The sequence below is a fragment of the Coturnix japonica genome, chromosome 1, assembly GCF_001577835.2.
Source record: "Coturnix japonica isolate 7356 chromosome 1, Coturnix japonica 2.1, whole genome shotgun sequence".
NCBI classification, from domain to species: domain Eukaryota; kingdom Metazoa; phylum Chordata; class Aves; order Galliformes; family Phasianidae; genus Coturnix; species Coturnix japonica.
Genome location: NC_029516.1, coordinates 47,594,908 through 47,663,480, shown reverse-complemented (window position 1 = coordinate 47,663,480; position 68,573 = coordinate 47,594,908). Strand labels below are relative to the sequence as shown.

The 68,573-nt window shown below is 47.0% G+C and overlaps 4 protein-coding genes across 7 annotated transcripts; all 4 read left to right on the top strand.

Moving 5' to 3' along the window:
• Positions 1-10,880: 10,880 nt before the first annotated feature.
• On the top strand, positions 10,881-24,935 carry HMGXB4 (HMG-box containing 4). The gene is made up of 12 exons (XM_032445040.1): positions 10,881-11,092; positions 13,088-13,193; positions 13,785-13,888; positions 15,276-15,351; positions 16,315-17,224; positions 17,468-17,474; positions 18,566-18,647; positions 19,481-19,545; positions 19,831-19,936; positions 20,399-20,568; positions 21,424-21,546; positions 23,133-24,935. Exons 2-12 carry the CDS (start codon positions 13,163-13,165, stop codon positions 23,175-23,177), a joined length of 1,719 nt encoding a protein of 572 aa, XP_032300931.1. The 5' UTR covers positions 10,881-11,092; positions 13,088-13,162; the 3' UTR covers positions 23,178-24,935.
• A 120-nt stretch (positions 24,936-25,055) lies between these two features.
• TOM1 (target of myb1 membrane trafficking protein) lies at positions 25,056-44,570 on the top strand. 3 transcript variants are annotated; one of them, XM_015863533.2, is made up of 15 exons: positions 25,056-25,152; positions 30,971-31,055; positions 32,619-32,697; positions 32,842-32,991; positions 33,111-33,245; positions 33,546-33,692; positions 34,755-34,871; positions 35,358-35,491; positions 36,151-36,184; positions 36,737-36,845; positions 37,837-37,957; positions 40,627-40,702; positions 42,780-42,839; positions 43,048-43,084; positions 43,177-44,570. In XM_015863533.2, the coding sequence occupies exons 1-15, from the start codon at positions 25,101-25,103 to the stop codon at positions 43,323-43,325; spliced, it is 1,485 nt and encodes a 494-aa protein (XP_015719019.1). In that variant the 5' UTR covers positions 25,056-25,100; the 3' UTR covers positions 43,326-44,570. The 3 variants fall into 3 exon arrangements, with proteins under 3 accessions (XP_015719019.1, XP_015719011.1, XP_015719015.1); XM_015863525.2 differs by lacking the exon at positions 25,056-25,152 and adding an exon at positions 41,144-41,206 and having other exon boundaries at positions 30,951-31,055; XM_015863529.2 differs by lacking the exon at positions 25,056-25,152 and having other exon boundaries at positions 30,951-31,055.
• A 5,238-nt stretch (positions 44,571-49,808) lies between these two features.
• HMOX1 (heme oxygenase 1) lies at positions 49,809-55,125 on the top strand. Its single transcript, XM_015863488.2, has 5 exons — positions 49,809-49,949; positions 50,209-50,329; positions 52,353-52,844; positions 53,327-53,435; positions 54,381-55,125. Exons 1-5 carry the CDS (start codon positions 49,918-49,920, stop codon positions 54,515-54,517), a joined length of 891 nt encoding a protein of 296 aa, XP_015718974.1. The 5' UTR covers positions 49,809-49,917; the 3' UTR covers positions 54,518-55,125.
• A 1,015-nt stretch (positions 55,126-56,140) lies between these two features.
• Positions 56,141-64,064, top strand: MCM5 (minichromosome maintenance complex component 5). Of its 2 annotated transcripts, XM_015863474.2 has the most exons (17): positions 56,141-56,259; positions 56,339-56,521; positions 56,775-56,901; positions 56,978-57,106; positions 57,232-57,404; positions 58,885-59,040; positions 59,262-59,428; positions 59,584-59,755; positions 59,871-59,982; positions 60,664-60,807; positions 60,912-60,977; positions 61,259-61,435; positions 62,103-62,215; positions 62,509-62,637; positions 62,896-63,038; positions 63,183-63,310; positions 63,740-64,064. In XM_015863474.2, the coding sequence occupies exons 2-17, from the start codon at positions 56,355-56,357 to the stop codon at positions 63,839-63,841; spliced, it is 2,205 nt and encodes a 734-aa protein (XP_015718960.1). In that variant the 5' UTR covers positions 56,141-56,259; positions 56,339-56,354; the 3' UTR covers positions 63,842-64,064. The 2 variants fall into 2 exon arrangements, with proteins under 2 accessions (XP_015718960.1, XP_032300919.1); XM_032445028.1 differs by having other exon boundaries at positions 56,211-56,521.
• The last annotated feature ends 4,509 nt before the right edge of the window (positions 64,065-68,573 follow it).

The window sequence follows — 68,573 nt, the reverse complement described above, 5'->3', positions numbered from 1 at the left end:
TGCTCTGATTTGATATGAAGCAGCAATTCATCTTTCCTCTCTGATCCCACCTTGAGCTGACAAACAGCAGGAAGAGAGCATCTTCCTTTAAGCTGTATGATGTGGTAAGGACTGGAGCAAGGCAATAAACATGGAACCACACCACGAGCTTTTTAGAGCCTGCTTTTCAGAGCAGAACAGCAATTTAAGGCAAACCTCATGGAGTTCCGCAGACCTGACAATGCAGCTATTTGAATGCAGCATGGCTGATCTTTGCAGTATGTGTCATGCTGAATGCATTAAAATTGCACTGCTAATTGACTTTATATTTCTAGCTCTCTGATGGGTGCTCAAATAAAGTAAAATCCAGCTTTATATGTAATAAGTATCCAAAATGTTGTCCTGAGTTATTCCTCTATACATTAAACAAGCTGTAAATAAATGGACACAAATAAACCCCATGATCAAAGCTTTCAACATTCAAAACTTCATTTAACCATGTTTTCAAGCAATCTCTTGCCTTCATGTCCATATCAGACTTATGGTGGGACCCTGAAGGAGCAGCAATTAGGTTTGAAATTACGGACAGTGTTTTTTTGCTTCTTGGTACACACTGTACAGAGAAGGCTTCAGCTTGCCATGCACGTTGTTCCTTCACATCCTAGCACTCTCCCCAGTGTCACTCCCCTAGATTCCTGTCCAGTCTTGATCTTTGTTTCCCACAGCCAGTCTAGCATCCTGCTTCATAAGACATTGAGGCTTAGACTTTCCATCTTTTACCCCACACCGAGAGATTTTCCCCTCCTTCCTGCAGTGCTGGTGTACATACCAATGTTGTCTGATTCTCTTTGAAACTGGAAAGGCTGTCTAAGGATCTCAGGTATGCAGACCCTCAGAAGATTAATCCATGCTCTCTCATCCCACTAGGAGGGGGTTTCATTGACCCAGGCAAAGCTGGGGATGTATCCCAGAGATAATAGCTCCCAGGCTTATCCTCAGGGCTGGCCTTTCCACCGTCTGTGTTATGATCCATTAGGTAGGGCTCAGGTGCCATGTGTGTTCCAGGTGAGTTACCATGTAGTAGGGTGAACATGCTCTGGCTGTGGGGCCAGGGCACTGCCAGTCCTCCCCTTGACTAATTGTATCATGGGAGGTGAGTGTTTTTCTTTCTTCTTCCCATACAAAAACAGACTGTGTTGCAACAGGAACATATTCCAGCACAGCCTGAAGATCAGCTTCTTGTCATAAAGGGAATAGCTGTAGTCACAAGGCAGTTCCCAAGGCCCCGTTTCAGCAGTCTGTTTCTGATCAGCAAAGCATTTAAGCACATGTTCACCTGTGGGCTGATGATTATATCCCTTAGACTTTTCACGGCCGTGCTTTCCTGCCTCTGGTTTATGGACCCCTAAAGGCTCATGAACTACTTCTAAGGGGGGCTGAAAGGCACTTAAGAGGAGTAAGCTTCTCACCATGAGGCTTGTTTGCTACTGAGAAGGTCAAGACTCCTGCTGAGCAAATGAAGAGGCTAAGGACCATTGCCCAAGAGAAGAGCCAGCCTGTAGGATTTAACCAGCTTGGACACAGCCTCACAGAAAAGGGCTGAGATCCCAACATAGAATCATAGAATCGTTTGAGTTGGCAGGGACCTTTAAAGGTCATCTAGTCCAACTTCCCTGCAATGAACAGGGATAGCTCCAAATACAACTTCATGGTACCTTGCAATCTGATCTGAGCTTGTTTGGGAACCAGTCCAGCAGAATGTAGTCAGATGCAGAACAAACACAGAGCAGTGGTAGTGAGTGGCTAAGTCCAATACACTGTGCTGAGGGAGGGCATTAGCACAGCAGCAGGCTTCTGGCTTGGAGCTTGTGTTGACTGGTTCAGAACAAAAGCAGAACACATTCATGTCTGACTGCACAATAGAATCCAGACTCCTCCTCAAGCTGAATGCTGTGGTGTTTCTCATCTTTGCCACCTGGACAGAAATGTCATGAGTTGCTCATTTTACTTGAATCAAGCCGCATCACATCCTTTTCTTACAATGCCAATCATGGAAAGGTGCCCGATTTCAGCCTGAGGGCATTGCTCCCACTTCCTCCTCCCATGCAGCCCCAGCCAAATTATGAAGTCTGCCAGTGTGCTAACCTCAGCCCATCTAATCACATTAAGTGTGTGCCATGTTCCTCCTTTATCGATCCATCAACAAATATGTGTATGAGAGTGGATAATTCATGCTGAGATCTACTAAAAATACATTTAACTCACCTTGTGTTTTAACTGGCCGTTCAAATTACTTTTAGAAATCTATTGTGTGCATTATCATTTTTATTTTCAGCACAAAAGGCTTTTTTTCCCCCCCCAACCAGTCAAGTTACTGTCTACTTTTATAGAATAAATTGTTATAAATTAAGTTAGCAGCAGTATAAACAGAGGTAATAGATCCCTGTCTCTGTAGTGGCAGCTGACAGCATTATGGAAATGTAGAATGTCTATTTCTGAGTTTATTCTGATGCTGATGAGTTTGCACTGATGTTCATCTCTTTCATTTCTCATTTTATCGCCTCTAATGCAATGATTTTTTTCCCTCTGCAAGCTTCTTCCTGAGGTTTGATTTACTCATGTAAATCCTAAAGGCTATTTTAAAAGGGAGCTACAGGAAAATGTTGGCATAGCGGATAACATTTAGCCTTTTGTCTGAATGACAAAACTTTGTTTGGAAAAAATAAAAGTTGCTGCAACCGAATACATTCAGTCCAATAAAAGTCTAATCAACTTTTCCCTTGAAACATGCTCATAATAAGCCAGAGCACGTAGTTTTAAGTCCATTTCAAACTTCTCATCTCAGCTGGAGGACAGGATGGCTGAAGTTAAGTAGGAGCAAGAAAGAGGAGGTGAATGCTTGCAACCCTAAATGTGTTAGTAACTGAGTGTGAAAATACAACAAAGTGCTCTATTTCTCTTTTCCTCTTACTGTTTTCCTATGTCTCTCTCAATGTAAAGAGGGCTCCAAAAATGAGTGGAATGGCACCAACTGGAGGGATTCCTCCCACTGACTAATTGTAATGAGGACACTTATGGGAATAAGAATTAAGCTCTTGGAAAAGGTGTGGAAGGAGCTATTGGATTCAGAAAGACCAGACTCTGGCAAGCAGAGGAAACTTTCTCCTGGACCCAGCACTAACATCTGGATTGTTCCAGGGAACTGCTCACATTCAGTGAGATTACATGGAAGAGGAAGCAAAATGACACAGGCATTGCTAGCCAGCTGCTTTCCTGTCCATGTACGTATCCCCTTCCCTTCCTGTCCACCCCTCAGGCTGCCATGGAGCTTCAGTGTCTGATTGCTGTAGGTGGGAAAGAGTCTGGGAATTATTCCTTTTTATGAGATATTTCAGATTTGGGAAAGCTGAAGATTGTTATGTGTATATATATATATATATTGAGACTTCTTTAATTCATCGGGGTATTTTTCTCAACATTATATTCTCAGCATTTTATTGAGCAAAAACCACCACAGTTATGGAGCACTAGCAAACAGAGACATTAACAAGTTTCCTATCAATCAGCCAGTTACATCCCTGACCCGCTCATTTAACCTGCCCTGGTTCTGAAGACAGTCTCTACCCTTAGCTGAAGCTAAGTTAGTCACCTCATATTACACCTGCAGCTTATAGCATACCATAAGAACAAAGCCATTAGAATGTATATGCACTGATGTTGGCAAGCTATAAATAGCAGCAGCTCTGAAGAAAAATAGAGAATCTAGAGGAAAAACAGGGGAGCATCTTTTAAAACCCAGCCTTCGTGGAGGCACCAAATGGAGATCATAAACCTCCTTCTGAGAAAGAGGCAGGTATTTTCTCAGCAGGGAGAGATGCCTCTGTGTGCTCTGCAAAACTTGGAACTGTGGCTGTACAGAGCGCCCAGAGCATGCAGCCGTGACCAGGACAGAGCAGACCAGAAATGACTCTGCTGCCATCTGGTGACTTCTGTAGCTATTTGAGGTTAAGGAAAGATGCTGTAAATCTTGACAGTGCTAACGAGTGAGCAGCACAAGATAACATGTCAGTAAAGTGTGAACTTAGCTACAGTGAAGAATAGAATGTGGTGAAAAACTCAGTGCGAGATGACTTCGCAATGTTGTGCAGCTTAGTGTACAGGAGGGCAGAAGATATTGCTGAGACACTGTTAATGGCATCGCCTGGAGCAACTGCTTCACAGGAAGATTTAAGAAATGCTGCAGTTGACATTTATGTGATCATTTGTCTCCAGGGGAGTATTTCTTAATAACTTCTCAACATCCAAATTCAACTTCTGTTCTGGAACATGGTAGGTTCCTCCTTTCTAGAATGGCTGTATTTGAATAAAAATGCACTTTAAACTACAGTCACTACACTAGAGTTAACAGAGAATCATAGAATCACAAAATCATAGAATCATAGAATGGCCTGGGTTGAAAACGACAACAATGATCACGTAGTTTCAACCCCTCTGCTATGTGTAGGGTCACCAGCCACCAGACCAGGCTGCCCAGAGCCACATCCAGCCTGGCCTTGAATGCCTCCAGGGATGGGGCATCCACAGCCTCCTTGAGCAACCTGTTCCAGTGCGTCACCACCCTCTGAGTGAAAAATTTCCTGATAATATCCAACCTAATCCTTCCCTGACTGTTTAAAACCATTCCCCCTTGTCCTATCACTACCTACACTCATAAACAAGTACATAGAAACTTCCACCGTTGTTTAGAGATTTGTTTAGATCCTGGTCTTCAAGAAACTGGGATGCTCACCAAAAACAAACAAACAAACAAACAAACAAGCAAACAAAAAGCGGTCACCTCTTAGTGGTGACCTCTTCCCCTGCACAGCACTTTATGCAGTCTGCCTCTCCCACCCACTTCCTCATCTTCCACACTTTGCTAATGATTCAATCCTTCTATAGTTTTTCCGCGTGTTGGCTCATTGTGGTGACTCAATCTTCCTCTCCTCCTCTTTCTAAGGTGATTTAAATCGAACCAAAAGCCCCTGCTGAAAGCACAGCATCAATTTGTGTAATGGCACTGCAGTACCCCACACCCCATGCTTTGTGCATTTTACTTCTCTTTAACCACTAATATTGTCCATCTGCAGAAAATATTCATTTGTTGAATGTGCTGAAGATATGCAAACACCCTTAATAGAAAAGGAAGAATGCCTTTTGCTTTTCTCCTTGTTTGATCTTAGACACTGTCCTCATCCTCCCACCTATCAGAGCTTACAATTTACCAGTCCTATTTCCAGGATAAATGTATCTAAAGCGTCTTAAATTTCCTCTCAGTAATAGGATTTCTAAATCCAAATATAGAATGATCCAAATAAATATGTAGAGCTTCTAGCCCAGCCTTACTCATTTTACTAGAACACTGCAGTGGGGGTGTTTTGAGCTGTGCTAATTTGCAAATTTCTTGGTAATAATCGTCTTTTCTTCAGGTTCTTTCAACTGGAAACTAATGCATTTCAAGGAGGAAAACGCGAAGAGAAACAGCAACAACTGAAATAGACTCAGTGGGGGAGGTTTTCAGATTTGTTTTTTATTTGGTCATTTATTTCTTCAGAAAAAGCAAACAGCCCAACTAAATAAAAAAGAAAACTCCCTGCTTATGAAATCCAGCAGACAATAGAATGGTCTCTCAAGTGATGTGGTAAAAGCTTCCATTACCTGAGACGTGTAACTGTGAATTGAATTTAACACCATAAAACATCCCTTTTTTTCTGAGCTCCAAGCACTGAACCAATACTCAACAGCCTTACCAGGCTGGTAGTGTTAAAAAGAGTATGAGTTATGATGGGGATGCACACTGATACGATCTTTCTCCTCTCCCTATGCACACTGACTGTTACATCCTTCACAGAAATGAACAATGCTTTTTTCTTATTTGGGACTCCCCCAACCTGAAACTGAAATTACTAAACACCAAATCCTTCTGCAGGCTTCTCAACAAAACAACTGTGTGCTAGACAGGCCAGTGTGGCTTACGGGGGACCAACACCTCTTGGGAGGGCTTTAATCCCTCTTTATAATAAGCAGCTTGTGAGGATTTGGGGAACCCTGTGAAGCTGGTCAAAAATGAAGCATGAGGAAGTCCAGTTTTCATAGAAATAGCCATGACCACATCTCTTCATGAGTAGTACCCCAGTGCTACCAGCATTATGGTAGTAGCTCACCCCACAGTATGATGCCCATTCAGTGCCACCTACCTGAAATAACAGTCCTTTCTCCACTATAACTGTGCTATAGTCACAGGGTAAACCTTGGGCTGAACTGACTCTAGACTAGTTTGTGAAAGGACAGGAATAAGCTATGCATGTTCCTTGCTGCTATATTACCCTTTTACTACAGGGGAAAGTATAAAGAAATTGACTGTTGCTGATCTTTTAACAATATATTACGCTTTACAGGCAACCAGACACCTATCGTTGTTTTCAGTGTGGTCCTCTTTAGGCATATTTTACCTCTGAATATATTAATGCTATTGTAAAATTCATTAACTTTAAAATTCATTAACTTGTAAAATTCATTAACCCGTGAGGATAGGGTTTGAAGATACAGGAAGGATCAGAAAGTTGTACCCAAAGGTTTTAAGAAAGTATTCCAATCTTCTACTATCATAAAAAGGGGGAAGCATTTCCCCTAGAGAAGGGGGAAGAGTTCAAGGCACTGCATGAGACCGTGATGAGACTTCTCAGCAAATCAAGCTTCAGAGGAGGATTCGACATGGAGCAAGCCCAGCACAAAGCTACCAGCTTGGAGAGAGGAGTGAGAAGCCTACCGGCCTCAAGGAAACTAGGGGAGTATGCCTTGTTTAGTCTAGCAAAATGAGAACTGAGAGGAGGTATGATGGCTCTATAAACATATCAGAGTGAAAACAACAACGGGATAATAATTCTATTAGCTAAAAGAAAATATTGGCACAAGAACTAATGGATGCAAGCCAGCCACGAATTCACTTTGGTTGGTATTCAGAAGACACTTTCTAACTATCAGAAGAGTGACATTCTGGAGCATCCTTCTAGTGGAGGTTTTGGGAGGAAGAGACTTGATTGCTTTTAAGATAAAGATCGATCAGTTTACAATGGGGATTGGATGACAGTGTGTCCACAAAGCAAGGAACAGCTTTGGATGACCTAGCATTTTATCTAGTTTAGTGACCCTGAAAGCATTGCAAATTACCTGCTATGTAAACAGCTGCAAGAAGCCTTGCAACAACATTTCTTCTCTGCACATGCACCATTCTGCAATGCACAGAGATGGACAGGACAACTGTTATTCACCTGGCCCCAGGACAAACATGTCCTCTTGTTGCCTTTCCCATGCCTCCATACTTCCGGAGTCTGGAGCTCTCTCCACACTTTGTGGGCAGCACCATCCTGTTGACAGCCTCTCTCTGCACATTCCACTGCCACTTTCATACAATCATAGTATCATTATGATTGGAAAAGATTACTAAGATTATCTAGTCCAATCATTCAGCCATGCTCACTAAACCATGTCCCTCAGTCCAGACATTTCACAAAATCATAGAATCACAGAATCGCAGGGGTTGGAAGGGACCTCCAAAGATCATCAAGTGCAACCCCCCTGCCAAAGCAGGTTCCCTACACCAGGTCACACAGGTAGGCAACCAGGCAGGTGTTGAATATCTCCAGAGGAGGAGACTCCACAACCCCCCCGGGCAGCCTGTTCCAGTGCTCCGTCACCCTCACTGTAAAGAAGTTCTTCCTCACATTCATGTGGAACTTCCTATGTTCCAGTTTCTGGCCGTTTCCCCTTGTTCTGTCTTCACACACTACTGAAAAGAGTCTGGCCTCCCCACTTTGCCCCCCACACCTTAGATATTTATAGACCTGGATCAGGTCCCCTCTCAGTTTTCTTTTCTCAAGGCTAAACAGATCCAATTCACTTTGCCTTTTTTCATAGGGGAGATGCTCCAGGCCCTTCACCATCTTTCTTGAAAACTCTCAAGGACTTTGTAGCTTTTCAGGGTGTCTTTTGCTCTTCCCCAAAACTCTCATCTCCAGTTACAACATCTCTAGCCAGAAGCAGAATCAATAAGGAGCCTACTTTCATAGATGTCACGGGTTACTTAGATTTACCTATATAATAACTACAACCCATCAATATTATTTGAAGAGAATAGGGTTGTCTTTCCTTTCAGCAGGCATCAAATGCAGGTCCCCTCAGCATGTTGCCTGTGGCCATTAAGAGGTATTTTCGCACTGGTGTCACTGAAGTTGTGCACAAATGCATGGCTGGCAAGACATCTGAGTGTGACTGATGTGATTTGGAGCTGGAGCACTCTCTTCCTGTCTGGAATCCACTACTCCTGCAGTAGCATAGTTTGTTTCCCCACCAGATGGAGGAGGATGTTGCCTTTCCATCTCTCTCAGCATGTGAATAGGAGCAGCAGGGGAAGGTGAGTGTCCATTGTGACAGATGCTGTGGCTCTAGGGGATATTCAGGCTGTTGTACTGATGTTACAAATGACTGCACACACCCTTGCGGCTTTGTTAATGACTATATTCCCAGCTGAAGAAGTAAGGAAAAGAGTACTTCCTGCAGAAACTGGAGATAAATGGGAAGTAATTTGAGTCAGTCCCCAGTATTGAAACCATGCAGATAACAAATCTTCTGAAGTTTTGCATCTCTAGAGAAGCAAGTCTATGCTTAAACAGTGCTTGATTGCCTTCTTTATATATCAGACTATGGAAATTACGCAGCTAATTATACAGTAATTGCCACCCACTGTTTATTTTACCTGAAGTCCACTGTAACACTGTAGTCACTTAATCCAAAAGAATTTCCTTAACCTTTTAAAATGCATTTATTCAAAGGGCAGCTTGATTGCTGGTGATATACAGGTGTTGTAATATGCACAGAGTAGAATGCTTGTGCAAAACAAAACAGGCTTTTCATGGAGAGGCAGAGATCAAGCTTTTAATCCAGGTCTCATTCCAGTCTACATCAAATAGTCTTGGAATCTAGGGAAAAAAAATACAGAAAAAAAAAAAAAAAAAAANAAAAAAAAAAAAAAAAAAAAAAAAGGAACAGGACTGAAAAAAGGTTTTGGAGTTTCAAACTACAATGGAGAATTGACAGTTGTTCAAACACCTCTGAGAGCTGCATTTAATTTTGTACATAGTGTGGCTGTGGGCTTGTGCTCATTTCACTGCTCACTCCTTTTATATTCATTGCAGTTGAGTCACTGGGCTAAGTACTAAAACAGCACAAAAAAAAAGAGGGCTACTGGATCTGGAAACTTGCACCTCAGCACGGGCAGCAAACAGACCGACAGGAACAGATGGTGGATATAATGTGGAAAAAGCATGACCACTCAGTAGTGTGGCTTAATGGGCAGTTATCCCTAGCAGAGAACTAATCTCACATCAAGCATAAGGAAGTATATGCACATCCCAGAATGCTCTGTATTGGCAAGAGTTCTTCATACAATATGCATCTCATTGCCAAGGAGACAACTGAGGGAACACAACGTGTGCTCTTTTAGCAGTTTGTCTCCCTGGAATGTAGGCAAAAGAATGCAAGATGCTCTGAGCAAAAGCAATAAGGAATACTCTCAAAATACTCTGAGATTGGCTAATGTGCTCATCAGACCTTAAAAACTATGGAGATTCTGCTCTTCTCATTACCTCACTACAACCTTTTCAATTCAAGGATATGAAAATAAGTAAATAAATAAATAAATAGAATTCTGTCGAGTGTGAAGGATTTGAGGCAGTTGTGACTCTTGAATTTGCTGTCAGCATCCTACATTTCCCCACCCGACCTGTATAGTTCAGGTGTACGCTCTGAAAGGATCTCTAGATTTTCTAGTGCAGGGAAAGACTGAATTGTTTAAAAGCAGCCAGTAAATGCTAGTGGTTTGTGTTGGCTGGTTCCTTTTATTAGCTCAGAAAAAAATGGGAATGATTGAAATGAGCTTTTCTGTACATTTCTGCTCTGATGAGAAGTGCAGTAGGAAGGACTACATGTTGTTATTGTTGTTATTACTATTACTACTACTCCTACTATTATTATTTTTTGTGGAAGGAAAGGCACATAGGTAAACCTCACCAAGGGAAATCTGAGTGGTTGTTGCTTCAGTAGCTTTATGTGCAAGTATCCTGCTATACATTTATTTTTGCAGATTCATCTGCAAATTCATTCTCTCTCCTCCACAAGCAATCACTGTTACATTCTAATACCTCGGAACCATCCAGTGCTGAAAACATTAAGCTGTAGGGGAGCCTGAATCCTTTCTCACTCTGTGGTGCGGGATATTAAACTTACCTTCCCTGCACATTTACTAGCTATCATTATCAAATACTTGTCATCATCAAATGATGAGGGTAATTTAGGAGTTTGATTTTCAAGGCAATCTCTGTTCCTTTAGGCTGCACCTAGCTTCTCTCAGCCATGCTAATATCTTATTCTGACTTGCTGCTGTTTCCTCTAGGCCTCGTCTCTTAAAAAGCCATGGTGAATGGGGAAGCTGTGTCACGACGCTTCAGGACAGGTTCAGGTTGGATATTAGGAACAATTTCTTCTCCGTAAGAGCAGTGCTGCAGTGGCACAGGCTGCCCAGGGAGGTGGTGCAGTCACCGTCCCTGCAGGTGTTCCAGAACCGTGTGGATGTGGCACTGAGGGCCGTGGTCAGTGGGCATGGTGGGGATGGGCTGGTAGCTGAACTTCAGATCTTAGGGTTTTTTTGCAACCCGTATGACGATACGCTCTACCCCAAGCTTTGGAGCATGACTCTCCCTGCCCGCCCGCTCATCGATGCGCTCGGCACTCCCTCTCACATCCTCCTGCCCCGCCCCCACTCCGCGTTGGAGGCGCTCGACGCTCGTCTAGCCGCCCCTGGCTCCCGGCGGCTGTCCCTTGTCTCCTCTCCAAGATGGCGGTGGCTGGCGGCAGCGCGGCGCGAAGCGGCGGCGCGGAGTGAGGCGGCCGCGCGCCTCCTACCTTCCCCTCCCTCCGTTCGGCACCGCAGGCCGACAGCGCTCGCCGCCACGGGGGCACGCCCAGGCCTGCTGCAGGGGCGGAGCCGCGGGCTGGACTGAGGCCGAGGCCCGCTCGGGTGAGAGAACGAGCGAGCGGGGCGGCTGAGCCCGCTTTAAACGTAGGCGGCGGGGCCGGGGCTTGTGCCTGAGCCCGGGATGTGGGGTGTCGGTGGGTCTGGGCTCGCGTCAGGCTCTGGGAGCAGCGGCGGGAAGTGAGGCGAGGGAGACGGTCCCCCGCCCCGGGGGGACAGAAACGCGTCAGCCCCCAGCAGAGCACCCCTGGCCTCGGTCCTGCAGCCGTGGGTGTGAGGGAATGGGGGCATGAGGAGAGCGCTGCTCCCAGTGCTTCTGCAGTGCTGGAGCAGTGGAACCTAATGGGGATTTGTAGTGCAAGGCAAGTTCAGGCTGTGTTCTGTATACCTGTGTACCTAACAGACATCTAAGTTTCACAAAGAGAGTGGAAGCTGTGCCTACAGCTATCGTAGTATCACAGAGGGACCCATAAGGACCATCGAGTCCAACCCTTGTCTCCACACTGGACCACCCAAAACTCGAAACTCTTTGTCTGAGAGTGTTGCCCACACGTTCTCCGAGCCATCTCTTCATGATGACTGTCATCAGCTTTGTTTTGCTGAGCACTATTTATCACTGATTATCTTAGGTTGGAAGGGACCCACAAGGAGCATTGAGTCCAGCTTCTGGCTCCACTCTGGACCACACAAAATCAGACCCTCTGTCTGAGTGCACTGTGTGAATGCTTCTTGAACTCAGACTGCCCTGAGCAGCCTGTTCCAGGGCCTGACCACTTTCAATATTTAGAATAGGCCCTGAGCACAGTGCTTCAGTGTTGTGAATGAAGTCCATCTGAATGAAGTCCATCAGACTACAGAGCATCAAGAGGTGTTTTCAAGATCTCCTTCAAGGTTGTCAGCCCTCATAGGTGCAAAGTGCCTATGAAGCTGTTGGGTGTATGCATAAATTCTGCCTATAAATTACAGTGTTTACTAGCAACAGTATCCAGTGGTCAGAATACTGACTGGAAACATCTTGATTTGGGTAGTTTCCCAAAACTTGTGTTCTCTTGAATTCCCACAAACTTAAACAGAAACATTTGTGTACCCCTTAGCATGAATTAGTTGAAACTTTGTTCTTTCGCATAAGTAACCTCAGCCATTTGTTTATTAAGTCAGTGTATACACAGGGATGTAGTACAAGTTCCCTGATCTCAAAGTAACTTAAATGTGGTTCCATGCCTGTGACAGCTAGAAAGGGCAAACTGCATCATCTCTGTGGCTGAACATTCACACACAAACAACAATAATAAATCATTTAAGTGCATTTGGTTTAATCTCTTATAAGAAGAGGTCATCTTTTCATGTTAAGCCTTTTGCTTACCTTTCTTTTGAAAAACAAAATCAGTTTCCATAGAGAAACAAAGTACAGTAATTACACAGTGATTCTGTCCTCCTGTATACTAGCAGCTGTAGAACTGAATGACTCGGAAGAGACCTGAAATTCAGAAGCTGCCAGAGGGAGGGGGGCTGCAGAAGTCCCAGTAAAAAGAAGCGCTTTCCTCTGTTTCCTTTCCCAGGCTGGCACTCAGAATGGCTGCAGTGGTAGTGTCAGGAAACTCAACAGCAAGATGCACACCTTCACTACAAAATGTACAACCATTAAACTCAAAAGATTTGAAACAATCTGTATAAACCACAATGATTCCTGCCTGTTTTTGTCTTTTTCTTCGCTTCATCTGAAATTCAAGAGTTCATTATTTCTCTTTATGTATCTCACTCTTTGCTACAGTGGTTTCTGACTAAACGTGGCTTTAATACAAGTTCAGGAACAGTTTTGTTTGTGACAAAAATCAAACAGCTGTATTCTCCCCTCGAAAGAGAAACGCTTCTGTGGACAAATTGTTTAAGTGACATGGAGATTTTACAAGGATGAGTGAGGAGGAAGACTTTCCTTTCCCACTGTCTTCCAGAGAATCTTCATTTTGTTCAGGTGTTGTTTCCTATTTTACATCATGATTCTTCCTTATGGGAGGGTTATTTTCATTCTCTGTTTCTCAGAACTTTTCCTGTAGATGGGAACAAGGGAAGGAGCCCAGACGTGGCAACATATTCTCAGGCTCCTGCGGGACCACCATGGCTTATGATGACTCCAAGAAGAAAGAAGGTATGACTGCTTCATAATCTCAGAGGGAGTAGCCAAGAAAAAGGCTACCTTCTGCAGCCCTTGCTAGGCCACGGAGTCAGAGAGTGGAAAAGGAAGTTAGTCTCCTGTGGAGCACTGAAGGGTATTAACCCTTAAAGTTAATCTGGACTAGTTTCTGCAGGATCCCAAGCCCTTGACTTCCAGATGGAAAGTAATGGGGTTGGAGAAATGGGTGGTATTTCCTAGTGCAAACCCCACAGTTGGGAGCTCTGCCACTGCAGCCTTTCTCCTCCCAGCCAGGACAATGAAACGGGAGGCCAGGGGTGTGGTTAGTCATGGTAATGTTTTAAAGTTCAGTTGTCTTCAGAAAGAAATCTAAAAGGATTAGAAATGAAATCTTGAGAACCTGTGTTATAGTGTTAGAGCACTGAACCCTGTTCCGTGCCAGAAAGTACAGAATGTTGTCTATTAATCTTTAGTGCATGCTGGGTCTTGTGCATCGTTCTGTGCCAATGTCCAGTGCTGTCTTATTTTGTATATAGTCCATGTGTCTGTTGTCTCTTAACACGGTGTCTCATTTTTCTTTCTTTTCTTGTTTCACATTAATCTTAGAATTCCTAGAGAGTGACCGAAGTGCTGATGACATCAGGGCACATCGAGAGAAAAAGCGTTATTACAGGGATCTCGTGCAAGAGGAGGAGAGGATAACAACTCAGGTCAGAAAGTCTGTAGAGAAAACTTTGAAGGTGCAAGAAAGCGTATAAAGCTTAAGACGAGATGGGATGGGCTGCTTAAAAGTTCTTTTGTTTAGGAAAATTCCTGTAGAAGAAAGCAAGAACTGTTAATTGTGTCCTGAATTGTTCAGTAGCTTTACTGGGTGAATGGAGGGGGTCGGTCCCAGTTAAAACGGATTCTGATTTTTTTCCTCAGAAAATAGAGCTGTAGTATCTTATCCTTGACTTCATGTACTACCCTGCAAAACTGAGATAGTATGAATGACTGTTCACACGAAAAGTAAGATACTTAGAATCTATAGTTGCATAAATAGGCAGCAAAGTATGAATGAAATGTGAAGTGATGCGCTGTTGTCTTCCAGATTCTGCAGATAGTCTGAAATGATAACTCTTGAGAGGGATAAATTTGCCCGGTTTCCTTGGGGCCTTAACTTTGAAATCATGTAGCAACAGCTTAAGTTTCTTTAAGACTTTCCTCTTTGAGCTGTTTCTGCTGTTAGCTCAACAATGACTACTTGTGATTTTTTTTAATGCTTTCAAATCTGGAAAAGTTCTAGTTTAAAAATAAAAATCTTCTGCCACATAGATGAAATTCTATAGAAGAGCTTCATTCTCAGACCATAAATTTGTCAAGAGATATGTAATAATTGGGCTACATGAGCTACTAAGGTCTATTTTCTGGCCTATCATTTTGACTGTCACCTCTGTGCTTTCTTCTGTTATCTTCTCCAGCATGTTAAATATGTACTGCTCACCTTCATTTTTAAGGCTTGACAGCCTATGCACGCTTATTTCTTAGCTTGATTAAGACGTGGATGTCTGTCTTTTAACAACTCATCAGCTGATGCCCAAGTGCTGTCTTTCATTGTCTGTTTCTTAACATTCTCAAATGTACTTTTTCATGTATTCTTGTGTATTAATTCTTTCGCTGGAGGAGGGATCCCTCTATATTTATAGATCTATCTATATCCCTCTAGTCTAATCTATAGAGATTAGTATTTCAGTTTCCTATGGTCCTGTTGTACTGTAGTTTCCACAGAAAGCTTGATGCTTCTTAGTTGGCTGGCATGCAGAAACCTATTCTAAAACTGCATTTTTTTGTTCTCTTGTGTATCCATACCATGCTTTTTGCCTTTTACCTTAAACCTACACTATGGGCTCTTGGTGACATACTATGTTTTCTTTGCTGATTTAGCACCTAGAATAAGAATAGTGGTTCATACGTAGGCTTACTTGGCATTATAGTAGTACAAGTATTTCTTGATACCTCCCACAGATTATTACCTATGTCAGCAGTCCATGTGAATCTTATGTTATTTCCCTCTTGTTTGTCAGCTTTTCATTCATTTATTTTTTCTTCTTCTTTTAGGACAGTGAACTCTTTTTGGGGACAGAACATCACAGAAAGAAGAGGAAGCATTCCTCTGATGAGTTCTGCTCCCGGGGTAAGACAGCTATGAGACAGGGGAAGCAGATAATGAATACTGACTTTGAGAAAAGGATACTGTTAAACCAGTGTCATCAAACTTTGTGGTTAGCGCTTTATCGGGGGAAAGTACACCAACTTATCTTAGGCCAGGCAGTCAGACGCCTGACTGATTAGGTTTCTGCTGCACCAAACAGCAAAAGATCACTCAATGATGTTTTCAGAGTTTAGCTTAACAAGTTGCTGTTGTTGGAGCAGAGATCTTCCACTCTTCACTGACAAGTTGTAGTTTTCTAACTCATGCTTTCCTCTTTGGCATTTGCATTCTTTTTTACCACTGCATTACAAGCTGTAGTCTTACTTGCAGATAGTACTAATTAATTTATCCGAATTTATAAAAATAGGATGTATTAGAATACAATATGATTGCTTTTGAGTTCAGATTGTATACAGAAGCGTTATTCACACAATGAGCCCATAAATTGACAATCCTGTTCATAAATCTTAGCAGGCTTAAGATTTATTTTTGTCCCAGTGTAAAAAGAAAACCAGGTCTTTGGAATCTCTTTGCAAGCTGAAATTAGTAAAAAATCTCTTTTCAGAATGAAAATGGTTATGCTCTCAGTTCATTGATCCCTCCAGGGCTCAAAGTGATGTTATAAGCTTGTAATATTTCAGGCTTAGTAAGACGTATTTTTATCAAATTATGCTGTTGTATAATAGAATACAAACTTTGATGAAATGCAAGAACTTTCCCATTCTGTCTTTCTTCATTAAATAGATTGACCAGCTCTGGTGTTACAGCTCTTGAATTGTTATCTATAAGGGCACACTGAGCTGACTGCAAGTTTCTCCTTCAGCCAAGATGAAAATCACTTAGCTGTAATATTAAGTATTGCAGGATTCCCACTTCACTTTTGGTTTGTGTAATGGTATCGTTAAGAGAATTGTATTGATAAGCAGTTCTCTTGACCATTTTCAGGTCTTTCATCTTTGGATCTACCATCAAAGAAGAAGAAAAAAGCAGTTTCTAGCCCGTCCTCCACTGACAAAAACATGGATCTACTCAAGGCTATCGCCACACCTTTATCCACAAGCTCTAAGTCTTCAAAGAAGACCTCTGAAAAATCATCTTATTCTTCCTCTGGACATTCTGAAAGCAGAAAGGAGCACCACAAGAAGAAGATGAGTGGGAGCAGTGCAGAGCACTCAGTGGACGATGGCAGCTTCCACAAAACTAAAAAAATGAAACCTCTTTACGTGAACACAGAGACACTTACCCTTCGTGAGCCTGATGGCTTGAAGATGAAGCTTATCCTTTCGCCAAAAGAGAAAAGCAGTGCTACAGACGATGATTCTTTCTCAAAAAAATCCTCAAAGAAATCGTCTCGAGATGAACAAGGGTCATTTCATCCGGGTCACGAACTGCATGGCTTCCTGAAGTCATCTCGGAAGAAGCACAAACCTCCAGACTCACATCCCCCTTCAGAGAGTTTTGGTGCTGACACATCTGTTTTTTCAGAAGGCCATGGGAGTGAGTATGAGATTTCAGGTGTGGAGGCACCACCAGAATCAGGATCCTCTTCTGGTGGGGAATTGGAGGCTGGTGAGCTAGTGATAGATGACTCCTACCGGGAAATTAAGAAGAAAAAGAAGTCAAAAAAAAGTAAGAAAAAAAAAGACAAGGAGAGGCACAGGGAGAAGAGGCACTCTAAGTCTAAAAAGAGTTCTGGGCACTCTTCTGTGGCAGCAACGGAAATAACAGTGTCACCACCACCTCCTTCCAGCACTCCCTATGTTCTTCCTCCACCTCATCCTGCTGTTTTTCACTCAGATGGACAAAATGAGAAGAGGAGGAAAAAGGAAGAAAAGGAGAAGGAAAAAGCTGAGAAGTGGGAAAAAGAAAAGGAAAGAGAAAAGGAGAAGGAAAGAGAAAAGGAAAAGGAAAGAGAAAAGGAGAAGGAAAGAGAAAAGGAGAAGGAAAGAGAAAAAGAGAAGGATAGAGAAAAGGAAAAAGAAAGAGAAAAGGAAAGAGAAAGAGAAAAGGAAAAGGAAAGAGAGAAGGAAAAAGAGAAGGAAAGAGAAAAGGAAAAGGAAAAGGAAAGAGAAAAGGAAAGAGAAAAAGAAAGGGACAGAGAAAAAGTAAGGAAAAAAACGAGGGGAACTAGAAATTGGGAGATGGGTACTGTTGAATTACACAATGTTACAAAGATGTGTTAAGTTGAAGTATAAGTAATGTCAGCATTGATGGTTTCACACAGCATGTTTGGCTGAAATGTTTCCTCTACTGTGTTTCAGGTTTTTAGCAGAGGGAATATTAATCATAGTTTGTTTCTTTGTTTTGTGACACAGGCAGTCTTTAGCCAGTATAGCTCCTTTGAAAATGTTCTATTTGATATACTTGGTACAGATTATGCCACCACTGCATCATTCGCTAAGGTTGCTGGCTCTAACTATTACCAGTAGAATTCTGGGCTGTTCTGGCTGTCTTGTAGTCCATCATGTCAGTTCCTGTAGGAAGGAACTGAGTTGTAAGCTGAAAGACTGAAGTTATTTATCCATTTATTGGAGCACGTCTAAGATTTCCAGTCCAGACTAATTTTCAGTGTATTTATATATAGGGAAAGGAAAGGTTTTGTACATCCGCATAGACAGTGTTGCTTTGTGTAGCCCAAATTTACTCAGCTATTCTGCTTTATGTGTAAAGTTTTTTTTGATCAGAGCTTGACAATTCCTTATGCATCTGTTATCAGTGTACTTGTACAAACTGTTTTCCTGAAAACATAAAGTGATTTGTAAGAATCGTTTGTAAAGTACAAAACACGAACACTGAAACAGAAAAAAAGCTGATCTGCTTTGACAGATCCTTGTTGGAACTGTGAATAGTAGACAGTTGTGAGGTTTTTTTCAATTTTAAATTTGAAAACTGAGGTATGTTTACAGAGTTATTTGTTGCTCCTGGATTTAGAATCGCAAAACTTTTGACTTAGGAATGAAATGCATCAGTAGTTGTTGCAGAATAAGTCTTACATTAAAACTGGTTCTGTCCAGTTCATATTGCTTTCAAAACTGCTGAATTTGGCCAGAACATGTAAAACATGGCTATTTTATCTTCCTTATCTAATCACCATGTCTTTTTTTAAGTTTCTGATAAATGTCAAATTATTAAAGAAATTGAGTACATCTCTATATAATTAAAAATCTTTGTTTCCTTTTTTTTTCTTCTTTTCTAGCCAAAGAAGAAAAACATGTCTGCCTATCAAGTGTTCTGTAAGGAATATCGAACAAACATTGTGTCTGAGCACCCTGGGATAGGTGAGAGAAAACATAGCTTCTCTTCTCTTCTCTTTCTCTTCTCTTCTCTTCTCTTCTCTTCTCTTCTCTTCTCTTCTCTTCTCTTCTCTTCTTCTTCTCTTCTCTTCTCTTCTCTTCTCTTCTCTTCTCTTCTCTTCTCTTTCTCTTCTCTTTCTCTTCTCTTCTCCTTCTTTCTCCCTCTCCCTATTCTCCTTCTCCCTCTCTCTCCCTCTCCCTCTCCCTCTCCTCTCCTCTTCCCTCTCCCCCTCTCCCTCCCCTCCCCCTCCCCCTTCCTGTCCCTGTCCCTCTCCCTCCCCCCTCTCCCTCTCTCTTCCTCTTCCTCTTCCTCTTCCTCTTCCTCTCCTCTCCTTCTCCTCTCTCCTCTCCTCTCCTCTCCTCTCCTCTCCTCTCCTCTCCTCTCCTCTGATTATACATCAGTCTAATTAATTAGCAGGACATACCTTCTCCTTCATACCAACCTCTGATTTTTTGAGGTAGGAGGGACAGAAATTGATTTTATGATTTGATTCATTGCATTTTAACCAAGCTGTGAATCTGGATGAAGAAATTACCTACTCTTCCTTTCGTTACTTAAAGAGTTGTTTTCTTTGTGTTATTTTCCTGCATACGCATGTGTGATCTTGTATTCCCAGTGTCATTGACAGTAAGGAAATGCACAGTGGAAATCATTTTTAGACAGTGTGGAATGTTCCATGTGTAAAAGGCACTGCTTTCTAAACGTGTGTGCATTGGCCAGTTTTTCACAGTGTTGAAATTCACATAAAATCCCTGTGTCCTCACTGTGGTTTTATTCTTTAATCTATTTTGAGCCTGTCTATTTTTCCTCCGAACAGATTTTGGAGACCTTAGTAAAAAGCTGGCAGAAGTGTGGAAGCAGCTACCTGACAAGGATAAACTGGTAAGTGCGTGTCAGATGTTTCTGCAAAATGATTTTTGTTAACTAGGTGCTTAGGTCAGAACACAACAGCATTATTGCCACAATACCTTAAAGAAATGTTACCTCTGTCCACAAACTGTGGGAAAATTGAATATTTTGCCTGTGTGGTCATAAAAGCATCTATTTACTTCTCATGGCATTGCTTCACAACTTGGCTACGTAACATTATTCTGCCCCAAGGTCTTGGCATTAGGTGAAATAATTATCTAACATTATGAATTTGTTTTTATACCATGGTAACTGCAGATCTGGAAACAGAAAGCTCAGTACCTGCAACACAAGCAAAATAAAGCAGAGGCCACTACTGTGAAGAGAAAGGCATCATCTTCAGATGGGGCTCCAAAAATAAAAGGTAATTGCCATGCTTTATTTGCTCTACTTGTTGGATTTATTTTGGAGTGGGGAAGGTGGTGTCTTTACGCTTAACTTATATCACTCAAAGGCAATGTTTCTTGAAGAGCAAGAATGATATCAGCACTTTTCAAAAAGTCTAGTTAGTAGAATGGTATTGGCTTTAGCAATTCAGGAATTGAAACATGAAGCAAGAATCAGGGAAGTTCTAGTGGGAATATCTTTCTGCAATATGAAAAAGGGTTGTTGTTGGTTTGGCATCTCCATTTACCAAATCTCCCAAACCTATCAAGTTACAGCCAGCTGAGGTACTTGCTTTGCACAACACTGAAGTCAGGCTCTGTTCTCCAAAGGTCCACATAACTATTTAAGCATCTAATAACTTTGATATTTGATATGCAGAAAGTAAATAGGCTTCTAGGTCAAAGTAGATAATACAGAATTTTAATTCCTGTGTTTCCAGCTTCTCCACCAGGAGCGATTTCCCCTCATAAGAAATCTCCCACTAGCACTGTGGTGTTGCCCTCCTCACCAGGCAAAGCCCCTGAGACGGAGCCTATAGATGTAGCTGCACACTTACAGTTGCTGGGTGAATCTCTGAGCCTCATTGGACACAGACTGCAGGAAACAGAGGTGAGTTTGTCCCCAGCAGTCTCAGTGATGTCATGCAATCACACATAGGACTGGGGGGATCATTTTTGTCTCAAGCCTTTAGGTAAAAAAGAGCATCAGAGAAGGCCTTTACCAAGATGTTTTAGCATGTACTGTTGTTTTCTTGTAGTATCATGCTCTCAGTGCTTTAGTTAGCCATGACTATGATTTCAACTTACATACTAATGTAGGAGATGTCATATTTTCCAGTGGTTTCTTAATGTTAGATGATAATAATTGTCTGCATACATGTGTGCACACACACACTCACAGGTTTAGAACTCAGCACAGCTTAGAAACAGAGGACATATTTGGGTAAAATAACAAATACCAGCAAATTTTATGGCTAACAAAGTCATCTCACTGTGCTTTTTTGTTTTAGCGGCAATAAAATAAACGTTACTGCATTTTGTTTCTGGTATGACCTCATTGAGGTTATTCTTCAAAAGAACAAATGGAGTAGAAATCAATCCCTTTACAGAATGGCACATTCCCTCTTTTGGAAATATATTGATATCTAAAGCATTTTTACAGACTTACCATTTCTTTAGGCTCCAATAATAAAACATTATTGCATCTAGTTAATATAGTAGAAGGTATGGAATGGCAAGAAAATTACATGGCATAAACTGGGGAATTAAATTGTATACAAAGCTGACAACTTTCTAGCATTTTCTGCTGTGAAGTGCTTGGCATAGTTTTGTTGCTGTGTAAATAAAGTGGACAAGGGGAGCTCAGTAGTGAGGATACTGTGTGTGAATGAGAATCAATATAGTTGTGAAGGATCCATAATTTCTGCTACTTGTCCCTATCTGGTTTTTCTTTCCTTACTTCCAGGGAATGGTGGCTGTTTCAGGAAGTTTGTCAGTACTTTTGGATTCTATCCTCTGTGCTTTGGGGCCATTGGCATGTCTGACTACTCAACTACCTGAGTTGAACGGCTGCCCTAAGCATGTTTTGGTAAGCTTCTTGTGGTTATTTCCATTCTAGCCCTGTTGATTTCAGTAGAGACCAGCTAAAGTTTTTGGATGAGTCAGTCCTAGAATGCAATTAGAATTGTTAAAATTAAAGTGGAAAATAGTTTGTTTTAAGGAACTGGGTAGCTTCAGGTTCTTTTCCATGTTAAATTACAGCTGCAAGTGAGCCCTGATTTAGCAACAGCTTGTGACCTCACTGTAGCACAATGTGGACATAGCTTAAGACAGAAGCACCATGAACTGAAACAGAAGTTGTACCTCCAGCAGGAGGCATGAATTAGTGATAAAGTAGAGCAAAAACGAAAAACATATTTGTAGTCTCCAAAAGCTGAGAGACTGAAATAGTATCTGGGATCTGGACAAAAGAATAACAAAATGGGGCGTGGATTAGGGTTTTCTAAAAAGGACGACCCAATTAATGATTCATTTTGAGAAACTGTTAGCAAGAACAAATGTGAGAGCTTAGGCTGTGAGCTCCTACAAACTGGCTGTCCATACAGAAGCTGAGTCAACGGGGTGTACCCATCATAAGCCATGGAAAAACATCCAATTCTTTTCTCCCTGCTAGCCAAGTTAATTCAGAACGTTACACCCCTTTTCCACGTGACTAATGGCTCACGTCTTGGAAACTTGATCATTTTATTGTTATAAAAGAGCAGTGATGCTGCAGGTGGATTAAGGCACTGACCTGTCACTTCTGAGAGCTGATGTTCAAACTCGATAAGAAAGACATTATTCTGACTTTTACAGTCAGGTACCTAAAGATAGGGGTATCTTAAGAGAAGTAAAATTCTCAGTGGAGGTGTTGCACATAGGATGCAGTTTATCCTTTCAGTCAGTAGGTGGCATTGTTGAATTTTAGAATCACCCTTTTACAGCTCGAGTTCTTAAGGCCTTCAGCCGCCTAACCATAGATCTGAGGATACTGAAATACTACATTTGAAGAACATACAGACAATATAGTGATTGGTGTTGTTTTCTGATGTGTAAAAAAAGGACTCCGTCTCAGAATTCTATTAAATTTGTAGGGAAAACTGGAGGGACATTTCTTTTTCCCTTCTGACACCCTACTAGTAGGTGTTTCTTTCTCTTATACACTGCAGAATGTCTTAAAGGACTTGTGAGTATAATGCCAGGGATTTGGGGTGTTGTTTTTTGTTTTGTTTATTTGTTTTCTGTGGTTGTTTTTTCACATTATACAACTTCTATCACTCAGAGTACTTCACTGCATCTTCCATGTGGTTGATGTGATGTAGCCAGTGTGGTTGGTTCATCTTGAAAGGTAGAAGAGCGTAAGGTTCATTAGGAAGAAGTCACTCGAGGAAAGCCTCAAGTTTGTTTCCAAGTGCTTCCAAGTACTAGGGCTACCTTTGTGCTTAGTTCTAAGTTTCCAAATATGTGACAATAAGCCAGTGATAAGGTGGTGGTAGGTAGTCGTGACTTATCACTTTGGTTGTCTCTTGGTATGGTAACTTGTAAGACAAATGAATGTGCTGAATACCCCCTTCTGTGTCATTTTGGGGGATTTTGAGTCACTGTTGGACGTTAACATCTTGGTTTTTTTCCCAGTCAAACACACTAGACAACATCGCTTACATCATGCCTGGACTTTGATGGAAAAGGAGCCTGGGATTTACTCAACTTCAGCCTAACTGACCTGTGTACATGTGCGTTACACCGGCGCTCCATATGGGCTCCACATGTAGTGTTTTTAAAGTTTCATAAATGTATATTATATGCATAGGATTGTATTTTATGAAAAGTTGTGAAGCTGAGAGAGCTACATTTCTCTTGGTGGATAAAATGCGATCCAATATGGAAGTATTTGTAAAAAGAATTCAGAAAGATTTTGAGATACAAGCCTTAAATACAGATCCTTTAATGGGGGAAGCAGCCAGAGAAGGGACTTTTGGATATAAGGAAAAACATGTAACCGTTGGAGCAGTCATTGAAACAGGAAGCCCATAGAGGCTGTTGAATTTTCATCCTTGAGGATGGAGCCTTCTCTGGCTTAACTTACATTATACACAGGGGGTTAGATGGTTCGGTTAGACCCTTTAAGAGTATTCTGTGAGCCAGTAGTGATGGTATTTTGGACCCATTTCTGTTTTTGAGTTTAAAATCTGCTTGAGGGGGCAGCTGAGCAAGGATACAGAGGGCTTTGCCTCTTGATCACATCTTCTAAGCCCCTTCTTCAGTCAGTCAATAGCTGAAAGTTGCCAGTGTCAGCTCACCGGTCTGGTAGCTGCCATTTGAAATGAAATTGAAGATGACAACTTCATCTTTTCTTGTGGACGTGCACCCGAGTCATCCCTAGTGTTGATGTATCAACAGACTTAATTGATTTCAGAGAATGAACTTCCTGCTGATTTTTCCAGGGTGTGGTCAGCCTGCTTTGATGGAGAGCTATAGCAACTGGGAAAACAATTGGATCGTTTCTGCCCATCTTACACTGGCTTTATGAACAGCCAGCCTTGATTTCTGAGTCTGCTGACCCCCATCTCTTTCACCAGCAGTGCTGAAAGAGCCACAGTGCTGCTGTGGGATGGTGGCTGATGGCCAGTTAGAAGCAGTTACAGCTTGACCAGGGCACGTGTGTGTTGTCAGGACTGGTCAGGACAGGACTGGACTTATTTCCTGCCATGTACTCAGTGTTTGACTTTCCGCTCCTCTAGAAGAGCCGTAGGAAAGCACTTGATTTTTCTTATAGGCTTTTGTGCACCTGTATGTATGTTGATGTGGTGTTCATATGATATGTATTTAACTTCTACCAATATATCTCTAACAGATTTTAATTTATCCTGTATATGACTATGTACATAGATAGATATATATATACATAATTTAAAAGCAGAGCTCTCTCCCTCCACAAGCAGCGGGATCAGGTTCACCTCACCGCAGAGGAATCAGCAGCGTGCAGCACTACGCATCGGCATCACGTGGGGAAGGGTGTGAGCATCTGCAGCAACAGACTGGCTTGAGAAGCTGAGTTTTCCTCCAGCACCTCCAGCCTCTCAGCCGGGTGCTCTGACTCTCATTTCTGTGTTCTTGGCCTGATCCCCACCCCAGGCTGACACGTGTTAATGACCATTGTGCGAAGGGACAGAGAGGGATCCTCTCCAGCTTTGTTTCCTCTGCAGTGCAAACCTGCTGGAGAGCGACAAACGCCCCCAACGCCACTGTATTGTATTTGTATTTAAAATTTGTACACTTTGTATCATCTGTTACTTGTAGTATTTGCTACTAGAGGGAAAACTTTGGCAAGACTTGGCAGTTTTTCTATCTTTGTTATTTCCTTGCCGTTTGATCCAAACGCCGTTACAATACGAGCCTTTTTTGTACCGTCCTTACAATACACTTTCTTTTTTTTAACGCCTGTTGCTGTCATTCATTAGCGCCGTACCAACTTGCCGAGCTGCCCTCAGCCCCGCGGTGTTGCCGGGCGGCGGCCGCTGTCGTCACGGCGGGGCCCGCCCCGGCCCGGCCCGGCGCGCGGTCACGTGAACGGCGGCGGCACAGTCAGCTGATCGCGGCGCGATGGAGTTTCTGCTGGGGAACCCGTTCAGCACCCCGGTGGGGCAGAGCCTCGGTGAGTCCCTCGCCCTCCCGCGGCCCCCGCGCCCGTCCCCGTTCCTTCTCCCCTCCGCGCCCCCCGAGGTACCGGCCTCCGTGCCCGGCCGGCCGCCCGCAGGACCCTTCGCCTGCGAGACGCGGCGGGTCCCGCCCTCGCGGTGGGACACGGAGGGCGGCGGCCAGTGAGAGGGGAGCTCCGCTGTGACTGACGGGCGCCTTCGACCAATAGAGAACACGCAGCCCGAGGCAGCGCCGCCGGCGGCCCCGCCAGCCAATCCGCGCGCGTTGGGGTCTCGAGGTGGCGAGGCGAAGTTTCGTCTCTTAAAGGGGCCGAGGAGCGGCGGCCCGAGCCACGCCCCCTGGCGGCGCTGAGCTCCGTGATTGGCTCGGCGCCATTCCCGCCACAACTCGGGGGGCTTCGCGGGAGGAGCGGGTGCCCACCCTGCGGGGGCTGCTGATTGGCTGAGCTCCAGCCACAGCGGCCTATTAGCGCTCTGGGCGGGAAGGCGCCTTGTACTACCTGAGGAGGCGGAGCCAGCGGGGGCAATGAGCGCAGAGCTGGGGCTGACAGGGTGGGGGCTCGGGCTGGCCTACACCGAGGTGGCGTGTCTAGTGGGACCCGCACCCGGCAGCACCCAACACGTGGCTGCCTGGCATGGACTTCCCTGCGCAGTGGAATGGGAGCCTTGCCGGCTCTGCCCTGCACCACAGGCCTGATCACAGGATAGAGCCCCAGCTCCAGCAGTGGGAGCAGTGTGGCAGCCACTTGGTGACCCTTTAGGTTCGCAGATGTTGTTTTAGTCGCTGTGCTCAAAACGGGTTGCTGAGCACAGAACAAAGTAGCCCAAGAAAGTGGAGCAAAGAGAAAGAATAAGGCCATGAGCAGCTATGCTGGTCTCAAAGCAGAGATGCAGTTCTTAACGTAATTAGAATAAAGATTCTTTTCTCCTGTTGTACCATCTAAATGCCTTCAGGTTGTGCTTGAAGAAATGAGGCTGGTGTTTCCTGCTTGATGTCTCCATCTTGTGCAATTTGGCCATTTCTTGTTTGTGTGAGATGCAACTACAGCAAGCTGGGGGAAGGTTGACTTTAACCTTCCCAACCAAGGGCAGGTTTTCAATAAAGAACAGCTCTGCCTGATATGTGATGCCTCCCCAGGTGGCAGTCACGTGTTTCATTGTGTTTCCCAGGAGATGCTGTCACCTGCTCTTTGTGATTATTCTAGGAGGGTATCAGATACATTGATGTGTCTGGGTCCAGGCAAACCGAAGTCATCTGTAGGTGTTACAGCGTACTTCATGCTCTCTGGGTCTTCTGAACAGTTTATCTGAGCAGCCAGATATAAGTGGTTTCCTTGCTGGGCTTTACTTCTCTTAAAGAAGGGATTTTCAAGCAACAAACAAACAACAAAGAAGAGGAAGAAAGTGTTTCAAGAGTGTTGTCAGACAGGAGCTTAGAGCCCATAGTACTACAACATAGCAGAAAAATCTTAAGGATTGGCCTTGAGTGCGGTTATTGGAGTCCAAAGGGGTGGAGGATTTGCAGTGTGTGAGAAAGGGACTGAGGGGTGGAGGATTTAAAAAGGGCTGACAGATGTAAATACAAATGTTTTCTCCTTCTGAACATTGCCTAACGACATCCCGGGGACACAGATAAATGCTATCTTTCCTTTTTGATTTGAGATGCGAACGAGACTTACCTGAAGTTGTTTGGTAGGTCCGTGGTAGCTGCATAGTGAGCCCATGAACCTGATCACCAAACCTGCACGGTGCCTCCGCTTCGGGCTATCTGCAGAAAGCTGATATTGCATCTTTGCAAATTACATGGGCTGAGTGATGTACGCCTGATACGTCTTATAAAGCATAAAAGCTTTAGATGAAGGGTACGGGATGAAAAGGAAGTACTCTGATGCACAATGATGTTCTCAAATTCCTTCATTAATGTTAATCTAGCAAGTCCCACTTGTTTTTGCTGAGAAGGAAACACACACTCGATAATCTCAGTGATTTCTTACAAAAAAAAAAGTTGCAGAGGAGTAGGTTTACACCTTTTTATTCCCCATCCTGAGATTTCATCACAGAATATCCCTTTGTCCTGGTTTTGGGCTGTGATCTCTTTTCCTTAATAAGACGAATACAGCCTTTAAAAAAATGAAGTACTTCTAACCAAAGGAGACATTTCTGAATAGTGCTAAAGCATTGTAGCTTGGACTCTACCAATGAAAGGGCAATTCACTTGGCCTCTGCCTAGGAGCTAAAGGAAACATCAGAGTGGGAAACCTACTTTCAAGGAGATGCTCTGATAGTAACAAGGCAGAGTGAAAGAATAGAGAGGAAATCAACAGTGCTCTTTCCTGAACCCTGAAGTCTGGAATAGCTCGTAATTATGGCAGTACTGAAAGGGAAAGAAAGATTATTTCATTGAATGAGGACAGAAGGTGAGGGAGAGAAGTAAAGATATAATGCAGAGATGGAGAGGAGTTTTTTTTATGTTTGGGATATGGGTTAAGCGTGATAACCAAGAAAAGTTGAGGCTGGTGAGAGGGAGCAAGTAAGAGAGAGCAGATTGCCTTGGCTCATGGTTGAGGGAGAGCTGCAGATAAAATAGAATGTGCCTCACAGCTATTTAAATCCCTAACCCTCTGCAAGTTGGACTTTAGGAGCTGCTGGGAAGCAGATATCGTCTGCTGTTAATAGCATTCCCCTTTCCTGACGGGTTCATGCAAGGCAACGCTTCTCAGCAAGTTACAATCTTGTCTTCTGTGCTGTGAAAGATTTGAAGAGCTCTCTGATCCCTGAGATTTTGAGCTGAGGAAGGAACAGCTGGATAAGTTCAGAGATGCAGATACCCAAAGCATTGTGGCAGATCAAGCAGATGTCCATCACCATTCTTGAATTAGGATTGGAGATACATGTCAGGAGAGCAAGCTGTCCCCTCCATCACAGCAAGGAAGAAGCAAGAATCTAGGAAGGAAACAAAGCCATGAAATTCCCACCAGTCACAATGCAAGGTACTACTGCAGTGTATCAGTTCAAAATAATTTCTTATCTTACAGTACCAGATGCATTAATAGCTTACAGTCATCAAAAGTGTGTCAGGTGCCAGAAAGGAAGATTCAGTGCTTTGTTTTGACTCATGTTACAGCACTCTGTGATTCTGGGTTGAGGTGGGCAATTTGCAAGGAAGCAAACCAGTATCAGGCAAACCTCAGTGCTGTCACACCCAGGAAGCTGGTCTGGCCACTGAAACAACACAGCTTTGAAGTGGCCCCACAGAGGGCCTCTCTCGTGCTGTATGGTCTTGGTATCAGGCTTTGAAGAAAGCAGCATTTATACACCAGCTGATAACCTCCCTATGAGGCATGCCCTGTGTCAGGCCAGGATCAGCTCCCAGCAAATAGAATCAAAAGCTGCCTGATAAGCCCTGCCAAGCAGTGCTGAGCAGGCAGCCAGGCCCTGCCTCCTGTCCTCACTGTTTTTAGAGACTTGTCGGCATCTCAGGCTCAGATTTTATAAAGGGTAGACAGCTCATGCGCTAATTACAGCTCATGAAACCGGGCCAGCCGCTCTGATCCCTCACGTGGCTAATGAATATACTTTGTTTCCTTTCTTTCTGCAAGCTTCAGTAAAAGGGTAAAGTTCAGGATTTTCAGAGAACATTCAACATATCTTATTAGTCTTGGGCAGTCCCTCAGTACTCGGGAGCGAGGATTTAGAAGGCATTAGCTTCAACCCTCCTAGGGCCAGTGAGGCTGGGCCTTAATCTTAGCAGGCAGATTCAAAGCTGTTGCCCTCCTTTTTTCCTTATGCCCTAATTCTGCTATTCCAGCTGCACATTTTCTAACTTCACATTGTATTTACGGCAGGTTTGCTGCTTTCCTGCAGCTTTTCACCCATCAGCCTCAGAAAGGAGGTTGACTATGACAGGATCACTGCTCCGCTGTGGGGTGACTGCAGGCTGTGTTATGTCACCTCTGAGGAATCCCCACGTTCCATACCGGCCAGCCAGGTGAAGGAGTGCGCATGGTTTGTTTGCATTCCTTTCTGGAAAGCAAACCCGCTTCCCAACTTTGACAGGGTGAGCACATCTGGAAGAAAAGGGGACAAGAAAGCAGGTTGAAGAGTGGTGACAAGCACAGGGAAGCAAGAGAGTAGGTAGAGTGGGTAGGCTGGGACTTAAACCAAGGTGTGTCCTGAGCAGGAGGTAACCCTCAGCATGGAGGGGAGCAGCAGTGAAGTGTGGCTTCATGACCAAGTGCACCAAATCCATCAAGTCAGCCTGAACTGCAGTCTAAGAATGTTCTGCAGTCAAAGAATGGCCACTCTGCCATTCTTTGCCCTCTTCCATCAAGTTGTGGCCACAATGTAATCAACCTAATCACAATGTAATCAGTAGGTTTTGCAGCTAGCAGAAAAGGTGGCAGCTGGATTTTGGTAAGATTCGGGCAGGTAGTTTCATGCTGTGGTGTGTAACCTGTGGGAGGGACATGTACAAGGGAGGGTGTATTGCATAGTGCTGTGAATAGCTCTCTGACTGATCCTTAAAACAGGGCATCTGAAAACATGATGGATGTGCTTACCCAGGCAGGAGTCAGAAAACTTTTTCCAATGTTGTGGCCCCTATCTCATTACCACTTGCATGAGCAAGCATTTCATTTTAGTCCCACAGAGGGATCGTTAGCTATTTGGGTTGCAGAGGAGGCTCCCTCTGAAGGGCAGAGGACCCACAACAGCAAGGGCCAGCTCCAGATTATGCGGTGACAGCAGCTCTGAAAATGCAGGCACTCCTCTAAGTACGTATTTAAGTAAGCTGGTCCCTGTAAGGAAGCTGGGTCCCAGTTCTTCTGGAGAGCACCTGATAGGTGCTGAACTGGTCTGGCTAGTTTTATTTGCCTCGCTCCACTACTAAATCAGGCATCTTATAGGATGGGAAAGCTTGGAAAGAAGGTTCTCTTGCACTGTTTGCTATCTGCTGTATCTCTGCATTTCCCCGTGGTCTAGAGAGTGTCTGGTTCTGCCTACCCACTGGCAGTTGTTTCCCCCACTCACTGGTGGTGACCCTAAAGGCATCACTCAGCCAGTGTGGTTGGGGTGAGACGCAGCTGATTACAGGGTGGAGGCACTGTTGATCTCACTAATAGTTGCGTGTTGCCCAAATCTCTGCCTTGAATAACATCAAGGCTGACTGAGGAATTCCTAATTAAAGGGGACACAATAAAAGCTGGAACATGACTTCAGCCCGCAGTCCTTGTCTGTCGATACTCCCCAGAGGCCAGAAATTCAGGCAAGAGATGCAAATTTTAAACAAGCCTTCCTGTTTTTTTTTTTTTTGTGTTTTGTTTGTTTATTTGTTTTTATAGGACTTGTAAAAATCTTGGGGCTAATTCATTCCCTTAAGTTGATGCAAATAAAAGCAATGCCAATGACATTAGATCCATGTCAGCATGAGCAGGCCAAACTCATGGTTTCCTTTGCTGGCCCTGCAACAACAAAGCAAATAATCCCCCCTTTCTTCAGTTGTGCAGCTGAAGTCATTTGCTCTCCACTGAGGCCATCTCCCTTTGCGTGTAGGACACCAGAGATCATTCAGTGTGTGTGTGTGAGTTTGTAGCATGCGTGATGTGGGCAAAGCTGCGCAACTGCCCATCCCGACAACAGCCAGCAATGTGCTTTGTGGTGGTGACACCTAGTGGGAAGCACTTGGTGGCTCAGACTTTGCAGCTTGATTCATGTTGTTAAATGTTATGACAAAATCCAGGGTCACAGCTGAAGAGCAGCCCATGAAAGTGCCAAGACTTCTCTTAGCTCTGTGCTGTTTTGGTTTCTTTTTTCCAGAGAGAGCTACTGATGGATCCTTGCGGGGTGAGGACTGGTCTCTCAACATGGAGATCTGTGACATTATTAATGAGACTGAAGAAGGGTAAGAGGGCTGGCAAAGGTTCTCATCCAGCAGCAGGTCCCGGCGCACTTCCTGTAACACTACATCCCTACACTACAGTGGTAACATACAGTGTTGGAGGTAATAAGCTGGGCGTCCCAGTAGTCCCCTAGATGAAACTGCTGGGACATCTAGAGACAGAGAAGAGCTTTCAGAGCATCTGTTAGATGTTTCCTTGTGATCTTCATGAGCACAAGGAGCCATTCAAACAGGCCTTCAGCATCCCTTGAGAAATCTTGATTCAAGCCAGGCTGCCTCCCATGTCCCAGAGACACATTTGCAATTCTTTTGCTTTGATTTATTCCTTTTCCTTATCCCACTCTTTCCACTGGGAATGTAAAATTCTTCAGGCCAATGACTGAGGAGAGAAGAAAATCTCAGGCGAGTCCTGCTGGGGTTATGTTCTCAGTTATTTTCATATACAGTCACTCTGACATGCACAAATGTGGGCATTCCCCCCTGAGAAGGGATGTTAGAAATCTGCCAAACATGTTAACTCTGGAGCTGGGGATTTGCCAGTGAATCCTAGGGGGTCTGCTCTATCTCACAGTGGAGACGTCAAGAACAGCATGTAAAAAGGAAGGTGATACATGGAATGAAAAATGTAGATTTCACTCCTGCTGTCCCACCACACAGGGAGGCTGATAGATAGCAAGCTCAGTTTGAAACTTCACAGTTGTACGGAAACAAAGTCAAACATCTTTTCTTACAGATCTGTCACCCCTAATTTTCCAGCCCTGCTCTCCCCATGGTACAAATATGCCTGTCTTTGCCAACAGTTCTCCGTCCCAAGCTGTTACCACTTTGTGTTTCATTTCTGGGCTGTTGCTAACACAGCTGTCTCTCCAGTTCTCCTGCTGATGCCCATCCATTGCAGCTTTACTACCCCATGGGCCCCCAGATGCTTCCTCATTACCTTGGTGCCTCCATCCCACTCTTGTCTTCCAGCACTGCTGCTCTTCCAGCCCAGCCTCTCTTCCCCTGCTCTACTGGAGTATGTTAGTCCTTTTGTGTCCTCTCACAAGACCACAGTGACCCTGCTATGCTGCCATTTATGCAAGATTCACTGCATCTCCCAAACTTCTTTTTAGCCTCATTTCCTCCAGGGAAAGGTTTAACAGTTTCTTTCTAAACTTGACAAGGATTGCTTCTTCTCCGTCTCTCTTTCTTATTTCTACCCTTTGCCAAGCTTTTTGTGATCTTGTCTGCATTGTCGCTGCCATGGGATTTTGCTTTACCCCAAACAGTACATTTCTGGTGTTGCTATTACTCTCTGTTTTGTCTGTACACCTTGGATTGTTGCAAACATCAGCACAGAAGCCTCCAGTTTCAGCACCAACACTCAGCAGCAGGACCTAGCACCTCCTACAGAACTACAGGCAAAAACTGCTTTATCAGTCATTGCTTCAAGATGCACTGAAAATGTGATGGGGAAGATCACCTATTGAGTGCATGACTCTGGATGTCAGTGGCTGTTTTGCTTTGCTTCTTCCTAGGTGAGTCTCACCCTTCTGATGATCTTTCTCCATTTGCTTTTTCCTGTAGGCCCAAAGATGCCTTCCGAGCCATCAAGAAGAGAATTGTAGGGAATAAGAATTTCCACGAAGTTATGCTGGCTTTGACGGTGAGTGGTCACAATTCTTTCTTAGCTCTGTGATTCTTGCTGTGAAGCTGAGTCCCCAGGTGCAAAAACATGGGCACCAAAAGACAACAAGCCTAATTCCTGCAGGCAGAGAAGACTGTAGCTAATGCTTCTTTGCCTTCAAAGGTCTTGGAGACATGTGTCAAAAACTGTGGCCATCGCTTCCATATCCTTGTAGCCAGCCAGGACTTTGTAGAAAGCGTCCTGGTGAGAACAATCCTGCCGAAGAATAACCCACCTGCCATAGTACACGACAAGGTGCTGACCCTCATCCAGGTGAGCCAAAGAGTGAGCATCTGCACCAGAGGAGGGACCATTTGTCCTGTGGTATTTGTATATCAGTGTAGTATAAATTATGTAAATGATGATGTGAATGGTTATCTCCTTCTCCCTAGTCCTGGGCGGATGCTTTCCGCAGCTCACCGGACTTAACTGGTGTTGTTGCTGTCTATGAAGACCTTAGACGGAAAGGCCTTGAGTTTCCCATGACTGATCTGGACATGCTGTCACCCATCCACACACCACGAAGGGTAATAAGGCATTTCTGAGGAGGTGGGAGGCATACTGCTGTGAGGATGCTCTAGTAGCTCTGGGTTGCTGTTAGAGAAAGTGGAAAGTGAGAAGCTGCAGGAGGGTCTCTTTGCAAGGCCGTGGTGGACAAAGTGGCTTAAAGCTTTAGGGTAAGAGCTTTAAGGGAGGTGAAGCAGAGAAGTTGGAAGACTTATTAAAAGCAGATGGGGACTTGACATCAACCTTTCTTTCATAATTGTACTACCTTGTCAGCTGTGAGTGTCTTACATCTCTGCTGTTGTTCCTATCTCCGTCCATAGTCTGTGTATAGCTCCAAATCCCAGTCTGGACAGAACTCACCTGCAGTCAACTCCCCTCAGCAGATGGAGTCCATCCTCCACCCTGTCACCTTGCCTTCTGGGAGAGACACATCCAGCAATGCACCCATCACACCCACACAAGAGCAGGTGAGTTGGACACATACCCTCTGCTGCTGCTGGCTGTCCCTCCGCTTGGGGTCTGTTTCACAAATGCTGTTCTGAGACTGCGGTCCTGCTCCTTCCCCAGCCTATATCCTTAAGGAGCTGTTCCAAAGCATCATTCTTGTCATGGTTTAATAATTTTGTAATTTTGTTCAAACCGTGACAATTCTTCAGGGATTTTCTAGAGCTCCATCGTGGTCACAGTAATCAACAGGGATACCACAAACACAGAGTGGTTACGCTTCCCTAAGAAAGGGCTGCTTGCAGCTACTAGGAGGATCTCCAGGCTGTAGGGAAGCAAGGAGCTGAGATCTACAGGCTTTGGGCAAGATTTTTGTAGTGTTGTGGAGCAGAATTTTGCTTTGTAGATGCCTCTGTACCATCTTTGTTTATCTTGCCTAACAATTGACTCCATATGAGTCAGTCCTAACTGGCTATGCAGCTTACAGAGACCAGGGCTTTCTCAGTTGTTTCCTCATCCTCTTTTCTCCTTTCTCACCCTGACTTAAGACACCAACTTCAGCATTAATTCTCCAGCTGCTAGTAGATAGCATCCCCTTGCAGAACAAAGGCTGGGAACTCCTCTCAAGGAACTCATTACTAGTCTCTGAAACAAGAGAGAAAACCTTCAACTGCACTCTTAGCCCAGACTCACCTTCTGAATGGGAATTCATTTTTTTCCCCTCTTCTGCTGCCTTTGAAATGAAATCATTTGAGTGGCTGCCACAGAGAAGCTGCTAGCTGGGGAGAGATTGAATCCTAACAGCAGCCTTTGCTGGTTATTAAAAATCAAGGTTAGATATAGTGGCAAAGGTCCCCAGTGAGATCCTGGCATCTTTTACCAGCGAATGAATTTGATGGTAAGTAATGAGGCTTCCTTCTGCTGAGAGCTCCTGGGAACCAAACTGAGCGGTGACAAATGAGTTCTCCAGTGGCTTTTCCCTTCAGCTTTGTGAATGCATCCACCCTATGTGCTGTCCTTCACAGCTACCTCAGCTATCCCCCATCCTTCACAGGGTAAGCAGTTACTTTCCCTCCCTTCTGCAGATCAAGAAGCTGCGCAGTGAGCTGGAAGTGGTGAATGGGAATGTGAAGGTCATGTCAGAGATGCTGACAGAGCTGGTGCCATCCCAGGCTGAGACTTCTGACTTGGAACTGCTGCAAGTAAGGAATACAAGGCAGCTACTGGTGGGATAGAGGGCTGGCACATGGAGCTCAATTTAGCAATGAGTTGATGAACTGAGATGTACATGCCAGGCATGGCGAACAATTGCACTGGAACAGTTCAGTGTGGGACTTATCAGGGACAGATGGGATAAGGGAGACATGGGGGTTGAGGAGTTTCAGTGACTAAGGGAATTTGCCCTGTTGAGGTTGGAATCATCTCACACGAGGACCTGAAATTCCTGAGGGCCTTTATTCCTGAATAATATGTTAAGCAAGTGGTATGCAATTATTGCAGGGACAGAGAAAACTAGTAACTATAAATCCCAAACTTGGTTCATTTCTCGTACCAACTTCTGTTCCTCCTCTACACTTGCTGATAGACTCCAGTAGGCTCTGGAGTCTGTCTGTTGCATTCAGACTTTCAAATCTGCAAGTGCTCAGCCTTAGCCTGACCTTTGTGGTAACTTTTCTTGCTATGAACAGGAGCTGAATCGGACATGCAGAGCCATGCAGCAGCGTGTACTAGAGCTCATTCCCCGTGTCCAGCATGAGCAGCTTACTGAGGAGCTACTCCTCATCAATGACAACCTCAACAATGTGTTTCTGCGCCATGAAAGGTACCTCTATCCTCCCTGCTCTACTCTTCCGCAAGAGTTGACTGCCCTTTGATAGTCTATCCCACCTTTTGATCTGCCCATGAATGTAATGATCAAGGTGTGTCAACCTGAATAACCCTTTGTAGAAAGAAGAGCTAGTCTTCAGATCTTGCTGACTTATCCATGCACCTTCAATACGCTATTGCTGATAGAATATAAACATAACCCAGAAGAAGAAAGGGACTGCATGAAAAGAGCTGGCTTTCTAGCTCTGAGGCAGACAGACACAGGAAGGACTTGCCTAGGTAAAATCTCTACCTGCTTTTGTCCTCCATTTCACCAAACTCATCTTTTCTACTAGGGTAAAGAGAATTTAGTCTCTTCTGTCTGTCTAGGAGAGCTAGGTTTGAACCATTTTCATTAGAAGTAGCTCTGAAGTTTCACAAGAAGCTTCCTTACGTCACATCTTTGGAGACGTCTTTGGAGACATCAACTCTGAGGGCCCCTTTTTTGTGTCTTCTGTTTAGGGGAGAAATTGGGCCCTGAACAGGGTCCCCCTTTCCTAGTATGCAGGAAAGGGCAGGCTATGCCAAACCTTACTGAGAAATCTCTTGGGCTGAGCGTGAATTAGTATGTGCTACTGAAATGCATCCTGTTTCATCCTGTCATCTTCCTTGCAGGTTTGAGCGTGTTCGGACAGGACAGCCTGTTAAGGTAATTCAAAGCTACTGCCTTTTGTATGGATCAGTTTGCATCCCGCACAACCTGTGATGTCCTGCTGAGTTGAAAAGAGATTCAGACTTGCCTCACTTGCAAGCTATAGGTTTTTCTTTCCCAGCCCAGACACACCAGACCTCACCAGTGTGTAGGACATTGCATTTTGCATCACTAGACTTTCCTTTTGTAGTAGTAGTCTCCTTCCCCTCACCCAAAGAATATGGACAGACTAGCAGTAGATGTGGTTTCTTGGTTTTGAGCATTAAAAGGAACATTTCTCAAATAACCCTCCTTGTATCATCACTGGCCTGTTGTCTGAGCCAGCACTTAATCTACTGACATCCCAGCAGAGCTGGGACTTGGGTACCAAGACGTATTCTGTCCTATTCCCAGCCACTTCTCCCAAGTACAGGCTCCCCAGCTGATATCTTTTGGTGGGTACAGTTAGGGCTTCCCTTGTCAGTGCTAATAAGCTATGACTGGGGAGTCCAAGTGTTCGAGCCTCACAAACTCTTCACTATCTATCTTCCTTTTTTTTTTCCTCCGAAGGCACCAAGTGAGGCAGAGAATAACTTGATTGATCTGAGACCCAGCACTCCCTCTGCAGTGAGACAACCTGAAGTCACCAACAACCTCTCCTCTCAGCTGGCTGGAATGAGTATGTTGCCTCGCAGTATTCTCCTCAGTCTTTCTCCTGTGCTGCTATAAGAAACCTGTAATGTACTTCAGTCACCACCCAAAATATTTTAGCCATATTCATAAAGTAGCCTAGACAGAGAATATTGTCAACTAATAAGCTAATGAAGAAATCTATGCATGCCAAGAGACTCAAGCACGTCTCAACATTAACGCCTCGGATTGTGCAGGAGGTGAACCTTCTTGTGGAAGGATCTCAGTGCTAGGATGTGGCTAAGAGCTGAGCTTTCCAGCAGGGGGGTGAAGGGGAGAAAGTTGCTCTCCCTCCTGTCCCTAGCAGCAGTGCAGTTGTTTCTCTTACCATGTGGTGTGAGGCTGACACCAAGGTCTTGGAGAAGAAAAGCCACTGAGCTTTACTGCAAAGGCAACCGTGAGTATTTTGGGCTCAGGACCCAGATGCTGACAGGCTGTCAGAAAACCTGAGGGATCCTGAGGGGTATCCAGGACATACCAACAGTCTACAAAGTCATTCCTGAAATTCTCACTGACTGTGAGCATGCTCAGTACAACTTGGATGCAATTGAATAGAACTAACGATACTATATTTACAAACAAGTTAGTGGAAATGTTTTTCAAGTCAGAGTTTTTCAGGTGATGCTTAATTCCTGAAAATCTACTCCAATGGGTAACACAGGTTATCCTCTTCCACAAGTTATGGAGCAATTCCCTGTGTTAAATGATCAGGAACATGTGCCCTTCAGAATAAGTGCAGCAAATTGCTGCTGCTGCTGCCAGAGACTGAGCTAAAAATATTTGCTGAGTAGGAGAAGAAACTGATTCTGTCACATCATCAATAACACTGATACACTGCTGCTTCTGAGGGGCAGAATCGATTAGTGGGCCTGGAGCATTTTAACCTGTTTGAATGTTAGCTTTCCACTTAGCACCTCTAAGCCCATAGCTCTCCATTCATGTCTTCATGCTGCTTGCTTACTATCTTTTCTCTCCTATAGCCCTGGGCTCAAGGAGCGTGAGTGCAGGGCTGCACTCCCTCGACACCTCTGGCAAGCTGGAGGAAGAGTTTGACATGTTTGCAGTGACCCGTGGCAGCTCACTGGCTGAGCAACGCAGAGAGTGAGTGTAGTAGCCCCTCTGTCCTTGCCTTCTTCTGAGTGGGGAGGTTGCAGGGGAGTTGGGGTCATGATCCCAGCCAGCAACAGTTGGTGGGAGGCAGTAGGGTGCAACAGAAAGGCACTCTTCCCACACACAGTGTTTGTAGGATGTCCTTCCCAGTTATTCTCCCTTGCTGCCATTCAGTGTTCTCCTGGTCAAGTGGAAAAGAAAGTGGTCTCTGTGTACACATTGGTCACCAATGGACAGTGCTGTGCTGTATGTGCTGTTGAGGCTCAGTGTCAGAGGTGAAGGTGCAGAATGGGACTGGCTCAGTTTTCTTGTCTATCTCTGAAATCATGAGTTGCTCTGTGCATTGACTGGGCTGATATTGAACTTAGTTATCACTGAATATCAGTGATAGCTGAAGTGCAGGAAGTGCACAATCCATTGTGGTTTGCAAGGCAGGGAATTGATATAGGTCTCAGTTTCCCTCTTGGTAAGTGGGACTGGTTTTTCTTCCTCTGTAGTGTGGTTAAGACCTCCAGATGTAAAGCAGTAAGAGTTAGATCTAGTAGTACTGCCTACACACTGTCTACAATGAAGAAGTCTCTTCTCTTCTGCAAAGAGTGAATTTTCTGAGTCCTCTAACTGGAAAGAGACAGCAAGAACTGTACTGACTGGATCCTTTTGACTTAACAGATTTGACAATCATACTCTGTTTCACCTGTCAGAATCACCCAGTGTTCTTCATAGGTTACCAAACAGTAGAATCCATAGGCTCGTGTCTGCTTCCAGACTTCAGAGACCTGTGCTACTGATCTCCATCTGTTAGAGTGCCTTTCTGTGCGGCTGAACAGTGGCAAGTTAAAATCTCTTAAAGATGTCCCCTTTCACTCCCTTTCCTCAGTCTGCATCTAGTAACCCATGGGCAGCACATGATGTACTCCTGGTTATCTTGTCCAAGCACTGAGCTCCACAAGCTGATAGCCCTTGCAGGTCTTGCTAGGGAGGGATTCTGCTCATGCCTCATTGACTGTCCTGTGTACTGTTTCTGGTCTTCACCACCTTTCAGGGCACAACAGGGCTATGAGCACATTAGGCTGTTGGGAAGCAGTGATTGAACACACATGGCTGTTTTGGGCTCAGCCTGAACATGACTGCCAACAATTGCAGCTCCGAACCACTTTAGTCAGGGCTGTGAACCCATGTGCAAAGTCCCTCAGGATGTATGAGGCTGCTGCATGGAGGGTACTCCCAACACATTGCAGGGTGTGATGCCTCAGGATGGGACAGAAACACTGGTGCCAGCTGCCCCTCTGAAACCCAAGCTGCTGGTATGTGCTCAGTGCTAGAGGCTGAGGAACAGTTGGGCAGGGGTGGAATCATATCCTCTCCAATGTGGCGCAATCCTTAACGGACTGAGGCTTGTGATCTTTGCAGTAATGAGGCGTCTTCTATTTATTCCTCACTGCCCTCCATCTGCTTGCACTTGCAGCCCTGCTAGGTAGTCTCTATTCTTACTGGCTCAGGTTTCCCATTTCACTCAGCACTCTCTGCTCTCAGTATCTCCCTCTCCCTGAGCAAACCCACATCTCTGCTGTTCCCAGGCAGGATGTGCTGGCAGGAGACACAAGCAAGGCAGCTAAGATCTGTTCCTGACTCCTGATGCTTCATGGGTGTCTCAGCGAAGCAGTGCTTGAAACACCTCAAGCCTTTCCTACCATTCTTCCTCATCAGTGGCATGATAGCGGTGCTGTACTTCATCATTGATGCCATTGTCCACAGTGGCCCCTTCACTGATGAGCACTTTTTTGAGAAGTTTGATCGACGGTGGCCCAAGCCCTCAGCCCCCAACAAAAATTGCTCCACGTGATGATCTGCAGCTGCAAGAAGGGGCCTGGCTGGAGGGGAAACCTGAGGAGAACTTCTGGGAGAGGCTTCATTCTCCTAGCATGGATGGATTGTTTTCCCCAGCCTGCGTGGATCAGATGGTGAAGCGTGGCATTAGCGTGTGTGGTAGAAGCCTGGAGGGAACACAGAAATGGGATAAGGGAGATGCTGGGTGGGACTTGTCTGTGTGTAGAAAAAGGTTGCTGCAATGGGACGTTTGGAGACTCTGAAGCAACACCAGGCTTTTCTGATCATCCAGCTTAACCTCCTACATGGTATAAGCCTGTGAGTCTCTGCCACCATCAGTTTTTGAGTGGTGTTGGCTAGAGATAGGATTTTGAGATGTGTTTCTGCTGTGAAGATGTGTGAGTAATACAGGGGCTTTGTTGCTCAAATCCATTCTATAGCAACTGTGATCTACTGCGCAGGCTGTTATCTCTCTTCTATAGTCAAGTCCAGGGAAGATCAGTGTCATGTTAGATGCACCTGGCTCTGTAAGACTGAGTTCTAGTCTGCCGGACAGTTGTTTTTAGGCGATGCCTTGTCATCCCCTTGTCAAGTGCCAGAGCTGTCCTCTGGTATCCATAGTAATTTTGCAGTGAGTAGATGAGTCTGTTTTATGGTGGGTTGCATTCTTCTTTAGTAGGAGTTCTGTACACCTTTCTAGAAGCTCTTGGAAGGAGAATGGTGAAAGATGAAAAGCTGTGCAGTCAGCAGCCCTGAGTATATATTTAGAACTTCCCAACCTTCACTCACAGACATTATATCAACCTGTGTGTTATCTAACTTCATGCTTTCAGGGTAAAGTACGAAGATCCCCAAGCTGCCAAAGGACTTGCTGGTGCCCTGGATGCCCGGCAGCAGAACACAGGAGCGGTAAGTGGCTACAGAGCCTTTAATGTGTGACCAGAAGTGGGAGTATCCTCCTTGCTCACCAACACAGTGAACATGCTGTCTTTTTGGGAAAAAAAAAGTCAAGCATTTAACATGACTGATGATAACTCCTAGGCTCTACCAACCTGCATTTACTATCTGGACTCTATACCTCATTATTTACCACCCAGAGATAGGGAAATGTGACAAATCTGAACTTGACTCAGACAGATATAGGATGGCCTCCTTACATCTGCAGGAAATGACCACTTGGAAATAGAGTTTATTACATTTCAGCTTTCCGAGACCATTTGCCTCCTCTCTGCAATCAGAGAAGTGGGCCACCAGTAACAGTGTGCACTTTCCTCTACCCTAAACCTACTGCCTCCCTTTTCCCTGACATTCTGCAACAGCAGCATTCAGTACAGACTCTCTCTCGACCAGGAGGAGTCTAGTGCCTCCAGTGATGGAGCCCAGCTGACTAACTGGATGATGCGGCAAGGAATGGTGAGATCATGGAGAACCAGTAGGGAGAAAGGATGCTGGGGCTGCTGGGTTGCAGGTGGCACTGGCACGGCATGTGTGGATGCACTGCAGACATCAGGAGAGACTGCAAACTGAAATGGAGCAACCCTGCTCTGGGCCAGTTATGGAGACCAGGGTTGGAAAGGAAGTAGGCAGTGTCAGTCCTTCCTCAAACATGTCAGTAGGAAAAAACTCCTGAAGTTCTGAGGCCTAAAAGAGCATATGCCACAAAGACTGGCCTGTAACAGGGTGGATATCTGAGTTGAAGGCATGAAACAGTGGTGTAGGGAAGGCTGCAGCTGTTCATTCCCTTTGCAGCTTCTCCTGCCTAGCATGAGCTGCCACATTTGGAAGAGAACATATTCTGGCTTTTATCACATTGGAGGCCTTCTCCTGAAGATAAAGTGTTCAAGCTTTCAGATTTGGTCTTTTGGCAGAAGGAATTCCTGCATTTGCATCCCTTCAGGCATGCTGAGGTTTTGACACTGTCCCAGATGCAAAGTTTGCTAGCCTTTCTTCCTAAAATGAGCACTGCCTAGACTAATGTCTGCTCTAGGAAGTTTCCCCACATGCTGTCCTGTTGGCTTGTATGCATTACCCGGAGAGGAACTTCACTTTGAAACTTCCCTAATTTTACACATCCTCTTCCATCCCCCCTCATACATCTGCCCACTGTGGTAACTATCTGAACTTGCTACCTGGTTTGGGGAAGTCTGCTCGTCCTTGGTGAGAAAGGGTCGCTTTTTCTCTTGATTTGGCTGTTTTCTGAGGGTGAGGGAGTTATTCACATGAGGAGACTAAGAAATAAGTTCCTACAAATACCCTCTGGCGCTTCTGCTTGTGAAGCTTGTTGCTGCTCAGCTTTGTTCAGGAGCTCATGACTGGAGAAAAAGGATCTGGGGTTTGAATTGGTCTTGGTTTCTGTCCATTCAAAAGGTGTCTCTTTGCTTCTTAAATTGGCCAGAGATGTAAAGTCTTCTGTGCTAACCTCTTCCCTACTGGAAGAGGTTTACTTTAATTTTAATTAATATTTAATTGTAGAGGACTTTGTGATTGATTTGTATCTGTAATTTGGTGTGATGTCAAATACTGCCTTGCTCCGTGATCCTACCAGGGAATCACTTCTTGGCCTTTCTCCCTCCATACAGCATCAAACGTTTGTTATCGTAAGCACCACAGACATTGATATCAGACTGTAACTGCTTTGTGGAAGGGAGGCGGTGTGGAATAAAGCACATCCCCTGTTCTCTGGCTTTCCCACACAAGCATCCAGTTTCCACCTGGTGGGTCCTTACTAAAGCCTCATCTTGTGTTAATACTCCAAAGTCAGTTGCCAAACCCCAGATACTTTTAATGTCATGTATCCTGGAAACTATGCATGTCTGGGTGTGGAAGGGGCAGAGGAAGGAGGTGAAACATTGGCAGCTGGGAGAGCTTTGCAATGGCAGTGGTGGGATTTTGAAGGGCTTGAACTGACTGAGTGACGGGGCAAGAGGGTTAGATTTTGGGTTGGGTTTCAAGAACATTCTCTCAGCCTCTCTTTCCTCTGTCCCAGGTGCCAGTTCCCCAGGCAAATTTCATGGAAGACATAGAGAAGTGGCTGTCTACTGACGTGGTAAGTGAAGGGCTGCTTAGCAGGAAGCAGCGGTGCTGTCAGAGCTGCCTGTGAGGTTGGATCTTGGGCAGTGTAAAACAGCGCTGGCACTGCTGTGTATGTGGTGCAGGCTGCTTGGAAGGAGCAGGTCAGGAAAAGCTGAGGATGCAGGATCTGGGCTACTGTATCAGTATAAAAAGCCTCTAATCACATCCTTTTCCTTCTCCAGGGAGAGTCAGACGATGGAAAAGGTGTCACCAGCGAAGGTAAGAGTCACCTGAAAACTGCTTTTCCAGCTGGCAGCACTTTGGCTTTTCCACAATCTCCTCTCCTTGCTAATGCTCTGCTTTTAACCCAGAGTTTGACAAGTTTCTGGAAGAACGAGCAAAAGTTGCAGACCGACTGCCCACTTTGTCCAGCTCTTCAGCAGGGACGTCTGTCTCCCCTGCTGCTGCCAGCCGTCATCAGAAGCAAGCAAAAGAAGATGATGCTATGTTTGCCTTGTGAAAGCAACTGACTGGTGTGCTGTGGAGCAAGAGGCTGTGTGTGCTGTTTCGCTCGCCTCCAACCAGGGGCCAGCAGGGGAAGGACTCTGTCCCCTTCCTCCACTCTCTTCCTGTTTTCTTTTTGAGTTGTTTTTATTTTAAAGCTGCTTTCAGATAATTATTGTTGTGTTCAGGGATGTCACACGGCAGGCTTGTGAAGAGGGTTTTCAAAGCTGCTAGAGAACATGGCAGTTCAGTGGGCGGCTTTTTTGGTATGGTGTGGGTAAAGCAGAAACTCCCCATCCTCCTCTCCAGTGAGTCAATCAGAGATCTTGCCCAAGAAAGAGGAGAGCCTGCATCCTGCTGCTGAAATCATGCCTGCCTGCCTCTTTCCTAGCTCCATCTCTAGAGTGGGCCTCCAGCCCTCTGTCTACCGCTGTTAGCCTGGAAAGCAAAGGGGGTACCACACGCTACAGGTGGCAGAGGAAAAACACTAACGGCAGTGGAGCGCTATTGCTCTAGATTTTCTTGCACAAATGCTTGTGGTTTGCAGCACCTCACTTGCAACCCCTTCTCTTCCTTTCCTTCCCATCAGTTTATCTGGAATCCTACTCACAGCCCTTGTTTCCGTTGCTTACCAGCCAGTTACCAAAGCCCCTGGCAGCAAGCAGGCCTTGAGCTGCAAGTGGTACGCAGCCTGCAGGCTGAAGGGGCTGTCTGCTGTGGGTTAGGATGTTCCTTCAGCAAACCCTTTGCAGTTAATTTAATTCCCCTATTGCTATCCTTTCCTTCCTTCTTTCCCCAATATGACCCTGCCTCCATCTTGCTTCCACTGATGCCTTCAACCACATCTCGCTGTGGTGCAGGGAGGATCTCTTAGCCTCAGATCCAGCCAACAGCTGTTGACTCCCTGTGTGCCATGGCAGAGAGCTGTGTTCCCTAAAGCAGAAGGCCCTCATAGGGACTGTTACACTGGTGGGAGCAATGCTGTTGCTGGGAGAGCTTGTTCAAGCTGGTGAGCGCAAGAGGGGAAGTGAGACATCAGTCATCTCGCAACAGCAAAGCAGCCCTACAGCAGCCGGGAGTGACTTGCACATGGGGGAGAAACCCCTTCTGAGCAAACCACACACAGTGCCTGATCCTGTATGGCAGCTGGGGAGATGGGTGCCGAGCCTGGGGCTCCTGCTCATGGGATTTCCTGTTGAACGTGGGAGAGTTGCCTTTTTTATTGCACATTAAAGGAGCAAACTCTTGAACCTCCGCTGAAGGAATGTGTGTGTTCTCTGTGCCCGAGTGGGGAAGGGAGAAGAGGAATGCAGCCATGTGGCCACATTTGCTCTCCAAGTGAGGGCACAGTGGTACTGAGAGGAGGCATGGCATGGGGCTGAGGGTGCTGTGAGTCAAGACAGGTGCTGGCTCCTGGGGAGGTGGCTCCAACCCATCCCAAAATAGCAAGAGGGTGAGCTACCTCCTCCCCACCCCCTGTCTGCCTTGTGACCAGACCCAGATGCACATCTCGATCCATAAATCACTCAAAGACATGTAAGAAACAGTTGCTCTGAAAGGGCTCTGTGGTATCAGCAGTGTGTCCTCAGCTGCCCCTTTGCCATCTCCTGGAGTCAGACTGGCTAGGAGCTTGGAAGAGCCTCCTTAGTGGTCGAGTCCCATCCCTGGAGGTGTTCCAGAGCCGTGTGGATGTGGCACTGAGGGACGTGGTCAGTGGGCACGATGGGGATGGGCTGGCGGTTGGACCAAGTGATCTTAGAGGTCTTTTAGATTCAATGGTCCATTGATTCCATTGAAAGAAACCAGACCAACCCCCTGTGCTGCTTGCTGATTTCTCCCAGCAGATGGCTCTAGTGCCTCACACTCTGGCAGCCTGAGCTCTGCAAGCCGCAGTGGAAGCCCTTTTGCTTTGCAGCGACCCGCTTAGTTCAGGCTGTGCTACGCAGGACACCGAACCAAGCAAAGTTGTGCCTTATTCCAGGCATTACACCGCAACCTTTAGCCTGGCACAGACTCACACGGTGACTGCTCCAGAGTGTGCACGTGGGGGTTGTGTGCACACACGGGCTGAAGCATCCATTAAAAACCACTCTGGGAACAGGAGTGTGACCTGCACGGACCTTTTGCATGTTCCGGTTGAAAAAAGCCAGAACTTCCCTGTGGGTCAGATTTGCTCCTTATCTCTAAAAATCAAGCACATATTAAAAGCTCATGAGAATTTCCATGATGCTCGTGTTGTGCAGATCTTGGCATATCAGCACCATGTTCCTCGAGGCAAAAACAAACCCAACTCGAATAGCACATGAAATGTATTTTTAAAGAGCAGTTAACAAATTGGTCTTCTGATTTCCCACACCATCTCATGCATCAGCACAGAAGTACCTCTTGCTGGTACACTGGGAAGGCTGTTATCCACCCCACTGGACTCTAACCATGCCAAATCTTCCTCAAAGCTTATTTGGGACAACAAGATTCCCTCTTCTTTTCCTAATGTGAATAAAACCTCTTCTGTTTCTGTTGTGAAGGGAAAAGGAGGGGAGGAGAGCATTGCCTGTGTCCTGGGTCAGACCCTCAAACCCCACAGCCTGCTGGGTGGGGGCTCCCACAGATGCTGACTCACCGTTTCCCGGAGAGGCCATTCTGCTGAGTCAGGGTCACGCCAGGTCACTGGGTTTTGCTGAGCAATGTTTCTGGGCTGAGGCAGAGGGGCTCTTAGTTGCTGAGTCATGGCAGAGAGAAGCCACGTGAGGCTGTTTATCAGGAGGGTGGTTTCCGCAGGCCGTGCTGAGGTTGCAGCTGTTTTTCCTGGCCCCGCTCCCATTTCTCAGGACGTCTGGAGAAATCTCCAGAAATAAAGCCCAGCCCCGCAGCACTCAGTGGGACGTGTAACCCCTGTGCTCCAACTGGGAGCCGCACAGTGTGGGAGTTGGAAGCGGAGGGAGATGGTGGGGTTTCACTATCTGCAGAACTGGGTTTCCAGTCTGTCTCCTCCCTTCCACTGAGCTGCGGTACAAAGTCCTGCTCAGTGTCCCCGTGTGAGTTCTCAAATGCAGCCATTCGCACTGTGCTCTTGTCTCAATCAGGGTGCACTTTTCTTCATGCAGGGCAATGTGGGGTTTGTATTTGCTAGCTGCCTTGCTCCCTTCCACACCTCCCTGTTGCTCACAGACCCCAGTCCCAGCAGGTCGCAGGGTCTGTCCCCACCAGCACCATCTGGAACAATGTTTATTGTAATCGCTGCTTCCTGTTTCCATCACCCTGAGAATCCAGCACACACGTCCATCCCCCACCACATCCGTCTATGGGGCCACTGCACGGGGTCTGTGCAGAGCAGCAGCATCCGTCCCCCAGAGGTGCCCCACAGGGAGGACCCCTTGGGTCTTGGTGCTCCCACCCGCTGTGCTCCACCTGTATCTTTGATCTGGTTCGGGTTGTTCTACGATGAGAACAGCAAGCACAGTCCGTTCTGCCAGGGCAGCCTCCCTTTGGTAAACACAAATTAGCACACAGTACGTCCTGTGGACTCCAGCAGTGACTCCCTCTTTCCAAAAGCAGCTGTACGTGGGTATTGCAGCTGTGTGGGTTTTTTTTCTCTCCATTACACAGCAAGATCTGGTTGCTGAGTCAGCCCCCCTCCCAGCCAGGCTCAATTCTGCTGTGTCATGGTTTTGGCCATCCATCAGTTCCCTCTTTGCTGGCCAAGACTGGCTGTGACCAGGCGATGCCTCCTTGCACAGGCCAAGCCTCTGGGAGGCAATGCACCAGAGCCAAACGTGGAGCAGTGCTTCCAGAAGGCAGGAGAGCTTTGTTCTCTGGGGCAGGCAGTGTAACCAGAAGGTTCTGACTGTGAAACCTACAGCCAGGACAAGCTGCTAGGTCCATAAAGAGGAAAATATTAGAATCACTGAATAATTTAAGTTGAAAGGGGACCTTTAAAAGATCGTCTAGTCCAACTCCCCTGTAATGGGAGGGTGCTCAGCTACATCAGGATGCTCAGAGCCCCTCCAGCCTGACCTTGTGTGTCTCCAGGGATGAAGCATCCACTACCTCTCTGGGTGACTTGCTCCTGTGCTTCTCCACCTATATAAAAATCTTTTTTATCATATGCAACCTAAATCTCCCCTCTTTTAGTCTGAAATCATTTCCCCTTACCCTATTCTAACAGATCCTGCTAAAGAGTCTGCCCCTTTCAGTCTCCCACATTTCCCTTCCTGATGGCAACACTGTCTCCTCAGTGACTTCTGTTGCTGTTAACCATTCCTCTAACCCATCCCATGACTTACACATTTTCTCAAAGACTCAGACAGGCAGATAGAGGCGTTTAAGCCCAATGCTATCACAAATATCAGCCTCAGGCTGCTTGATTTATCTTCCTACAAATCCCCCAGGCAAACTCAGCAATAGACCCACACAGCACCATCCCCTCCAGCACTGTGCAGCCACTGATCAGTGAAAGCACAGCAAAAGCAGAGAGGAAGCAATGCAAATCCTCACTGCAGAGAGCTGAACGAAGCCAAAAAACCTCCAGCCCAGAGATTGCAAAATTGATGACAGCCTGCTTTCAGTTCTCCCTCCATCTCGCTTCGAGGCCTCTGGGCTTTTCTGGAGCAAGGAACTTGGCCTCACAGCATCTCCACCTCCAGTAACCCCAACCAAATCAGGGACAAACCAGTCTTGGGGTATGGCGTGCTTCCCTGCTCCTGTGGAAGAGCTCACAGAGGAGTGAGCTGTGCCTTGGCTCTTGTGACCTTGTCTCCTGTGACTAACCCAGGAGAAGGCAAAGGCCCAGATGCAGAAGATGGTACATTGGAGGACACCTCAGAGCAAAAATAGGTGATATGATGAGAGGTGATGGTCTCAAGTTGCACCATGGGAGGTTCAGGTTGGATATTAGGAATAATTTCTTCTCCAAAAGAGCAGTGCTGCAGTGGCACAGGCTGCCCATGGAAGGGATGGAGTCATCATCCCTGGAGGTGTCCCAGAGCCGTGTGGATGTGGCACTGAGGGATGTGGTCAGTGGACATGGTGGGGATGGGCTGATGGTTGGACCGGGTGATCTTAGAGCATGGATGAAAGGAGGAATATGGTTTAGGGAGGGTAGCTTGTCATATTATTACACACTCATGTAATGAATACTATCATTCAGTTTCATATCTTTCCTTGTTCCCCTGAGCAGAATTATAGGCTCAGTGTGTTCCAGTTTCCCATGTCCAAATAGGGCTCATTGAAAGAAGTGAGAACTGTGCTGTAAGCACATGATGCCAGTGGAAAATGCTCATTTCAAAGCCAGTCCAGTGGCAAAAATTGCACTGATGTCTTGAGGCAGGTCTGGCCTCTGTCTAGGAGCCAGGGGATGTTAAAGGTTTCTTCATGCTTGCTTCAAAGAATTGGACATCCCAATAAATATATTTTATCCAATAGCAAAATACGCATTAAGTGGCCTAAGGGTAAGAGCCAGCTTTTGCTAGAGCGCTCTGTAGCTTTAAAGAGCAGAGCAAGACAGGAAAAGCATGGCTGAGTCAGGCTGGGGGCGCTGAGTAATCCTTCCTGAGTGTGCACAGTCTCCAGATGTCAGCCCAGCACAGAGCTGTGTGCGTGCACAATCCCTCCAGGCCACCCCAAAACACTGCACCGAGCTCAGCTGTGCAGAGGACATATGATGCCCACCCAAATCCAGGTGGCCAGATAGACAGAAGACCCCCTTTCCAGTCCATGGCAGCAGGGTAATGATGGCTTTAAGTGCCCCACTCTTTTGGCTCCAAGGCAGAATGTGTGCTTTCCCAAAGCACAGATGAATGATGCATTCCCCGTCCTGGTTAGCTGAGCTTCCAGCATAGCTCCAGATGGAAGAGGGGCCCCACTACATCTGCGGGCTGCCTCCTTGGCTGACGCAGCAGACAAAACAGCAGAGCAGCCAGCAACTAGCAGGAGCACCTTGTCCAACTCTCCTGTCCTACATCAGAGAACCTATTTGCTTTCGCAAATATCTGCAGCCTGCCTCAGTCTCCCCGAAGCCCTGCATCACACCTTGGTAATCTGCACACAGCAGACGGGACAAGCCCCAAGGTATTGAGGGTATTGAGGGTATTGAGGGTATTGAGGGTATTGAGGGTATTGAGGGTATTGAGGGTACTGAGGGTGTTGAGGGTATTGAGGGGATGGCCTGCTGTCCTCCTCTACCACCTCACACATGGTGCTGCTCACTGCAGGGCCCACCTGCCGCACCAATTCAGTATGCAAAGCTCCCTGTGCCTTTAGAGGCTCTGAAGATGCTCACAGCCGTGGGTGATAAAACATTGACACCAGCCTCTTTCTAGGGCAGATGCTGCAGAAGCTGCATCCCCTCCTTGGTGCTGTTACAGGGGTGAATTCCTCCAGCCCTCCCAGCCGTCCCTGGGGGCTGCGGGGGGGCCCAGCAGTGGGAAGGGAAGTGCAGCGTGTTGCAAGAAGCGCGCTCACATGAGGTCAGCGGCTGTGCTGCTCACGTGGCTCGCCTGTATAAAGCCGGGAGCAGGAGCCGGGTACAAAGCGCAGCGCTTCTCGTCCCGGGAGCGGGTTCGAACAAGGAAACCAGAGGGAAACAGAGGCTCGAGAGCGGGCGGAGAAGGATGGAAACTTCGCAGCCACACGGCGCTGAAAGGTGAGAGCGGGACGGGGAGGAGACGGAAGCGCTCAGCCGGCAGTGCTGTATTCAGCCCTGCTTTCAGTTGCGCTTCTCCTCTCACCTCTGGATGCGTTCTGGCCGTGCTCCCCGCTCAGGACGGAGGGGGAATGCTGGCAATGCTGTCCCCGGCTCGGCTCCTTTTCCTGCTGTCCCCGGCTCCCCCTTTTCCTAAGGTCCCTTTGGCTGGAGCAGAGCAACAACACTGACATCTGTTTTGCTTCTCTCCCTCACCCAGCATGTCCCAGGACCTGTCGGAGCTCCTGAAGGAAGCCACCAAGGAGGTGCACGAGCAGGCAGAGAACACACCCTTCATGAAGAACTTCCAGAAGGGACAGGTGTCCCTCCACGAGTTCAAGGTAGGGTGTAACAGCACGGCAGAGCTACTGTCACATGTAGTTAAAAGAGGTAGAAGAGTGGGCAGGTATTGGGTCAGACTGGATATGGGGGCTGCAGTGGCACAGGCTGCACAGGGAGGTGGTGCAGTCACCATCCCTGGAGGTGTTCAGAGCTGTGTGGATGTGGCACTGAGGGACGTGGTCAGTGGGCATGGTGGGGGTGGGCTGATGTTGGACTGAATGACCTCAGTGATCTTTTCCAACCTTAATGATTCTGTGATTCTATGAATGGAGCGTGAATTTAGAGTGCTCTAAGCGGTTACAGCTAGAAATAACGATGGAATAGCAATGAAGTGAGGCTGTGAGATCATCTCTGGCACCACACTTGACAGTGTTTTAGCCGTCACTGGGGTTATAGCAGAGCTGAGATCGGGAGCAATTGCTCAAAGGCAGAGTGAGTTGGAGCAAGCTGTGCCTGCTGCCAGCAGGTAGGAGCCTGTTGCATTGCTTGAAGTGTAAGAGCTATGTGCCGGTACTAGTCTGCGTCCTGGCTAGGAACAGGATGGATCTGAGCCACGTAACAAAGCCGTGAGCAAAAACAATGCAAACACCTGGCTGAGAAATTCCCAGGAGGCCGGAGGACCTGACGCACGGCTTTGCAAATAACAGCTAACGATCCAGCCCGTGGTTTAATTGCTTTGTTGTCCAATAGCTCCTCAATAGATAAATGCACGAGAACAGAAATTAGTCCATTTATTTCTGACAGGTTGTATTCACAGCACTTAGTCAAGCATGAATCCAATGGCAGGCGCTGACTTCCCGCTGATAGGAATGGGGCACTCGTTGGGCAGTGGACTTTGAGACAAGCCGGTGATGAAGAAAGGCCTCTGAGATTCAGGAGCACGGCTTGGTTTCCCAGAAAATATTTACCCAGTGATGGGAAATGGGACGTGACGCCGGGCTTTGAATAGCAATAGCAGTTTCCAAAGGCCACCTTCCCCACTGAACCACTTAAAACAACCGGCCAAGTTAATCTTTCCTCATTGGTTGGGCAACGTTTTTGTTTCGGTTCCAATCCAATAATGAGTTATTGTTTAAAAACATCTTTCTTTCCCCCCTTATTTACCTTCTTGGCAAACCCATTTACCTGCCCTGACATGTGACTCCTGGGATCTGAAGATCAGTTTCCACAACAAAGTCACTGCCTGTGTGTGTATCAAAGTCCTGTTTGCAGTGGTGAAAAGCTGAAATCATTCCCGCAGTACTGATCCCTCTGTTGGGAGGGTAAACTGCTTTCTCTCTAATTCCCCTCAATCTGACTTTGACTCTGTACCTCCATGTTCTACGCTTTGCTGCCGATAAGGGATTTCAGTGTAAGTGAGAAGTGGGGATATAGATACGTACACAGCCTCTACAAACAGGGTGCCCATGGAAGGGAAGAACACAGCCAGATTGTCTTATGCCACGTGGAAAAGCTGGCAGATATAGACGAAAATAGCATGTAAGCTGGGAAAAACAATAACAGTGGTTTCAAAACAGAGGGATGAGCACATAGCTGCACAGTGATCCTTCACAAAGGCATCTTTCAGAGGCCTCCTGTCCCTTATATCTTGTCTCCCTGGGGCAACCAAAGAGGCATTCCCCAATGAAGCTGAATGAGGCAAAGGGGTGCCTCCATTCCTGTAAGCATTCAGATTGGAGCAGTACACTACGAAATGTGCCTTTGGGAATGCTCTCTATATTGGCTGGGGGGATGAAGAGAGCAGGTGAGGAGTGACTTAAGTTTCTGTTATGTCAAGCCGGGAGAACTTTAACTCGAAGGTGAAGGCAGCAGCTTTTAAGGGCAGGTAAGGCCAGCATCTGCTGAAATGGGCTAGATGGTGTCTCACTGCCCCTTGCATCTCCATTTGCTGTCCAGGAAACCTGCAACATAACATATATACCGCATAGTGTAATACTGAGTGTGCATGAGTAACTTATTTGTTAGTGGGATTTGTCCCAAAAGCAGACAGACTCACATGTAGCTCATCCTCTTCTGTTTCAGCTGGTCACGGCATCCCTGTACTTCATCTACTCTGCTCTGGAGGAAGAGATCGAACGTAACAAGGACAACCCTGTCTACGCTCCTGTTTATTTTCCGACGGAGCTACATCGGAAAGATGCCCTGGAGAAAGACTTGGAGTACTTCTATGGCAGCAACTGGAGGGCAGAGATCCCATGTCCTGAGGCTACTCAGAAATACGTTGAGAGGCTCCACTACGTTGGCAAGAAGAATCCAGAGCTGCTGGTGGCCCATGCCTACACTCGCTATTTGGGAGACCTGTCTGGGGGGCAGGTGCTGAAGAAAATTGCCCAAAAAGCCCTTCAGCTGCCCAGCACTGGAGAAGGGTTGGCTTTCTTCACCTTCGATGGAGTCTCCAACGCCACCAAGTTCAAGCAGCTCTATCGGTCCCGCATGAACGCCCTTGAGATGGATCATGCTACTAAGAAAAGAGTCTTGGAGGAAGCCAAGAAAGCATTCCTGCTAAATATACAGGTGAGTAACAACCAGCCATCCCTGTCTGCCCACACCCTCCTTCAAATAAGATAACAGCCACAGGGAATGGCAAAGCCGGTATTTCTGCTGTGGAGCTTACGGGAAGTTGTGGTTTACAGCAGCCTAAAGTTGGGTGGCTGCACTTGTCCAGACTGGGAGCCTAGCAAGCAGTGGGTCCCCGAAAGGCTCTTCTGTTTCCTCTGGGGATTGAACAGAACGTGTGCAATAGCCTTCTCCTTCTCATGAAGCTTACCTGTAAAGTGAACAGGCAGACCCCGTTCTGCACAAAAAGCCCTGAGAGCCTGGGGTGCAGGAGCTGGGGAGTTGGAATAAATGATCTTTAATTGTCCCTCCCAAAACAAACGACTCTATGATTCTTTAACTTGGGTTGAAAGCTTGTATCTTCCTTTAGTTCCCGAAGTGTCTAGGGCAAAAACAAAGGAGAAGAAGCAACATCTTGCTATAACATTCTTACTTCTCAGGTGTTTGAGGCGCTGCAGAAGCTGGTGTCCAACAGCCAGGAGAATGGTCATGCTGTGCAGCCGAAGGCAGAGGTCCGCGCAAGGAATGTTAACAAATCACATGAAAACGGTAAGGCATTTGCAAAGGCAGGGGTTTAATATTGCCACTCACAGTTTGGCTCTGGTCTTGGCACACGGCCTTGCTCAAGTCTGTCTTTATGATTTAAATCTTCCACTGGTCATTTCCTTGCCTTTCAGAGAAATCGATTCAAAATAGCTCCGGAAAAGAGTGCAGAGTTTAGCACTAGTGTGGTTTTCTCAATGGTAAAAATAGCCAGCTCAAGAGCAGGGAATTTACAGGCTGGTTTTTCAGGCTGTCTTGCAAAGATCTCCACCTACTGGCAAGTGCTGATTCTGAACTGAGCAAGAAAAGCAATTGCTTTTTATGGAGTCCGGTTTGTTGAGCCTACAACAAAAGCATGCTGGTCTCACACATCACTAAGGAAGTTTAAAGCAAGTTCTTTGGAAAGGACAGTAAAATTCCTCCATGAATCTTTGCTGCCCCTTTCCCAATAAACCTACAGAGATAGGAATTTAGAAAATAAAACGGTGTTGGTTGAAGTATTCCATTCTGGAGTTATACAGGGAGACTATTTGCTTGGTGTACTAAGTGAGGTGATGCCTTGGAACTGGGAGGTGGTGCAGTCACCATCCCTGGAGGTGTTCCAGAACCATGTGGATGTGGCACTGAGGGACGTGGGCAGTGGGCATGAAGGGGATGGTCAGTGGTTGGACTAGGTGATCTTTGTGGCCTTTCCAACCTTAATGATTCTGTGATTCTACTTCTATGAATTCTATGGATTCTGTGATTCACAGAGTCTTAAACTAGTTGAATCAATGAGACACAGGAGACTAAATGCCCTTTACTAATTTATCTTAAGTATTTATTTGGCTGTCTCTCGCACCCATCAGGGGTCCTCCTCCCCTGGGCAGCTCCACCAGATCTGCTCTGGCACTGGGGAAAGCAGCTTCTTTCCCTCTGTCTTCACCTGCTCATTTCTCCTATTTGTACCAGGTCTAGCAGCTGCGAAGGAAAGTGAGAGGACAAGAAGGATGCAGGCAGACATGCTGACCACCTCTCCCCTGGTGCGGTGGATCCTGGCACTCGGTTTCATCGCCACCACAGTCGCTGTGGGCTTATTTGCCATGTGAGCGAGCAGGACCTTCGCCTTCTCTTCGTGCCTTCCCTCACCCTGAACTAATCCACCTTCCCCAGTCCTTCCGAGGGAAAATCCCTTCGACTGGGTGCTGTGATCTCAGCTCTGCCACTAATATTTGGAGACCTTTCTCCCCAGAAAGCAGAGTGCTGCAAGGGGCTCCAGGCCCTTTCCCTGCTTGCTGCAAGCTCTCCTCACACACTAACAACATCACCACCAGGACCAAGGGCTGGAAAAGCCTAAAACCAACGGCCAAGAGCTGCAATTATTCTACAGAGTATCTGCAAACATCCCACAGAAGGAGGAAAGCAGCTTTGACACCTGTCTTGCCTCAGAACTACGCAGCTCCTGGAGCTCTGTTTGCTCAATGTTTTATACTGCTAGATAACACTGTGATCACTGTTTCTGTGAAGCCACACATCTCCCGTGGGCTATAGAACTGTTTTATATGACACTAGTAGGTGTTAAATCTTCTTCTAATCATTTTTCTTTTTTTTTTTTATTTCTTTTTTTGAGAGATGATGGTTGTTGAAGATACAGTGTCATTCTTTTATTTGATTATATAATTTATATACATAATAAAATTCAATGGAAAGTCTTTAAGCCTTGTGTTTTCCATTGTTAAGTGGGAGGAGGAGGGGTCTTTCCTCCCTCCCTGTGTGTAGCAATTAGAGCAGAGGGAGGTGGGAACTCTCAGAACCAGCCCCATTCCCACTCTGCTCCAACACCTTCAGCTCCCACACGCTCCTAGAAATAGAACAATGTTCTCTGGTTGTACAAAGTACCTCTAACTCTTCACCGCCCAGATACCAAGCATATATCAAGCCTTGATCCCACCTCACAGCTCCTCCAGATGGGGAACAGCCATGCAACAGCAGACTTTGGTGCCAGCCACACAACCCCAATCCCTGCCAGGGCCTGACGCACATACAGCTAAATACAGCAAGATTGTAGAAAAAAAAATCATGGACTGGGTTGAAAGGGACCATAAAGCCCAACCAGCCCTAACCTCCTGCCATGGGCAGGGCTGCCACCTTCCAGCTCAGGCTGCCCAGGGCCCCATCCAACCTGGCCTTGAGCTTCCAGCCATGGGGCACCCACAGCTCTCTGGGCAGCTGTGCCAGTGCCTCACCACCCACTGAGTAAAGAATTTCTCTCTAATGTATAACTGGATTTCCTCTCTTTTAGTTTAAATCCCTTTCCTCTTGCCCTATTGATGTCTCAGTACCAATTATTCGCCATCTTTTGCCTAATGAAAGCACGTGCTCAAAGCCCACACTCCCCCGTCAGCAATGGTTTCATACGACCCCCCTCCCCCTCCCCTCCCTCCCCTCCCTCCCCCTCCCCTCCCCCTCCCCATCCTTTCCCCCTCCCAACCTTCCTTCCATCCTTCTCCCCCCCATCCTTCCCCTCCCTTTCTCCTCCCACTCACCCTTCCTTCCCCCTTCCCTTCCCCTCCCTCCCCTTCCGCTTCCAACTGGTACGCATCCGACCGCCATTTCCCTCCGTCACCGCCCTTTCTCCCCGAGATTTCGCGCCAAACTGCTCCCGGAGGGCGGTAACGTAACGCCCCGACCAATCAGCGGAAGAGATGAGGCGGCGCGCTTCCAGCTGTGGCGGGGCGGAAGGGCTGGCCGAGCCAATCAGCAGCGGGGCGCCTCGGGCGGGCCAATCAGAAGCGGGCTGCGCTGCCGATCGCTGTCTGCCGGGCAGTGGTTTTGCCGCGAAAAGTTGTTGGTGCGTGGGGCGGCTGTGGGCCTTGGAGCGGTGTAACAGGGCGGGGGTGCCTGGTTCTGAGCGTGTGTTCGCCCCGCAGGTGAGATACGTGCATCATGTCGGGCTTCGATGATCCCGGTATTTACTACAGCGACAGCTTTGGGGTGGACGCATCGGCGGATGAGGGGCAAGTGCGGAAATCGCAACTGCAGCGGCGCTTTAAGGAGTTCCTGCGGCAGTACCGCGTGGGGACGGACCGGACCGGCTTCACCTTCAAATACAGGTGCTGTGGGATGGGCGGCAGTGCCGGTCTGCTCTCCGTATAGAGCATAGAGGGCTCCTTGCAGGGTGGGCAGTGCCATGTTGGAGCTGCTGTCCCAGGGCTGATGGCACATCACACTGTGTTTGGGGTGGAAGGTTTGCCCCTGTTCCCTTGATTCCATTAGTGCTGTTTTCCTCATGAGCTTCACTCTGAAGCCTCCCCATGGAGCCCTGTGGGTCGCCCTGACCCCGATCCTGTGCCTGCTGCCTTGCAGGGATGAGCTTAAGCGACATTACAACCTGGGCCAGTACTGGGTGGAGGTGGAGATGGAGGACCTGGCCAGCTTTGATGAGGATCTCGCCGACTATCTGTACAAACAGCCTGCTGAGCACCTGCAGCTGGTAAGGGATGGAATGGGACAAGTGATGTGCTGATGTCGTGGTGTGAGGGTGGTCCTGACAGCTGTTTCTTTTATAGCTGGAAGAAGCAGCGAAGGAGGTGGCGGATGAGGTCACTCGTCCTCGTCCTGCTGGGGAAGAAGCCCTCCAAGACATACAGGTCATGCTGAGGTCTGATGCCAACGCGGCCAACATCCGCAGCCTGAAGGTGAGCCTGAAAGACGGTGGGCTCACAAACATAGGAAGCGCCATCGCATTTCCTTAGCACAGTGAGTTTCCCATCCATCCTCCAGTGGTGTTTCCCTCACCTTCCCTTCTTTTTCTCCCTTCCAGTCCGACCAGATGTCCCACCTGGTGAAGATCCCTGGCATTGTCATTGCGGCGACCCCCATCAGAGCCAAAGCCACCAAAATTGCCATCCAGTGCCGCAGCTGTCGCAACACCATCAACAACATCACAGTGCGCCCGGGTCTGGAGGGCTACTCTCTGCCCAGGAAATGCAACACGTGAGAGCTGACCTGGGGCTGTGTGGGGTAGGATGGGCTGTGTCATGGGGTCGTATGTGTTGGAAGGGACCTCTGGAGATCATCTAGTCTAATCCCCTGTTAAGGCAGGTTATCTACAGTAGATTGAATAGGGAAAGGTCCAGGTGGGTTTTGTGTTTCTCCAGAGGAGATTCCTCAGCCTGTTTTGGCAGCCTGTTCCAGTGCTCTGTCACCCTCATAGTAAAGAAGTTTTTCACACATTTGTATGGAACTTTTTGTGTTCCATTTTGTGCCACTTGTCCTATCGCTGGACACCACTGATAAGAGCCTGGCCCCATCCACTTGACCCCCCTTTCATCATTAGATACGTATAAGCATTGATAAGATCCGCTCTCAGCCTTCTCTTCCCCAGGCTGAACAGCCCCAGGGCTCTCAGCCTTTCCTCATGAGGGAGATGCTCCAAGACCCCTCACTGCCTTGATGGCCCTCTGCTGGGCTCTCTCTAGAAGTTCCCTGTCTTTTTGAACTGGGGAACCTCAGTTGCCCTGTAATTCTGCTTTCTGCTCCTCTTCCATCTTCCTTACCAAGTTCTTGTCCTGTTTGAGCAAACTTCTTGTTTCTACGTCCCCCTCCCCTGATGGGCTGTTTTCCATTAAATTCTATAAGGTTACTTTGCTCTTAATTTCCAAATCCTGTTTTACAGCTTTTGCCGCCTGCACGAATTGCAAGCATTAGGCTGCTGCTGTGCTGCAGCATTCATATGGGCTGATCCTGATGGATTGTGTCTTTGAACTCAAACCTGCCAGTATTTATTTTCTCTGCCTTATCTCTAAAGCAGCCTGAGAGGCCTGTGGGATTGGCATAGTTTTTGCCTGCTTCCTGAGCCTTGGCTTCACAAGTGGGTCAGCACAGCTACTGTGCAGCCTCTCTCCTGCTTTCCAGTGGGTCTTTTCCTCCCTTGTGTTTTATCCTCCCCAAAAGTCCCATGGCTGCCTGCATGGAGTCAGGCACTGATGGTGCTCTGCAGAGGAGCCAGCAGGATGCAGAACTGCTCCCTGTCTCCCTGTGCTTGTAGCAGAGCAGTGCAGATAGGCAGAGCTGATGTCTCGAGAGACTCTGAGGTTGATGGCAGCCTTGTCACACTGCTAATTGCTTTCTCACCAGAAACCACTTAGTGTTTGCCTCATGTATGAGGTTATAAATAAATATGCCCTGTCAAGGCATGGAGCCTGCACTGTTACCTTCTGTGTCATTAATGAGTTACCTTCGTGCTTGCTTTTAGCCAGCAGGGGAGAGGAAGGTGCTTCTGAGAGTATTCACAGGAAGCATCACTGTGCTTTGGGTCTGTGCTGATGCTCTGACATGTTGGCGGCAAGAGGGAGGCTGGAGAACCTTTGGCTGTTAACAGCCTCTTTCTGACCTGAGAGGTGTGGGCTGCTGTGACTCATCCACACCCCTAGTGCTACACTTGGCTGACTTTTCCCCATTGATTTCTACACAGAGAACAGGCCGGCCGCCCCAGGTGCCCGCTGGATCCCTATTTCATCATGCCAGACAAGTGCAAGTGTGTTGACTTCCAGATTCTGAAGCTGCAGGAGTCCCCTGATGCTGTGCCACATGGGGAGATGCCCCGGCATCTACAGCTCTACTGTGACAGGTGACAGCTGGGTCTCTGGGTGGGCTGTGGCCTTGCTGCTGTATCTCATGGTCATCCTGCAGCATCGCTTCCTGCTTATTTGCTTTCTCCTGTGACTGACTGTTATTACTGTAGTATCATTAAGGTCGGAAAACACCAGTAAGATGATCTTGTCCAACCATGTTGGTGGTGCCATCATTTTCACACCACCATCCTTTGCTTTCCCCTTTTAATCTTCTTAGGTACTTGTGTGACAGAGTTGTCCCAGGGAACAGAGTCACCATCATGGGCATCTACTCCATCAAGAAGTCTGCCCAGAGCAAGAATAAAAGCCGGGACAATGTGGGTGTGGGCATCCGAAGCGCTTACATCCGTGTGGTGGGCATTCAGGTGGATGTGGAGGGTTCAGGTTAGTAAATGCCTGACTTCTCCATCTCTTCAGACCTGGTGGCACTTGGCAGGAGATGCAAGAAGGGCTCTTGGCTGTAGTGGGTGTGAGAGACACAATGTATTTTTCTTTGAAACACCCGTTTGTTCACTGTTGCCTCATTCTTCCCTGTGCAGGACACAGTTTTGCTGGTGCAGTGACCCCTCAGGAAGAGGAGGAACTTCGCCGCCTCACTGCCATGCCCAACATCTATGAGATGGTTGCCAAGAGCATCGCGCCTTCCATCTATGGCAGCACTGACATCAAGAAGGCCATTGCTTGTCTCTTGTTTGGAGGCTCTCGCAAGAGGTGGGGAAAAGCCAACTTGGTGATTTACACAGTCTGCCTGCTGTTGTCAGCAATGCTCTGTTACCAAGATAAAAGCTCACCATCTCTCCCCCATCTCCCCACCCTGCTGCTCCAGGCTCCCAGATGGGCTGACCCGCAGAGGAGACATCAACTTATTGATGCTGGGTGACCCTGGGACAGCCAAATCACAGCTACTGAAGTTTGTAGAGAAGTGTTCTCCCATCGGGGTAGGTGCATTGAAGTGTCTGCTCATTTCTTCCTTCTGCTCCCTGCATGCCACTGATGACCACAGTCTTGGCAGATTCCCACTCATGCATCCCCAGCGAGAGCAGCTGGTGGAGGTGTGAACTGGAACTGCTGGTGCCAGCCTGGGGGAGATGGGACAGAGGACAGTGCATGAGGGAGGGAAGGGGAAGCAGGTAATTAATGCCTTTTAATGGTGGTATGAGTCGGGTTTGCAGATATCCAAAGAGGTGGCCAGTGCTGCTGTTTATTATTGAGACTAGATCAGCAGAGGTGCTCCCTGGTCAGAACAAATGAAGCTGACTATACCTCAGGCACAGATCTCCAAACTGAGCCCAGGCATGAAATTATATTTTCAGCTCTGTTTTCTCGTAACCTCCATTAAAGTCAGCCTCTGACCACATTGTTTCCTCAAGGGGAAAACAAAGCTAATGCAGCAGTGCACCGAAAAATGAATCACTCTATGTTCTGTACTTAATACCTGTATTTGTATGTCTGCAAGTCCTCCGGTGTATCACAGCTGCTTGGTTTGAGGCTTGTTGAGGGCTTTTCCCCTTGGGCTTTGCCTTTCCTCCCTCAGCTCTGGCCACGGCATGGTGGTGCAATGGGCTGTTGGGTCCTTCAGTGGCTGATGTGCTGTCCCACCTTGTCCTGTGCACCACTAGGTATACACTTCAGGGAAAGGCAGCAGCGCTGCTGGCTTGACAGCCTCAGTCATCCGCGACCCTTCCTCAAGGAGCTTCTTCATGGAGGGAGGAGCCATGGTGCTGGCAGATGGGGGGGTGGTGTGCATCGATGAGTTTGACAAGGTACGTGGGCTGCACAGAGCTTGGTGTCCAGCTGAAGTCTTCCAGAGGTGACTGACAGTGGCTTTTTTTCTCCCCTCCTTGTTTCTTCCACCTCGGGTGAGAAGATGCGGGAGGATGACCGTGTGGCCATCCACGAGGCCATGGAGCAGCAGACCATCTCCATTGCGAAGGTGAGAAACCAGCCATGCTCAAGTCTCAGCAGAAGCCAGTTTTCCTCCAGAAGGATGCATGGGCCCAGCTCATTGGGGCCCCTCATGGTGGATGACCCCTCTCCATTGTGGAACTGTTACAGTGCAACTGAGTGCTACTTAAATTGACTTTACTTAAGTATAAGTGCTTGAGGATGAGTTTGTGCATAATGCTTAGGAGCTCATACTAGGAGTTAGTAGTTTTCTAGCCCTGCTGTCTTATGGACATGATCTTGACCCCATCTTTTCCTTTTTCCCCACAGGCCGGAATCACAACCACACTGAACTCCCGCTGCTCAGTGCTCGCAGCTGCTAACTCTGTCTTTGGACGCTGGGACGAGACCAAGGGCGAGGACAATATTGATTTTATGCCTACCATCCTGTCTCGATTCGACATGATCTTCATTGTCAAGGATGAGCACAATGAGGAACGAGACATGGTGGGTCAGGGTGGTGGGCTCAGCTGGGGCTTGAGGCATGGGAGCTTACACAGCCATAGCATGTGGCTGAGAGCCTGGGGAAGAAGCTGTGGGCAGACCTGATAGCAGCCTTAAATTCTATGAAGGGGGACTGTAAGAAGGAAAGGGACAGACTTTAGAAGGATCTGTTGTGATTGGACAAGTGGAAATGGTTTCAAACTAAAAGAGGGGTGACTTATGTTGGGTACAAGGAGGAAGGTTTTTTTTACAGTCAGGGTGGTGAGGCACTGGAACAGACTGCCTAGAAAGGTGGTGGATACCCTATCCCTGGAGACACTTAAGATCTGGCTGGTGGGGCTCTTGAGCACCGTGCTCTAGCTGTAGGTGTCCCTGTTCATTGCAGGGGAGCTGGACTAGGTATAGCCTGTAAGGGTTCCTTCCAGCTCAAGCAATTTTATGATTCTTAGGCTTCTGCCATGACACATTGAAGCAAGGCAAGCTTCTTGTGGTCCCATAGTTCTGCTTGTCACAACAGAGCCAGGCATAAGCACTGGGAGTAGAGTTGGGGGATGCCTTCTTCAGTATCAACGGAACTGCATCACTGAACTGCCAAGCTGCTGCCCTGTTTTGGGGGAGGGTTGGATGACAGGGAGGTTTCATGCGGTCTGACTGCTTCCTGCTCTCCTAGACGCTGGCCAAGCATGTGATGTCCCTGCATGTGAGTGCCCTGACGCAGACACAGGCTGTGGAAGGTGAAATTGAGTTGAACAAGCTGAAGAAGCTCATCTCTTTCTGCCGGACGTGAGTGAGAGGGGTGATTTTAGGCTGTGCCCACATCACAAGGTGCTGCTGGGGTTGCACTGTGCAGTGAGGCAGATGTGTGGGCTGGGTCTGGTCCATCTGCACCTGGCACTGGGAGTATGGAGTGGGTTGTGAGGCAGCTCAAGCACCTTTGAGTGAAAGGAACGAATTCTTGGGCTGATAGGGGTTAGGTTTGGAAGGGCTCTCCCCTGGAAGGGATGCAAGTGAGAACAGCTTGGAGCACACAGGGGACATCCTGCCCAGGGTGCCACCTCTCCTGTCCCCTCACACAGGAAGTGTGGCCCTCGGCTGTCTGTAGCAGCAGCAGAGAAGCTGAAGAACCGCTACATCCTGATGCGGAGCGGCAGTCGGCAGCATGAGCAGGAGAGTGACCGCCGCTCCAGCATCCCAATCACTGTCAGGTGAGAGCCATGGGGCCTGGTCCTATGTGGGGAGGGAGAGTGTTGCTGTCCTCCCGTACCCACCAAAACCCTCAGGGTTGGGATTATGTCATTGTGTTGCCTGGGATAGCCTGGAGGATTGGGGTGCTGTTGTTTGGGAGAGCCCACTGTGAGTGGGGCGACACTGGCGATGCTGTGAGTGGGAGTGTTGGGGGAAGGAGAAAACCCCTTGGGGCTACAGTAGGAAGTGGGGAATTGGAGCATCTTCATTACCCACAGACAACTGGAGGCCATTGTACGCATTGCCGAGTCCCTCAGCAAGATGAAGCTGCAACCCTTTGCCACTGAGGCTGATGTTGAGGAGGCCTTGAGGCTCTTCCAGGTGTCCACGCTTGATGCAGCCATGTCGGGCAGCTTGTCAGGTGAGGATGGATGATGCTGCATTGGCTTACAGCTTCCCTCAAGATCTCTGAGATGTGTGTGTGTGTGTGTGGTGGGAGACGTGGGAAATGGGCTTTTTGGCTTTCAGAGTGACATCTGGTTGCAACCTCTCTCCCCCCCCCCAGGGGCAGAAGGCTTCACGACGCAGGAGGACCAAGAGATGCTGTCCCGTATTGAGAAGCAACTCAAGCGCCGCTTTGCCATTGGCTCACAGGTGTCAGAGCACAGCATCGTGCAGGACTTCATACGGCAGGTAGGCAAGGGCTGTGCCCTGGAACCAGGCAACTCCCACTGCTGCTGTGGGAATTCATTCCCTGGGAGGCAGCTGCAGAGCCCCTTGGTCATATTTGCTTTTGAAGCTGTTCATAGGGAGCAGCATATGTTGTGTTTGTGGAGTTGGAGGAGAGTGAGGTTTTTCTTCTCTGTCAGAGTGCTGGGGTCCAGGTTTGGGGCTGTTCATGTATCTTGTAATACCTGGTAATAGACTGAAGTCCAGCATTGAATCCAGAACGTTTTGACTCAGGAAACTGGCTGCACTCAGTCCTGAAATGTTGAAATAGGAAGGCAGCAGCTCCTGCTGTCCTGCAGAGAGTCACAGCCTTTAGCAGTGGCTGCAGTTCTTGCTGGGCTGTGTTGAGCTTTTCCTCGCCAGCTCATCTCACCCTGCTATCTCCCTCTCCAGAAATACCCTGAACACGCCATCTACAAGGTGCTGCAGCTGATGATGCGCCGTGGGGAGATCCAGCACCGCATGCAACGCAAAGTTCTCTACCGCATCAAGTAACCTCATGTCCCCTCCCTGGGAGAGGACAGCTGCTCATCTATCTGCCTGATGAGAGCCCAATGGGGCCACATCTGAAAGCTTTTCCTTGGGGAGCCAAACCAACCAGGGCCTCTGAAGCCAAGGTCTGAGGCAGCCAGGCTTCCCCTTGGGTGTTCTGTTGCAGTTTTTTTCTTGAAACTCCAAAAGCTTTTAGTCAGTTTCAAAATAAAAGCTGGTATTGGTACCTCAGGGTCCTTGACTGTCTGGAGGGGAGAGAGGGGTTGTATCTCCATCTCTCTTTTGGAAGCAGTGTGGGATTGGGATTGGATGCTTTATAACCTTCCTGCTTAGGAGCTGGAGTTGATTCACCCTTCTTTTGCATCTCAAAGGACTCTAGGAGGCAAAAACACATCACCCTGCAATGGAAAAGGCTGTGCAAAAACTTCAGTGAAGCATGGCAGAGCCCTGGGCCCCTGCTGGCATTAGCTGAGAAAAGCATTGGTGTACAAGAGAGGAACAGCTGCCACCTCATGTGTGTGTTAGCAGGAGGGACATCCTGCTTAGCAAAAGCTTCACCTGCGCTCTGTGTGTTTTCTGGTAGGGGCGATGGGATGCAGTTGTGCTGTGTGTGGCAGCTGTCTTGCATTGCTGGATTTCCTTTGCAACCTTGCACTGTCCAACTGTTTTTTTTTTTTTATTATTTTGTGCTTTCCCAGCTGTCACAGCTCTGGGCATGCAAAAGTGCTGTGCATGCGGTAGAAGCTGCTGCATGTCTCAGAGCGACCTTCAGGTTGCAAAAAAAACCACACCTCAGAGCAGACTGCACAAGCTTTGTTAGTGGAATAGATGCTCAGGGCCAGCAGAGGGAACTCAAGCCTTGAGGATGCTGGGCTGTGCCCTACTGGGGCTCTACAGCATCTTTGTGTGCTTCTGTGTGGGTGCACTTGGGACAGGGCCAGAGCTGGCTGAAGAGTCAGGTGTACCTTCCCAGGCAATGGTGGCCTTCATGAGGCTGGCTCTGCATTGGACAAACAGTCTTCTGCCCTCCAGCCTCTGTTTTATTGCTTTTTCTGGATAAGTCTCGCCTTTGCTGGGGTTGAAAAGGGAGAGGAGGTTCTGCATGATGACAGGTGTGTGGAAAACTCATCCCAGCTGTCCCCGTGCCTCACTGCAGGAGGCACACCGAACTTCCCAGATGTGTTTTACCACGCTTTGCATCCAGGCACAGCTCAAAGCAGGGCCACCACCACTACCCTGAATCAGCATAATACCATGGCTGCTACCCAGCCACATGCTATAGCCCAGGTCTGGCAGGTGTGCCATGCATCTTGTAGCCTCTACCACCCCTTCCCAGTACCTCCATCCCTGCTCTGAAGGCTCTGGCAGTATCAGTCTAACTATGGCTTACTTGACTGCTGACTTCTGGTATTCACAAAGCCTACCATGGTGTGCTTACAGGGCTCAAAGGAAGCAGCATCTCAAGGTGTATCAATCTACATTGGATGTTTTGTTGGTTTTGTTGTTGTTTTCATGACGTGATATGGAACAGAGGAATGTTTCAGTGACAGGGATTAGAATGATTGATCTCTTCGTGCTATGAAACATGTTGATTATATGGTATGAGGTTATGTAAGCGTACATACAGCTCGAAACAGTGTTATTTAGCAACTAATGTATGCAGCTCAGTCACAAGAAGAGCTGGGATACGCACAACTCTGACATTATCTTGGAACTTGAGATTACTGACTACGAATAGCACTGCTGAGGAGAATCTAGGGGAGGAAATAGCAGTTCTCAGTTGGGTAAAGGCATAATTACTGGAATATCTACATTGATAGTGGTATCCCTGGAGAATAGCAGACCTTTCCTCAGCTGCTTGAGACAGTTAGCTATACTTGTTGGTAATCTCTGATGTTCTGGTGTGCTGAGGCATGGGGCAAAATCATTGAGTGTCCTTAGCTGACCACGCAGTTCCCCACTGCTCAGCCAGCAGAGAGTGAAACCAGTCTGACACTTGGAACATATCAGCAGTGCAGCAGAGTGACTTTGCACCTCCTTTAACCTGCTGCAGTCACGGGCACAGGACCAGGTCTGGGAATGCCAGGCTGAGATTCGTCTGACCCTGTGCTGAGAGCTGAGCTGTGTCAGTGCCAGGGCAGAGAGCAGGTTTTATCCAAAATAAACATCTAAAAGAGGCCAAAGACCTCACTCTGTTGACTGGAAGGAAGTCAGGACAGCCAAATGGCGTGGGTACTCCTGCAGCATAGGCATCAAATGGGAAGCAGAATCTCCCCATGTGTATCAGAGAAGGGCTTTGGTGAAGGCTTGTTTTGGGCTCTTGGCTCTGGAAGCTGAGTCATCACATCTGGGCCACTCCGCTCTGTTCCATCTCTGTGTGGGATGAGAGCTGCTGCAGTGCAACAGTGTGAACTCTGAGCATGTTGTGAGTGTCACTTCGTCCATAAAGTAAAACAAAACTAAACTGCAGAGTCCTGAGGACCACGGCTCAAGGATGTGAGATGAACACATCTGCATGTTCCCATTGCTGTTTATCCCAGAGAAGAGGAAGCTGAGGGGAGGCCTTATGGCGACCTACAACTTCCTCACAAGGAGAGCAGAGGGGTCTGCTAGATAACAGGCGGACAGGACACTAGCCTAAATGTGCTGGATCAGCTCTCAAAGCTTCCTAGTAGAAATGGGTCACTAAGGAATGCCCACCAGAGAATATCCTCTGGACCATCTGGTACTTCTTGACCAGGCAATGCTGGTTTAGGTGCCTTTTGCACCAGATGACTTGGGGTCCTTGGAGTGAAAGCAAAGGAGCCTTATCTGCCTGCCTTGATCAAAGCACCTGTGGAATACTTGCTGAGGGGAAAGCAGGTCTATCTGCAGTTGGCCACATGCTGTGTGCTCATCAGCATCCAGTACCTCTGCGGTATAAATAGGTATCTATAAATAGATAGGCATCTTTCCTGCCTGGAAACCTCCACCTGATGGGATCTGTCAGGTTTCAAACTGCGCCTGGTACTTTGCAGGCTCTGTCACAACTGGTCACAAAGATGAAATTCCCTGTCATTAGCACTGAGGAGTTAAATGAACACTTCTCAAGGTATTTTGAAGTTTCTAGAGCAATAGTTGATGGGTTACCTAGCATAGAGGTAATATCACTGTCCTAGACCACCATCATGTCAGAACAAGGTGTACGTTCAGTGTTCATTTATCTTCTAAGTGAAAGTCAGGTCCTGCTTGACCAAACTCATCGCCTTCTATGACCAGGTGACCTAGTCTATGACCTGGTGGATGGTGGAAGGACTGTGGATTTAGCCTACCTAGACTTTAGTGAATCCCTTGACTCTCCCATAGTATTCTCCTGGAGAAGCTGAGAGCCCATGGCTCGGGCGGATGTGTTCTTTGCTGGGTAAAGAAACTGGCTGGAGAGCCTTGCCCAGACTGGTTGGTGAATGAGTTAAATCCAGTTGGTGGCTGGTCACAAGTGGTGTTCCCCAGGGATCAGTATTGGGTCTGGCTCTGTTTAATATCTTTATTGATGATCTGGACAAGGGGATTGAGTGCACCCTCAGTAAGTTTGCAGATGACACCAAGCTGGGAGGAAATGTTTATCTGCCTGAGGGAAGGAAGGCCCTAGTGAGGGCAGGGTGGATCAGTGGGCTGATGCCAATGGGACTCTCCTCAGAAAGAATGGTACTGCTCTGGAACAGGAACAGGCTGCCCAGGGAGGTGATCGAGTCACTGTCCTTGGTGGTGTTTAAGGAAAGGGTAGTTGCAGTAATTAGGGACATGGTTTAGTGGGCAATGCTGGTGGGAGTTGGATAGTTTGACAAGATATTAGAGGTCTTTTCCAACCTTAATGATTCTTTAATTCTATGAAGCATATGTTTTTTGTTGAGGAGGCATTTGATGACCTGATCGGGATGCCATGCCCAAATGGAGTGTCACCAATGTGGGAGGTTTGCCATCTGTATGGGTCCAGCAGGCAAAGGATGGTGGCTTGGGTTGGGGAGGACCAAAGGGCATGAAGGTGGGAATGGCTTGCCCAGTGACACGCAGCTCTCACAAGTGGCAGAGCCCTGTGTAGCACTCGAGATCTTTTTGGCAGCAGAGTGGTTGTTACTGTGAAAACACGATGCCTGATTTACCTGGCTTCTCCTCAATCAGACAATTAAAATACCATGGTTTCCACAGCAACATTTCTACCGCTGTGCTCCACCAGCATCATTTTACTGTAGCATGCTCAGATGCAGATGCAACCTACAGTAGTGGATACATGAAAGGTAAAGAAGGTGAAGCTATCCTAGTCTTGAACTGGAATGCAACCTGAGGTGTTGAGGCTCATCAAACCTAGCTCACCTGACCTACAAGCCACAGGCCCTCCAGCTCTCACTGAAAGAATCCAGCAGTTTTGGAGCAAATGCTCACTGGTTGCCTTTGTCTGAGGTACAGCCTCTTTGTTTGCCGTCCCAGAGGGCGAAAAGACTCTAAAGTTGCCATTAAATTTGATGACAGAGGAGCCTGGAATTTTCACTCATGAACATCATCAGCTGGCAGGAATGCAAAGTGTAGAAGTATGTGCATTTGTGACCAGGTCCACACAGCACAACCGCACGTGGTGGTGCAGAATCAGATGAGACAGATCCACACCTGCATTTTATGGGACCTGGTAGGCACATTGCTGCAGTGCATCTCCATGGCTTACTATCCGTCTGCTTTCCTTCAAAACCTCAGCAGTGAGGCC

Bases quoted from the DNA above. Each gene is read 5' to 3' on its own strand.
- HMGXB4 (XM_032445040.1), top strand. From the start codon at position 13,163: ATGGCTTATGATGACTCCAAGAAGAAAGAAG. The intron at 13,889-15,275 runs GTCAGAAAGTCT...TTCTTCTTTTAG, and splicing joins AGGAGAGGATAACAACTCAG to GACAGTGAACTCTTTTTGGG. The intron at 21,547-23,132 runs GTAAGCTTCTTG...TTTTTTTCCCAG, and splicing joins GCTGCCCTAAGCATGTTTTG to TCAAACACACTAGACAACAT.
- TOM1 (XM_015863533.2), top strand. From the start codon at position 25,101: ATGGAGTTTCTGCTGGGGAACCCGTTCAGCACCCCGGTGGGGCAGAGC. The intron at 37,958-40,626 runs GTGAGTGTAGTA...TCATGCTTTCAG, and splicing joins CTGGCTGAGCAACGCAGAGA to GGTAAAGTACGAAGATCCCC. The intron at 40,703-42,779 runs GTAAGTGGCTAC...CCTCTGTCCCAG, and splicing joins GGCAGCAGAACACAGGAGCG to GTGCCAGTTCCCCAGGCAAA.
- HMOX1 (XM_015863488.2), top strand. From the start codon at position 49,918: ATGGAAACTTCGCAGCCACACGGCGCTGAAAG. The intron at 50,330-52,352 runs GTAGGGTGTAAC...CTTCTGTTTCAG, and splicing joins TGTCCCTCCACGAGTTCAAG to CTGGTCACGGCATCCCTGTA. The intron at 53,436-54,380 runs GTAAGGCATTTG...TATTTGTACCAG, and splicing joins TAACAAATCACATGAAAACG to GTCTAGCAGCTGCGAAGGAA.
- MCM5 (XM_015863474.2), top strand. From the start codon at position 56,355: ATGTCGGGCTTCGATGATCCCGGTATTTACTACAGCGACAGCTTTGGG. The intron at 59,429-59,583 runs GTTAGTAAATGC...TTCCCTGTGCAG, and splicing joins GGTGGATGTGGAGGGTTCAG to GACACAGTTTTGCTGGTGCA. The intron at 60,978-61,258 runs GTGAGAAACCAG...TTTTCCCCACAG, and splicing joins AGACCATCTCCATTGCGAAG to GCCGGAATCACAACCACACT.